A 72089-nucleotide genomic window follows, 5' to 3' on the forward strand; every position below is an offset into this window, starting at 1 on the left:
GAGCTTTATGAGACAGCATGGAACTCATTTCTAAATAGAAATGAGTTTAAAATCAAACTTGAATCAAACAATAAGTCTTGGACCCAAGTGAATAAATACAAAGGATGTGCTTGGACTCAAACTCAAATGAATAGAGGATTCATATTGAAGCTTCGTCAGACATGGACTTGGACTTGGACAAGATTTGTGGATTCAAACTTAACATTAAATGAACTAAATCATACTCAAATCGATTATAAAATAGATTTGAGTCATCAAATAATGAATAAGTGATAAGTGAACAACTCACTCATGGATCAATCAGGCAAGTGGATGTACCTATCTCCTTCAAGAAGAAGAATCATATACGCAATAAGCACAACAAGCTTCTTGCAAGTGGGGACCAAATTGAAGGGATACCAATGAATATTGAAGAGCAATACATAAGCATATATGATCTTCTCTTCTTCAAGTAGGACTTGATATGTAATGAAGACAATTATGTGATATATCCAAATACATTCAAGTGAAATATTGAAGCACAAGCAAGTACATCAAACTTCTGCAAGCAAAGAAGGCTAATACACTATGAGCATAATGATTTGAAGAATATGCAATGAATACTAGGGGTATTCATACGGTCGACAACAATTACCACCTTATATAAATAGAAATACTAAATGTGCATTGAATAATGCTCTCAAAGATAGAGTTCAACGTTAATCTACATAGTAGTCATGTGAGAAGACATACTACCTTTTGTGATTAGCAATAATGAATACATTGCAAGAATAATGGGTCCCCCTGTAAGTGCATGTATACATTTGTAGTGCTGTTTACAGGTGACTATAAGAAACTAGTCGTAGCAAAATTCAAATTTCTTATGGGTAGCAGTTGAAGATCTAAGATACACTTAGCAGCATACACATAAATGACAACAAATGATAGATGATGGAGATCACAACCACCCAGGGGAAGACAAGTACACGGATCCATTGTAAAGAGAAAGATAATTGATCAACAACCAGTTGGGTAATAAATTGTAAATGTCTCCAGGGTTGTGGAAGACCCGTTACATGTACCACATGTTATCCATAAGCAAACACTGGATGATACATCACAATTCAAATGTAAATATCTACGATATTTTGGGGAGGACCGATTTCGCTCTCAGTGTATTAACCACAAGCAAAATACCAAAGGACAACAACAAGTACAAGCTCCTATGAGTCACTGTAGGAAACTCGTCATATACATAGTATAATATCTACAAATAAATATGGAAGAACTACAGTGGATTCAAGTGTCCACAGATTTAAAGCAGGAGACTCGTTAGTACACTACGATCCACCTGCAGAAAGCAACAAGTGGTACACGACAGTCTACCTATACGAAGCAACGAACAACTCTATTGAGAAGCTGCTATGCCACGCCACCGGATCCGCAACTTCTATGCAAGCGGACAGAAGGCGTCTACAAGTATTTTCAAAGTACTCTCACACGTGCACCGTAATTTGTATACACATAGGTACAATAAAAGGGGTAAAAGCAATTATAAAATCCGCATGGGCCCCGGCGAGCATGTTATTGGTACATACGTGACGTTTAGGGATGCTGCGCGGGTTATTAAATTTGAATCTGATCCTCCTAAGCAGGTAAAAAAGAGTAGACATAGCAAAATTATAAAATGCCCCCAAACACCCACATGGGCCTCGACGAGCGTATTGTTGGTATACATGTGACGTCTAGGGATGCTACGCGGGTCGATAAGTGAATTCAAGTTCGAACATGATCCTTCTATACGGATTAATAGGAGTCGACAGGGTTCGAACCAATAATCAAATATGTGGACGTGGCGACCATGATATTTATTTTAATACATTCATATTAGACTTTCAAGGCCTATAATAATATGAATTCACTAACAAAGGCATAAAGCCTATGAAACCCGATCCCCTATCAGCAAGTTGATAGGGTCGACAAGGTTCATAAACATTTTTAAATGAAAGAGACCCCGAACACCTCGATGATGGCCATGTTGAACGAGATCTCAACCGGAGGGGTTTACAAATATCTTCAAATTCTACTCAAATATCCACAAAATCTCAAAATCCCAAAAATATATAAAATTGAAATCTATCAATCACTTAAAGCAAAATCCATCCACCCTCCGCAACAGTTTGCCGGGGTGGACAAATTAAAGTTTACTCTAGCTCACAAAGAGTCAAATGCTTAGTCGAAAATATCAATATGATCCATTCGCAAACAATCTCCTGCCAATAAGGACGTGGTACGTGTCCTCTAACCGGCGGTTTTGCCGTCAAATGGCACCGTAGGATAAACGGTTATGACCCGGGGCCCTCTGAATCGAGAGATTTTGCTGTCAAATGGCACCACGAGATACCGGTTATGGCCAGAGCCAATACGCTCCTTAATGGCATCAAATCCTTGAGATATGAATCAATAGGATATGATTAATAGGGCACGAAGTCCTCTGTTAACTAAGGTGGATTTAAATTTGTCCCCTTAGACAAACATCCAACCCAGGTCTACAAGGTACCCTTGGACGAAGCAACCCATGACTGCTGACAAGGATCCTTCTATCAGGTTGGGTCGACTATCTCCTCTGACTAAGTAGACCAGGGACCACAATGGCCCGGGACGACAGAATCATGGGATCTTGATCGGGTCCACCATCTATTCCCACACTATCTGCTTTAAGTGAAAGATGGTGAAATTTCTATTTTAAACATCAAAACCTTCAAATTTTCAAATATCAATCATTCAAATTTCCAAACATCAAACCTTCAAACTTCCAATATCCATTACCCATGCTGCTACTATATGCCAGATATACGTATCTGATTGACGACTAGCCTTAATCGAAAGTTCTCTTCCGTTATCGGGAGGGGTAATTAACTATAGGGGCTTGCGCCTATAGGAAACCAGAACTCATATCATAAAGTCCTTGCAAAATGAGGGCGAAATCTCTGGTTAGTGTCTTATCTACAAACCCATCTGCCTTCCAAAATTTATCCCGGAACCTAATCCGTTAAAACTCCTTCGCCTAAAAAAAGCACAACATCGAGCGGGCGGATTGAAGGATCCCACACACAACTGTGCAGATTTTCCATTCCCACCGAGGAGCTACTCATGAGGAAATAGGTAAAAGGAACCCAGACACTTGGAACTTAAAGTTGCTATGTGAAGACTCTGTCGGAACATCTTCCTACGTATAAAATTGAGAAAATGGAAGATCTGACAAAGTCCCACCATCAACTTCAGCAGCCCATAATGTCCAAATTCAAACCCCCTTGACCGCAGATCCTCCTAATGCCCCCTTATGCTGATATCATAGATGAAAGCACTTGAATCACTCTTTATCCTGCTTTCACTTCTACTGCAAACCCTTATATTATTGATATTAGTGACGACGATGATGTACCACTAGCACATTTTATCAAATCACAAAAAAAACAAAAACAATTACTCGTGCTCTAGTTGAAGGAGAAATTATTCTGTGTGGACTCCGGATGTAGCTCTACGTCCGGACTCCAATAAAAAACGAACATGTGGAATTTCTCTTCGGAGTTTCAAAGACCTGGTTAGGAGAGTAAATGTAGTAGATATGAGCTATGTTAAAAGCTAGAGGTAGACATAAAAAGAATTGGTTAGAAAGTATTGAAAATGATATTTCTTTATTAGATTTAAATATGAATTTAACTCTTAATAGGACAATAAATAAATAAAAAAAGATTAATTCAGCCGACCCCATATAGTGAGATAAAGGCTTGATATTCTTGTTCTTTTTATACTGTTCATAATACTCATGTTAAATCGACTTAGCTAGCTCCTGCACTAGTCCTGAATAGACCTTGTGAAGGAGTAAATCCGGAAATCAATCCCCTCCTAGTCTAGCTAAATGCTCCTGCACTAGTCCTGAATAGACCTTGTGAAGTGAGTAAATCCGGAAATCAATCCCCTCCTAGTCTAGCTAAATGGAACCGTTTTAGCTCACATAATTGAATTGAATGTCAGACTTCTTTTGAAATAAACCAAGCATAAGAAAAACCAAAAACAAGCCTAAGTTATGCTTCAAAACTCATCAATAGAGTTATTCATCCCACCTTATTCCAAAATCATCTGCAGCAAATATTGTCACTTCAAAACTTCTTCACAAATAGCTCAAAGTAAAGAACTAAGCTCCAGCACAAGAATATCACCATTCACAGGGTGCTCTTCTCCTAATTAACTAAAAGCTACCCGCTAAGAAAAATCTAAGTTTCATACTGGCAAACTAAACTAATCAAACTCATCTAATTAAATAGCAGCAAACCCCTTCAAATAAGACAAGAAAGTAGGATATGGTCATGTAACTCAGCTACTGATTCATTCCTTGAAGTCATCCTTGTCATTGACTGAAATAGGCATGTTCCTCCAGAAAACGGCAAGGGCGCTTCCACCGAGCTGCCAAAAGAAAGAGGCCTAAGTTAGACCTTTTAAATATAAAGATGCTTAAGTTATGAGGACCCAGAATTCATTTTTTCAAATATTCAGTGATTCTGTACACCTTGTCCATCTTTAATGAAGAGAAAAAAAAATTGAAGCAGCTCAATGGTTTTCTAATTAAAAACAAAAAATAGAAAACATACTGCCATACACACAACACTGACAGCTGAAGGTACAGCTACCAAATGATTGGTGAAGTGCTTTTGGGCAAGCAGAAAGCCTAGCGCCGAGCTCTGCAGAAAGGAATTAAACAGATAAGAGAAGCAATTTTGATGTACCTAATTTTGATTATTTGGAAGATTTATCGAGTTTGAAGATATGGATGAACTGATATCTCACACCTCAGCAACAGGTTTCCCTGGGAGGTTAGGTTTAGTTGAGAATACAATTCAAATTGAAGAATAGTAACAATGAAAGGGAATAATTACAATGATCTCCTGTGAAACTTAAGTTAGCCTGTATGTTGAGAGCCTTCAACTAAATTAGAGGTGTCAATTTGCGAGTAGCGCGACAGGGCGAGCAAGCGATGTGATGCGCGTCAGGTGCGGCAGCAGCTCGATGCACGCGGGCAGAGCGGGCAGACCAAGCAGATGGGTCATTCCGGGTCATTTCCAGGTTCCTGGTTTAACCCGAACCCAACGTTTTTCGAAACAGGTCAAAAACCCCAACCCGAACTGGTTCGGGTTCAGATCAATCCAAACCCGAAATTTTCGTGTCGGCTTCGAGCCAGATCAAATATTGGCACCCCTAACTAAATGTATAGTATTCAGTGAATCAATGGCAGAATGACATGAACAAACCAAAGCATTTTAAAAAGTTCGTTAAGAGTCTCTCATAGGATAAGTTTGGAGCTATAAATAAAAATGCTCAAAGGAGATTAGATAGCCTGAAAAGTACTAACGGCATTGATTTAAATATGCCTCTTTCTCTATACTTAAGGAAATCATGCTGCCATAAAATCCTATTACTTCATTGGATGAAACTAGATGCATGAATTTAATCAAAATGATTTGTGAAGATCAGCTATAAGATATTTTAACAGCATGTGAAGGATAGGCATGAACAAAACATTTTGTTTTATAGAAGATGTCAAGTAAAACTCTCCCATCGTTAGATATGGAAGAGCCAGAAACCTTTTAAATTGCATATGCAAGGTAAAACACAATGTGAGTAACATCCTTGGCAAATCTGGACGCTGAAGGTGATATAATTTGTCCTAAGAAATACTTGAGGTACTTCAAAGTTGTTAGGCTTCATGAACTAACATCATATGCATAAATTCATATCTCAAGTACTAAAATCAATTATAACTTCTTTCCGTAACTTTGAAGAGTTCTAGAGAAAACATTACCTGCATCCCACATTCTATGGAAATGGTACGAGAAGTAGATTCACCAAAAGTTGATAACCTAGAAAGCCAATAGCCAAGAGCAAATGCAGCAGCATGTAGGAGAGCTACAGGAACTATAAGTTGTGCCCCTTGGGACTTGAGCACTTCTGAAACTTGTCCAATCTTTACAAGCAAGGAAAACAACAATTTTACAAAAACAATTAAGAGAAAACAAAGAGCTTCTTCAAGTCAAGATTCTAACTCCACGTTAAAAAACTTTTGGATTTAGTGCTCGTTAAAATGAGTTGATGCTGCTTTAGCCTTTGTTTGGGACGGCTTTCTTTTTGCTTCTTAAAGTAGCTTTCTAGTACAAAATTTTTTAATTTTTTACTAAAAAGTTGTTTTAAGAAGCAGAAAGAAAGACGTCCCAAATGAAACCTTAAGGGGCTCATCTGGTTGCTTGCAATTTAAAAAAAGTTCTAAAAATTAAAGATTTAAATTCATTTTAAGTGTGAGATTGAAATTATTATTTCAACATAATTTATGTAGCTAATAACAGTTAGCTTGATCTAATATACATCTAACACATTCTTTACTAGAGTACATAATGACCAGCTTACTGGGCTTGCACAAAGCAATGTAGTAAGTATGACTCCAATCAAAGGTGTAATTGTGATTATGCGCTCCGTAAACTTAGGAAAGTACTCATGTGCTAGCACTGCAACAAAAAATAAAAATAATAACAATTAGACATGTCAAAAACCAAATAAACAAATACTTTTCCATCCAAAACAAAATAGAAAAAACCTATACCAACATTTGTCAAATATTCAAAATACTTTTCACTTACCTCCAACAACTGTTGGCACTAAAACCACCTGAAAAGTACTAATAGCCAAACCCTGAAGAGAGAAATGTACGCATTCAGGTATAAAACAAAACTTGGCATAAAGATCATATGAGATCCCACCAAAGTAAATATGAAAGAATACAAATCCACGTATCATTACCGCTGCATCAACAGGAACAAGTTGACCAGCAAGGACCTTTGTAAGGAGTGGTGTCATAACAATAGCACCAATGGTTGAACAGCTGCACATTCAAAAGGAAAGAGTGTTGCGTTAGAAATCCACGTAGGAAATTATTATGTCATCCATGCAAGAAAAAATTAAGGCTTCGTTTGGGACAGCTTTCTTCATGCTTCTTAAAACCGTTTTTTAGTACAAAAATTAAAATTTTTATACTAAAAAGCTGCTTCAAGAAGCAATAAAAAAAGTCATTACAAACAAAACCTAAGGAAAATAGAAAAAGCAATACTATAAGAGATTATAGATCACATCTACAGGGTTTCACTAGTTACCACAAGAGTGGAAAAGCAAGTACTCATTTCATTCTTGGGCAAAATTTTTCTTAAGGATCCTATATATAAATACTATAATGTACATAAATTCTTTAAGAAAAATTAAAAGGAAACAATCACCTAATGATTGGTGCTTGTGTACCACCCCTAATAGCCTGATGACCGGGTGACTAGCAGTACTTGCATCAAATTCTTTTGTGGGCCCTAATCGTTCAAACATTGGGGACTAAGGCTTTCAACAATGAATTTTTTTGCCACCTTTGCAATCCTAAATGTTGCATCCCTTCTCCTCCCTCCCTATATTAACCCGTTCCAATCCCTTAACTCCCTCTCCTTCTCACAATACCTCTTTCAGTCCCTCTCTTTAAATCTATCCCAACAACTCTCATTTCACGCTCTCTAATTATCTCTCCTTATTATTTCCTTCACATTTTCTTCCTCTCTTTCAAGCCTTTCTTTTAACTTCACCTATGAAGACAATTTTCTAACAGTTGCCAGTAATATTGCAAGCTGTTTATCATGCATTCACCCTTACATGTCTAATAGCAATTACGTTTTAGACAAATTAAACTATTATTTAATTTCATGCATGTTTGTTGCAAATAATATATTTTTTGGTGAAATCATATTTCTCAAAGCTAAATAATGTCTACAATAATCTAATCTATATATCATTTCTTTTCGCAATTAACAATCACTCAAAAACAATATAGTATTACTTTTCTTTACCAATTAAATGACATTTTTTTCACAATAAAAAATGGAATACCAATTATTTGTCGGAATCTTGTATCACACAAGATATAAACCTACAACAACAACAACATCAAGTATTTGTCCCACTATGTGGGGTTGACTACATGAATTTTTTTTCTACATTGTGTTATGTTAAAAGTCAATTTCTCGTTTCAATCTAATAAAGAAAGATCATTTCTAATAACGGTAGCATGAACTATAATAAATACTTACGTTGTCATGAGAACTGAGAGTGCAACATTTCCTTTTGATATGTAAGTTGCCACGTTAGAGGCTTGGCCACCGGGGCAGCATGACACCAAGATGAGACCGGTTGCAAGAGGAGCAGACAACTTGAGAGACTAAAAATCAGAAGTATCAAGTCATATATATTCCTTGTGCCACAGCCAATGCTCAAGGAATATCACTAAAGCAATCCGTCTAGTACTCTCAAATATCAAGCAGATTGGTAAGTTCATTTTTTTACATTTCCATGGTAAAAAATATCATAGGCATGGTATGCTCCTTCAACATTTATTACTTATAAATATAAAAAATAGAAACCAATAAGACATGATGGAGCATGCACAAAGAGGATATGGATCAATTTCAAGTAGTCCCATCAAACAAAATCATTCATTGATATTTCACCATTTGTGAAGTGTTTTATAAAAGTTGGAGCATAAGTTAGTTATCACTTCTTAAGGCTTTGTTTGGGACGGCTTTCTTACTGCTTCTTAAAGCTGTTTTTTAGTATAATAATTTTAATTTTTGTACTAAAAATCTACTTTAAGAAGCAGTAAAAAAATAGTCCTAAACGAAGCCTAAGTATCATATCATCAAGTGAATCTCGTCTAAAGGACAGTTGCAAAGACATTTTAATATCAGACCAACTAGAAACAAGCTGCCATCTTTCAGCGATCAACATTACTGCAATAAAATAAGCTTTCAATATAACTTAAAATTTTCAATTGAACTCAGAACTATGGTAACAGATTAATAATTTATTTAAGATAACTGATAGATATGTAAAAGGGGACAACATTATATAAATCCTAGTGACAACTTCATCTAGTCAAACTATGTAATATTTATCATGACAATGGAGTGTATAATATTAGACATTGAAATACCTCAAGTAGTTGGAGGGATTTCCAGTGTATTAGCATAAAAGTACTTACACCTACACTTTTCTCACTAAATGGAAATGAAACAAACTAAAATAGTTCAACAACACAATCAAGTACTTTCCAATTAAGATCAAGATTTACATTAGGAGATATATCGTATTAATCCTTGAATCCTTTACTAGAAAAAATACAATTGTGACAATAACAATCTAAAAAACGTCTGTACTGATTTCCATCATCTTGAACTAGCAAAATAAAGTTGTATTTTTTCATTGGGTCCGTTCCTACGCGGATTTCAAGTTACACCACTTATATACAACTTAATGTGGTGGAGGGTGTGGCAGTGTTTTGGATGAGACAAGTTCTCTTGAGATGGTTTGTAAGGATATTGGAAAAGATGATTGTGAAGTAATTGGGCTTAGGGGCAGTGAAGGATTATGTAGGAGCTGAGAGAGATGTAAGCTTGGGGGGGTTTTGTGAAGATTGGATATTTATGTGGACGCGACTAAGAATAGTTTAGGGTGAGACCAAGTGGTAGAGAAGGGTTCCTAAGTTTGGTAATGGGTGAAATTAGAATTAGTGGAGAAAGAAAAAACCAAGAGCTTAGAATCAGCTAGGTTTTCCTTTGCATAAGAGAAAATCAAAAGTTTAGAATCAGATAGGATTTCCCTTGCAGGAGAGGCCAAGAGCCATGGAATGAAATGTACAGCTTGAGGGAATATGAGAGGAATAACACAAAGCACTTATATATGAAAACAAAAAGATAAAAATATAAGAAGATAATACAATTCTCAACAAATAATTATGGTGATTTTCGGCTATTAATGATAGAAAAGCTATAAATGCAATGCTCCTTATTAAATTGAATAATATATTGATACAAGAATGCCTATATATGGGAAATAGAATAGAGTAATAAATGAAAACATAATAAAAGAAAGTATCATCAATATTGAGAATATATTACAATAATAGTAACGGAAAATTCCTAATATAAATATAAGACACCTGCTCTAATATTTATATGATAGTAAATAATTCTAGTTAACTCTAACAACCAAATCTCTAACCCAGGTATCAAAACCACCAAGCTTCAACCAAAGCTCACTAAATTATTCTTCAATTCAAATGCAACAACAATAGTTCTCCTTTGCACTAACTTCAGCATATTAACCCTTGGACATGAAGGTCGTGCTTGCTAAGATCCACTTGATGTGTTACATCATCTAGTGTAAGCCAAGTACAGAGGAGAACCTAGTAACATTTTCTGAATCTGAGCAAATTAAACTTCAAAAGCAGTTCTTAAGAAATGATGCGAAAAATGCGAAGAATACAAGCTTGCTCGGGCTAACAGATCTCTATACCATTGCAATGACAAAGCCTAGTATGGGTTTGATTAAATACTGTGCTAGAAATCCCACACCAACCTGTGCAAAGGAAGATAGCAAGAATGTCAAACAATTAAAATATTGCCAATATCCCAAGATTTGCAATTTTAAAAATCATACAGTCCATGGGTTTCGCATGCATCTTCTGAAATCCTCAAAAGTCAAAGTCAGACCCATTGAAAGCATGAGGAAGCCCAATCCAAACGTGAAAAGGTCTGTTTCCAACCAAGTAACCTTAGGCGAAACCATGCAAAAGAAATTAGTCAACAGAAAATTTGCATAAAGGGATGAAAGGCAAAAATGAAACTGCTCAATTAAATAAAGTATGACTATACACACTTACTGCAACTGGCTTGAATATACCAATAATAGTTCCTAAAATTACCTGTAAAAGTTTGCTTATTGATGCAAGTCATCTATATTCATATAACAGAAAACTGAAAGATGGGTATAAAGTGAGATGAGTATGTTCAATCACACCCAAACTGGAAAGAGAGTAGTAAGCAGCTCAACAATTCTCTCATATTGGCTCATTCCAGCAGGAGCATGGTTAGGAAAATCACCAGAGACGTTTGCTTCAGCTTTACACGATAACTTTAGGCTCCTACATAAACAAATTTAGTAAGAAACTAACCCATAGTCACTTTCCTTGTACTAATGCAGGAAACAAGATGTACTCGGAACTGTTAACTCAAATCCTAGGGTGGGTCTAATAATCACCTCAAAGACTATTTAACATCGTTCAAGTGTTTTGAAAGTTCAATAATGTAAATAATCTGGATCATCGCCATATGGAAGTTCATTCTATAATTTATTCAAGTGAATATGGAGAAAAAACTCAAATATAATAACCAAAAAAGCTATTTTACATTATTCTAACATTTCAATAGTTGAATTATTTAAATAATTGAGGATCATCATGATTCTAGCATTCCAAAAGCTCAATCATGCAACTTAGGCTTCGTTTGGGGCAGCTTTCTTGCTACTTCCTAAAGCAGTTTTGTACTAGAAAGATGCTTTAAGAAGCATAAAAAAATTGTCCCAAACAAAACCTCAGTATCGTCACCCCATAGAAGTTCCTTCCATCATTTATACAGCGAACACCAAAATTAATAATTAAAAAAAAACTAAAATCCTAGAGTCCAATAATAATCAAGAAAGCAATTTTACATTGCTCAAACATTACAAAAGCTCAATTTTGTAAAAACATTCATGATCATCCCCCAAAAAAGTTTATTCTAGAATTTATGCAAGCGAATACCGAAAAAAAAAAAATTACTCAAATTCTAAGGTCCAATATTAATCAAGAAGGTTAGTATACATGTTCTAACACTCCAAAAGCAGTATGCGAAGAAATTAGGAGCATCACCCCATTGCAGTTCATTTTAGCATGTATACAAGTGAGTACACAGAAAAAAGAAGACATGGAAGCCTCCAACTTGAAGATTATCACTCAAAGAAACACTTCAAAGTTCAAAACAAGCAACTTTCTTTCATACTTTGTGATTGGAACAACAGAAACAGCTTTCAGGGAACTAATGCCAGCACTCTGAGCTCCTTCTCTACCGGCCATCGTCCACTCGTTTTCCAAAACTATTTTCCAATCTAAACAAGAAACCTCAAATTAATTTCAAATCTTTTTATCACAAAAAAAAAATTACAGAGGCCAAAAAATAACAGAAAGAGTACAAACTGTACTGAGTTTGAAGCCGCCTCGCAAATAAAGAATGCCCTTGCCTATAAAATCCATTACCAACTCTGCAATTCTTCTGCAAAATTCTTGACACTGAGGCCGACGATGAAGCCATGGAGGTAAAAGGAGATCTTTCTTCGTTTAAAGTTTAAAACGGAGGATTTTTTCTCTCACGGATGACGAATGGGACTTTCTTTCGTCGATGCCAAGAGAGGAGCCACGCGTTCAAAATCGTTCGGAGCTGACTTGGAGATGTTTATGGATAAAAGGTGCAGATTTTGAGATGATTAACGTGGTTCGGATTCTATGCGACCGTGTGTCTTGACCGTTGATGAAGATATAAACGGTGTCCTCAAAGAAGTTATAAAGCATAGTCTAGGCCATCAGGCTGTCGGGGGATGGAGAAAGGGATGGGGGAAATCCAAATGTGATATTCTTAGCCTTTACTTCGTTAGCATGTTTTTAGCAGATTTTAAATTTTAAATTCAGTTTTATTGATTCAAAGATGAAAGATCACGAATCTTTTTTTAAAGGGCTATGAAACTAACTCCTTGTGACTCACTGAGGCTTAGCGTGATTGGTGAGCGATAATTGTTGGAAACCCCTCATTCTAGTTTTGAATCCCCTCTACTATGGCTCGGCTCTTTAGTGGGGCAAAGCAAGTGTGACCTCGCTAGATTCTGCCGAGGGATTAGTTACGCCGCCAACTGTTCCTTAATTTTGAAGTGACAACGGGTAGATACCCCCGTTCCAAGAAGCCCGACAAAAAAATGTTTTATCATTTTGTGAGTTAAATTTAATGGGTCTTAGTTATATGTGCCAAATTATTCATACTGAGCTCAAGCCAAATAAATTGGCTAAAAGAGATCAATTTCATATATTAATCAGATCAATTAGTGATTATGTGTGGGCTTATTTTATGTCCGAAAAATTCTAATGCATATTTCATGTAATTCTTGATATATAATTCACATATTTCTTTTTTTTAAGATGAGATTTTATTAGTTCATATTATGTCATTAGTGTATTTTATCTTTTAATGTAATTTTTTTTTATAGCCTAACATCTACTACCATCTATAAATAGAGGTTCCAAAGAAAATCCTATGGACAAAATAATTTATTTTGCTAAAATTAGGCCTCTACTTTATGGCAACTAAATATCAAAGCTCTCTCTCTCTCTCTCTCTCTCTCTCTCTCTCTCTCTCTCTCTCTAAAGTGGTCAATGAGTTGCAAAGGTTTAAAGGTATTTACTTATGTATATATATAGGGCTTCAAAAGATAATTCCTTCTCCCTTGGAGGGTATTCTTTTTTGGAATTATATAAAAAGATATGTAGCTAGAATATGTTAAGCATGTGCATTTAAATCTATATATTTCATAGGTATATAATACCATATTTGTTGTGCTGGAGCCCGGCCATCTTATTTTTCAGCAGGCCCTAGGTTATATTTCTTTTCTCATTAAATAAAAAATGTTATTTATACGCTCTTCTTTTATACATTGTTTTATATACATGCATTGCATTTATATGGGTGGTAGATTGTATTAGAGCGTAGCCCTTTTTCATAGGTTTCTTTTGATGTATATATTTTGGACTGTGAGATCCCTTCACTTGAGGAAGAAGCACTTCCTCATGGATCTTGAAAGAGGAGGAGGAGGGAGAGAGGAGAGGGAGGAGGCATGAGCCAAAACAATGCAAAATTCTTTATTCTCCTTGGCTTCTCTTAATACAAACTAAAAGGCCTATTAATTGGCACCTAAGGCTATACAAATAGCCACACACAAGCTATACAAAAAAACAAACCTAAAAATCTGGAATAAAACCTAACAATCACCCCCTTTAGTCCAGATTTAACAAAACATAAGATAATCACTGTTCATAAAGAACAGTCAAATAATGATCATGTCAGTCTCCTCCGCCAAAAGCTTCCACCGACATTCTATCTCCACCTCCCGACAGATCTCCTGTCGCACTGCGTCCAACGCAGCCAATCCCGAGCACCCCTAGCCCGGCTTCCGCGCCCTGTGCATCCACCAGCACCCTGCGCCTCAGTGCCCACGCCCTGCGCCTCCAGCCCGCGTCCAAACGCCACAAGCCCGCGCCCGTTCCTTGCACTCATGTGGTATGTCACCGACTACATCCTGCACGTATCCACCCGTACAACGAGCCCTGCGCCCTCACCAGTGCTCCGCTCGTCACAAGACCACGCTCCGCACTTCCGTATCCGGCCAGTACCCTGCTCGTCACCCTGCGTGTCCTTACCCTGCGTGTCCTTAACCAGTTACACTACTTATATATAATTTTTACTACATACTATTCTCTTTTATTATACATTGATTTTAGTTGTAATATTTTGATTATTTGATGTGCTATGTGTTCATTACATGATTTTATATATTTTTAAGAAAGGGTAAAGAATCTATGATATGAGGCTTTAGATAACATGTATAATTCTTTTCACTATTCATAAAAAATTGGTAAGTTTTAGTCAAATTGTTAAAATGAAAGACATATATAATTCTTATAATATAAATCTCAGGGTGAGACAACTACTATGATGTCTGCTTTATCGATTCAACATCCATATTGATGTATTGGTTTACAAATTTCAAAGTTTTCATAATGCACTATTTTATTGGCACCCATATATTTTATGTTCCATTGCTTTACAGATTATACTATTATTATACTATTTGTGCACAGATTCATGATCATATTGACTGCTATTATTATGAACTGACTGATTACATGTAGATTACTTGTTTACCGTGCTTTGAGTTCAGTGTATGATTTAGTAACCTTCTGGATTTTTTAGCTCATTATATATGGTTTAAATGATTTTAGATCAGAGAAGAGAATCAAGAGTGTGGGACTAACCAGTTACAATATTCCTCATATTTTTCTATTGTTAGTTTCCTTTTTTACTTTAGAAATTATTTTGTTCTCATGAGTGAAAAGAGGGGTGTTGTATTTGTATGACTTTAGGTATTATATATAATTTTAAGTATGAATACATATGCATATTGATATTTTGATTAATATATTCATTTATGCTGATATTTATACTATTAATAAAAAAATTAGATAGCTTTGATTGTTGTTATTATAAAAGAAAAAAAATTAATTTTTTTAAAATAGATTCAAGAGCATGACAGAATAACCTATGACAACAAACCGTTATACGCCAAAATACAATTGCAACATGTATAATACAACATGCTATAATTTTGTGAGAATAAAGTATAATCATAACAAATTAACACAATAAACTATAATTTTGTTACAATATAATATCATCACAAATAAATTATAGACTTCTATATAAAAGAGTATAATCACATCAACAACAATACTTCTTATGTCTTGGTTGAGTGTTATAACCAAAGCTAGTCTCTTACCATTTAGCCAGTAATTAGGATGCTCACATATATCAATGCTATACCAAAATCCATCCTCATATCATAGAAATTGTAGAATATGATTATGTGTAATATTCTTCATTAAAGCTAGAATTTCTTCAAATCTTATGAAGAGATCAAAAGCATCAAACATTCTAACAATTTTATCCATCACAGCTCTAGCTCACTATGTATCCTAATACTATAATGCTTCTCGATAGGCATAATTAGAGTGTTGCATGCATATCAAACCAACTCAAATGAATAGATTTCATAAATGATATAGAGCACAACATAAAAAGTGTATAATTCATCCTCATTCAAACCTATACAAGCATGGCTCGAGTAAGTTTCAAGCTAGATTTGATAATATGTTATTTGATAAATTAGGTTCAAATGTAATTCAAATATGATTATGATGATTAATATGATGTTTAACATGTTTAAGGGTTATTCAATCACAACTCTAATTCTATATGCAGTCAAATGCCTCTCTATAAATATGATTAGAGTGAACACTACATACATATCAAATAAATTGAACTAAGCCTTCATTTGGGACTACTTTCTTATTACTTCATAAAACAGCTTTCTAGTATCAAATTTTTTATTTTTGTACTAAAAAGCTGCAGTAAGAAAGCCGTCTCGAACGAAGCCTAAATCAATTCATAATAGATAGAGAGCGTAAAATAAAAAGGTATAGTAAGAACTTGTTCAACCTATACAAGCATTATTCAAGCAAGTCTCTAACTATATTTGATCATAATTTGTCAAACTTGATTCAAACATTATTGTAACAATTCATATGATGTTTAAAGAGTTTAAATATTTATATTTTAATATTGAACAAAAACTCCTATTACAAATATGTTTTTTTATCGTATTTTACAGTTTTTCTATTAGTCTCCTTTCCAATGTAAAATGTAATTGTCCAATATTTTTCAGACCTGCATAATTAGAAATATAAAGTCACGAATCTCTTCAAAAAAAAAAAAAAAAAAAAAAAAAAAAAAAAAAAAAAAAAAAAAGTTGAAACCGAGATCGCACGAGAATTTCAGTTTGCCGAAGAGAATTGCTGGTAGGTTGTGGTTTCGTGTTTCACTTGTGCATTTTCATATAAAGGAAATAAAAAAAAGCCAAAATCCCCTACCTTTTTCGGCGGGCAAGGGGCACTAAGAGATCATGTCGGAAGCTGTCGATGGTGACAGTGCGGAGACGGTGCCTGACAGTTGTGGTCATTCTTCGATAATTTACCCGACCACTCCGTCTTCTGGATTAGTTGGGCTTGGCGGCGCCGCTGGCGATTCCAGTGATGAAGATCTTGAAAGTTCTTCTTCCTTCCTTGATGAACATCAGGTTGTTAATTTTGATTTCGGACGTTCAGTATATTATATTATGGAACTATATGATTTTCTCACAGCTCTTTTTTTAGCACTTGGAACGACTTCTTTTTTTTTTTTCGTCTGAATAGTTTAGTAGTCTATACTTTTGATATGTAGCTTCAGGTTAGGGTTTCTATTTGCGCTTTCACCTCCACCTCTTATGCGATCAATTGAAACTTATTAAAATTGATTGGAAGTGTTTTTAATTGAATGATGCCTTTTTTAATGTTTTATTACATGATAGAGCACCTTTTTTTGGTTGTTTTCGTATTTTTAGAGCACCAGGGAGTAGGACCAAGCATTTTCTTATTGGTTCTTTAATCCCTAAATCCCTCCGAGTTCCATTATATTTATTTGTTTTTTTTTTTAATTTAAAATCCTGAATTTGGTTAGATTCATTAACGGGACATTCGATTGCAAGCATTTAGAATACAGATGTATTTCAAATGCAGTTTTAACTTAAAAAATGTAATTGGATGCTGAGGGTTGCTTTATTGGTTGCAAAATAAATTCAGGACATCATTTTTTGTGGTTGAATTAATAATCTAAATTTTTGTATGAATATATTTTTTAAATATACATGTTTTGGAGCAATCTATGCTCTGACATGTCATTTTGCTACAGGGTTTGTACAAAAATGCTTCACCTTTTAGCATAACTTGACAATCCAGAAACTAATGCATAAGGCTAATAAATAAATCATAAAAAAATAAGAAAATTACAAGATCAAATGCAATGGAATATGTTAAGAGAACCAAAGACAGTGATAAAGTGATAAACCTGGATTCAACTCCAATTAACAAAACGAAGCTATTAGGTCCATGCTAAACAAATCCAAATTTTTACATAAAGGGAGCATTTCAAATTATTAGTGCAATATGAAGTAGACAAATACTTCTGAGAACAAACAAATGATATTGTCTGTCTGATGTCTTCCATGTATCAGAGCTCCCAATTTGATTGAAAACATTCCTCTGTCTACTATAATCCTCATTCCCTTCTTGGAAAATTTCCTCTTTTTCTCAACCCCAGCTCCATCTCCATGCTCAACATCAGGAAGAAAGGCACAAATACTGCATGGCACCGGGATGAAGGATGACGAGGATGTAGGGTGGCATTGCAGGACGTTAGGCAAGGAGGCAGCAACTTCTTACAACCCTCGCTGCTCTGAAGGTTTCCGATCAACACGTCTTCATAATCCTACAAAAGAGAGGAGGCACAAATATTGCACAACACGTGTTCATAATCCTACAAAAGAGAAATAATGCTGCTGCTCGGAAGGTTTCCGACCAAGTCATTAGTGCACAAATAATTTTCTTATCCATAGTTAATATGAGGGGTTGTCGAAGCTGTAAGGCTTGTTTGATTTCACTTTTATTGGCAATAATACATGATTTTTCTTCATGCATTTGTTTCAAACCTGAAGTTAATTCCCTCTTTTTGTTATCATGTTCTTGTTTTAACCTCACAAGAGTAACATGTCATTGGTTAAGAAGAAATGAATATTTATTAGAAAAATCATATTGTAAAATCTTTCTATCAAATTGCCAAAGACGACCTACAAATAGATGCCCGGCTTGCATAGGAATATCACATAAAATTTCATCTTCATATTTTTCAATTTTAAAAGCAATTAACACTTGTTTATTTTTCTTTACCCCTCTATTTTTTAACCATTGTAATTTATATGATTTTGAATGTTTAAGTGTGGATAATCTCAGTTTTGTGACCATTGTAGTGCTAGCTACATTAGTACAACTACCAGCATCAATAATTAAACTACATACCTTATCCTTGACAAAGCACCTTGTATGGAAAATGTTCTCTCATTGCGTTTCCTCCATTTCTTTGGCTTGCATATTAAGAACTCTCCTTGCTATCAGCAGATCTCCTTGGACAGTGAATTCCTCAATTTCTAGCAGTTCAGCAAGATTTTCTTCCGTGCCATCTTTTTCTTCATTTGTCTCCACTTCTCCATGTCTCTCAGTACCATGAGACACTTGTTTGGACATTGACTAACAATGTGGCCCGTGCCCTGACATTTAAAACATTTTATATCACAGTTACGAGGCACAAAATGTTCATTTTTACCTTTAAGATCATGTGAACGGTTGCAAATAGCGCGCGCCATTTTGAACTTCTGCATCGCGCCGTGCGTCATGTCGCGCGATATTTTGCGCCATTGACATCTATGACCATAATTAACATGGTCGAATAGATAATAAGAATTTATAAAGATGATCCCAAATAATTGGGATATGGCTAATGACAATTGTGATATAAGTATTTAAAAAAAATATTATAATGTTTATTCTTTAATATGATCTAATTGTTATGTACATACAAGAAATATCATATTATTGTATAATATATTTTAATAAAATTTATAATATATGATTTATGATGTAACTAAAAACAATACAATAGTTATTAATACCATGTATATAATTTATGAGATGGAATTTTCTCCTCCAAGGAGAAGATGATCATTCTCCAACTAATTTTATTTTTGGATTCACCATTTTATACATTCTTCAAGCTCATGGTAGCACCATTTTCTGCGAATAAGACAAAAATTATGTATGGATTGAGTTTCATCTAGTTTCATATAGATGCAACCTTTCAACAAGCATATGTAATGAAATGATGATTGAATGGCATAGAGAAGCTAGCATAGTATTCTGGTTGTACCCATATATTTTACTAATCAAAACCATCAAATACAATTTAAATATAGAAATTGGGGAGGGGTTGATAGCACAATCTTATCATTTCAATTGCAAAGAGATTTTTTTTTTTTTTTTTTAAACTTGATCCATGGGCCTTCAAAATATACTAGAGGCAACATAGCCATTTTTCCAGGACTGTCCTCTTAATGCACTCTAAGTATAACCAGCATTTTTATTTATTTCTAAGACATTTACACATTGAAATCACAACTATCTAATTATGCAATTGTAGCTTTCCATTGAGAAAATTACATTCAATTAGTCATTAAACAAACTTAAAATTTCTCAAAAATCTTATGCTCTACTAGTTTTAACGATGTTTAAGAAATTGAAGTGTTTTGATGCTTCATTTTATGGTCATAACATTAAATCTAAAAGTGTGGAGAGTGTTGATTCAGTTCCTAGGACGAGAAATGTCCATCCATATTTTTAATATATTTCATATAACAGATTATATTATTGATATGTATGAATGATCATTCATAAGTCTCATAGGGAGGCGAGCATTAATGACTCTAGAAGTGACTTAGGAGCACATGAGCTCAAAGTTAAATATCTAATAATCTTAGATGTCTTTTTGAAGAAGAATCACTTCCCAGTTCTCTAGCAACTATTATTTCCATTCTAGTTTTGGATGTTTTCTTAACGTCATTATTATTTTAGTAGCAATAATTTATTCAAAAGTTTTCCCTTAGTGCCTTTAACCGGATGCCATGCTTATTCATCAATTGAATATATTAGAATACTCATAAATTTCCCAGTTCAGTGTTGTTGTGCATTATCTTCCTATTTGACTCAGATTCCTAGAATTCAGTAATCTGAACAACTTGTATTATCACTCTTTAGGGAAAATATCTTCTCCAATTTCTGTTCGAATTGTGCCCTTCAGTAATGTAGCATGGCAAAAATTATCTTTTGCTTTTTATTAATAGATTTTCCTTCCCATCTTTTGCATGGCATTCAGGATGGTGAATCTGATAGACAACAGCTTGATAAAGAAGTCTGCCAGTTAAAAATTTCTATAGAGGAGCTACTTTCTTTATTGGCCAAACTTGTTGGTCCAGGTGGCATGTCCTAATGGCTTTTTGTTCTTTAGAAAAGTTATTTCTTAATGTTAATCTTCTAACACTTGCACATTTTTAATTCGATAACTACCTGCATATCCAGCAGAAGCGCAGAAAAAAATTTATCTTTCACATGAGTTGCACCAATTGCATTCAGTAGAGTTGCTTTAAAAAATTGGTTGAATTACAGGAGCAACTGAATTTCTGAATGTAGATTTTTCTTATTGAACCTCACCCCTTTTTGTGACATTACCATTCCTTCTTACAATCATTGGAGTTTACTTTAGCTTATGATGTGATGTTATTTTGCTGAATTTATCACATTAACGTTTTATGGCGAAAAAGGATTCATGCACGTAGTGGGACAAAGGCTTGATGTTGTTGTTGTTGTATCACATTAACGTTAGCTTGTTTTTTACCAGTCAATCGCATATTGGTTCTATCGATGACATACTTTACTTGGAAGTTGTTTTAGGATCTAGAAAGGCAAGGATCTGGGTTGGAGTCCAAGAAGCTGATCAATGATGACGAAATCTCAAATCTTAACCGAAGACAATGTGAACCTATTGACTTGGATAGCCATATTAAAAACTCTACAAATAAGTTAAATTCATTAAAGACGGTACGTTCTTTTTAAGTTCACTTTTTTCTAAAATACAAGAGAAGATATTATTTGAATGTACTTTCTTGAATTTATATCTCTTGTTGATATTTTTTTCATCTAAAATTTACCTGCTTTTTGATGTAGAACCAAGCTAGCCATGATTGGGCAATTCAAAATCTAAAATTTAAAATTTAATTTCAGATTTTAATGTTTGGAGAGGAGAGAAAAGTTTAAATTTGAATCTTCTCCAATTAAAGGAGAGAGGAAGGGTGGGCCGACCCCTTGATGAGGATTTAATTGAGTGATTAAGAGGGGTTGCTAAGTTTGGAAATTTAAATTAGGAAAGGAGATTTAGAGTATCTCCTTTTTAAAATTTAAATTAATTTGAAAGGTGGGGGCCTTTCCTAACTTAACCCATCTATTTTAGAAAAATAATTTCAGATTTTAAAGAACTTAAAATATGATTTTATAAACTTTGATTTTGAATTGGGAGGGAAACAAATTCAAAATTTATGAAATTAATTTCAGTCAAAAGGGCGGTGGTAATTAGGGAATTGATGGCTTAATTAGGGGGCTTTAATGGGCCTCCTAATTAGAGGAGAGAGGTGGCTAAGAGGGGAAGGGGAGGGGCCCACATGCATTAAAGAAGATTGGAGGAGATAAAGGGATTTTATTGAGTTTCCAATTTAAGTCAATTTAACTTAGGAAAGAGAATTTAATACAAATTATCTCTCCAATTTAAATTCAAATTTAAAAGGCCTAGATTGGAGTGACTTTCTTAATATAACTCATCCTATTTTAGGAAAGAAAATTTAAATTCCAATAGATTGGAATCTGAGTAAAATTATTCTTAATTTAAACTGCGTTGTTAATGGAAAGCATCAATTTAAGGATTTGAAATTTAGAGGCAAAAGAGGGGTTATTGTGGCCGGTGGCTTGGAGGAGGGGAAGGGTTTTAGGGTTTGGGCTAGGGGTGCCAATATTTGAACCGACTCGAAAACCAGACCCAAACCCGACCCAAAAATTTCGGGTTCGGGTCAACCCGAACTGGGTCGGGTTCGGGTTAGGGATTTCAACCCATTTGTAAAATCGGGTCGGGTTCGGGTTGACTTGGTAACCCGAAATCAATCCGGTTTGATCCGTTTTTAATTAATTTAGGAGGGTTTTAAAAGATTGTTATGAAATAAGTAAATGATATTTTAAAAAATTATAAATATTGTTGCCCAAATTAAATTAAGTTTGATTTATTTTAAATTGATTGAAGCAAATCTTACATTCATTTGATTTAGATTTAAATAAATTGAATTAAATAAATTTTTTTTAGTAAAACATACCCAAAGCGGGTCAGGTTTGGGTTGACCCGGACCCAAAGCGGGTCGGGTTCGGGTTCGGAAAGGAAAATTATCAGGGAGGGAAAGAAAAATTATTCCTAATTGAAAGATTTGATTGAGGCATTTAGAAGGGGAGTTAATGTGGGGAGAGAGAGAGAGATAAAAGGAGGGGCCCGACGGCTTGGTGAGGTGGCATAGGGTTTTTTGGAGGGGGGGGGGTGAGTTAAAAGCTTGCCTAATCAAGGACCTTTAATTGAGGAAAAGGATTTAAATAAAATCCAAATTGAAATTGATTTGGACTTTATTTAAGGACTTTCCTAAAATGGGTTGTCTATTTTAGGAAGTATTTCAAAATTCAAAATTGATTGAATAATGGAAATTAAAGCTTTCCAAAAGAGGTTGTGTAGAGAAAGGAAAGTAATAATGGGAGGTTTGAATTTTGGAGGCAAGGGGATTGTGATTGGGTGAGTTCCTAAAATAGGGTTGTTTTAATTTTGGAAAGTTTTTGAAATTCAAATTCGTTTGAATTTGAATTGAAGGATCTTCCAAATTAGAAAAATCTAAATTATGAAAGCATTAATGGGTTAATTGAATGGGGATGGGGGTTGGGGATAGGTTAGGCCGGCGGCTAGGGGTTTGGGGAATTGTGGTCGGCGGTATGGAAGGAGGTCGGTGGTGTAATGGGGGAGGAGGGATTAAGCCGGTGGTTTAGGGTGTAGATGGGGAGGAGGCCAACAGTTGGGAGGAAGAAAGGTTGTTGGCCGGCGGCTTGGAGGAGGAATTGGGAAAGAGAGTTTGGAAGAGATAAAACCACAAACCCGAACGCTTCTTGTGGCTGGTGAGTATTTCATTGCCCTCACATAGGGACTTCCACTCTCCTAAGAACTCCCATAACTCCATAACTCTCAAGAACAAAGCGTAAAAAATTTGTTCTTAATATTCATCCATCATCATAATACAATAGCATGGGCCTCTATATATAGGCCTAAAAACCAAAAGAAACTCAAAAGACAAACATGCCCCTAGGGCTTACATAGGACTACTCCCTCAAGTGAGGGTAAAAAGGGAGAAATGCATAAATAAATAATACAAATAAATAAATAGCCAATAGAAATTTACCAATTTTCTTTTTTGCTTTCCTCAATAGCGAAACCTCGTTTCAATCATAGAATTTGATGGTCTACAATATTGCTTGCTGTTTTGCTAGAATGCATATCATGACGATTTTTAATGAAGTTCTCAAAAGCAGGCTAATATTTTTGAGTACTTGCCCCTTTAGGAACTTGCCACTAAAATGAAGGAAAATTTGTCAGTTAGATGGCAACTTGATGATGCACCTGTTCAGACCGAATTGATCCAGTATGTTCTTTCCCTTTTTTACTTCACTTTTTCTTTGCCTATGGTTCATATTAACTTTTGCATGCATATCCACATCCAATTTTTCGATGGAGGGCCAGGAGTGATGGTTGGGTTACTTTTATTTTAATAGTGAGGTGAGGTCATGTGCTTAAGTCACATAAATAATATCTTTGCAATTCGAAAAATAAGGTGGTGTACACCAACTCTCTGCTGTGCATCGGAGGGAAACCTAACTAGGCAGCCTTTTACCTTTTATCATAAAAGTTTCAAATAAACGTAGAAATTAATGGAACTGGTTTTATCTAAAAGATTGTGGAGAGTAATGCTAAACCATAGTACTGGGGGAGATAGCTCAAGCAATCAGTCTCTTTGTTGCATTAAAAATCTTTCATGGATATGACTTTTCTAGGGCATCACAGCTGCCACTCAAAGGCTGATGTCATGTTCTCTTGAAACTGCTTCCAATTTTATTCCTTAATATTTAACTTTTTCTTTGTTTCCATTTAGGTATGAAAGAAGATTTTCAGAACTTTATGCCCAAATTCAGGTATTGATCTTTTGAGATTTTATTAGCTGAAGATTCACTGAAACTGAATCTCGACATAATTTAATAATCCTTATTCACTTGTAGGAAAAGCATCATCTTACTCGTAGACACTATGCCACCTACAATGCCCTACTGGAAATAAAAGAACTAATGCTAAAAGAAGCGTCCCTGCTGAACTCAATTAATTTACAGGTATTCGTTAAACCAAACAACCAGTCTTAATAATAAGCAAGATGCATGCTGCTTTTGTATTTTTTCTAAAATGGAAATTGTTCACTTTATTTTTTAAGGATAGTTTTTACACACTTTGAAAAGGTGTGTGTGTGGGGGGTAGCTGCTTTTTATTTTTTATTTTTAAACCAATGAAATCTTGGTGCAGAAATTAATATTGCAATCGTGAGTAAAATCAAGTAAAAATAATAGAAATAACACCCAAAGCAATTTATATGGTTTGATCCCAACCAGCCTAGATCTATGCCTAATCTCCACCTGGGTTGGGATTCCTCTACCTATTTGCTATTGCAAACCAAACTCCTTCATTCGAGCCGGTGGAGAAACTCTAATACTCATTTTACGGAAGAGTGCTACTTAATACATTGTTTATAATGTAAAATCTCACCAAGTCTTTATAAACTTAACAAAGAACTAATACAAAGATTTTGAAATAAAACATATAAGAATTCTAACAACAATAGAATAAAAAACTAAATTGTGATCATAAAAACTTTTGATTGTTAGAACACCCAATGAAAGCTTGTAAATTATGAACAAGCCTAAAACTTTGAAGTGAAAATCATCTTTTCAGTTTTGAAGTAAATGGATTTTGCAAGAAATTTGATCTTTGGACATTTTTGAAGGAAATGGATTTTACAAGAAAATTTATCTTTAGGAGATTTACCGGGCTTGTATTTTGAGTGAATTTCTTTAGTTCTTCTAAGATTATGCCACTTTTCATAAGCCCAAAACATTCTTAAATTAGTGGTAAATTAGAAAATATCCGTTTTTGATAACTTCCTAGAAACCCTTAAAATTAGTGGTTGCCCAAATTCCAAAATTTGGTCCTATTATTCATCTGTGCGGTTTGCTAACCATGGCAGGTAACACATGTTAAATGTTTATCTTAAATAATATAGAAAACAAGCTGATTGTGAATTAGTATCATATATCAGCCTATCAGGAGAAAACAAGGCAGGAAGCAAAGAATATGCTGACAACTACACCCAAAAAATAACAAGCCAAGTGTCATAAAAGATATTTCCAGTTAATTTGGAAAAATAATTTAAGCTTAAGAAAGAGGACTTGAAGGAGATCATCTTGAAAAACAAGGTTAGAGCTCCACTATGTTTTGATTCTTTTAAGAAATTGAGTGCCAGACCTTCCTTTATTATGAAAAATTTCTTTGATTTTTCCCTTGGTTAACTCTTTGAATGTTTGCAATATTTTGAAATCTGAACACTATTCCTCTTATAAAAAAAATGTAGTTTTGGTTAGACACAATCTATGAAGTGTTTATGCAATATTGATTTAATCTTAATTTTTGGAACTGGTCATGAAGAGAATACTCCAATATCATTAATTCACTTTAAACTGAATTGCTGTAAATTTAAATTTCAATGTACACTTGGTTTGTTTGGGGCAGTGTTGCTGTTTGTGGAAGTAGTTGTAGAATAGTTGTGGATTTTTTAGAAGCGATTGTGTGTATTATCAGTTTTTTCCTCTTAACTACCACTCTTTAGTAAATATAATTGTAAAATGCTACCTCCTGCAATTTTTGAAAAATAGTAAGAAAGATATAGCCAAACATAATTATGGTGGGTGTTGGAAAGCAAAGTGATGTAAGGTGTACAGGAATATTACGGTGGATGCAGTAACTTGATTGATGATCATTGGGTTGATGGTGGAGGAATTATGTAGGAAATGGAACAAGGGGTATTTGGATTTTGGATAGATTTTGAGTTAAAGCTTATTGTTTTGAAAGAGTAAATTTTCATATGAGGAAAAGGTTAAGGAACTCCAAATTAAATGTTTAAGATGTTAAGAGATGTAGTTGTTTTTATGGGTTCTGGATTTTTGTTTGGAGAGTTGTATTTTTTTCTTAACTTATGTTTATAACAAGAGCACTGTCATTGTCAGGTCCTAAGCTTTGGATGAGGAAAATGGAGGGTTGCATTAGATAGTTGATAACCAGCATAAAACTTGCCAAATAATCATGACATGAGCCCTTTATTGCATTGTTTTAATGCATATATGTTCCTTGGAAGCGAAGCATCATATGGCCTAAATATAGTGAAAAGTGCGCAAGGGCTGCTGCTCCGATACCCAGGTGCATTGTTAAATTAGTAAGGGTTTCAACATCATGGACAAATGTGACAAAGAAGCTAGTCTATTAAATTAAAATTAGGATAGAAATTTAGAATATAAATTCTCTTACAGGTAATTTAATTGAATTAATAGATATTATGATTTATAAGAAGATATGATGCGGACATCGGCACGAAGATCTGACACATCTATCACAGGAGGCGTCGTAAATCGACGTCTCTAATTTAAATTGTTATTTAAAATTTATTTTATGAATTTTAGCTATTATTTTTATGTTATTTCCTGTTTTACCACTAGGTTAGTATATTTGAGTGTTATGACCCAAGGGGAATTTTTGTAATTTTTTTTTTATTTTCTCATGTTATGGCCTATATATAGGGCCTTAAGCTATTGTAAGAGGGAGATTTGATATTAAAAATTGGTGTTCCACACTTTTGTTCTTTTTGAGAGAGGACGAGAGTGAGATTCCTATGGGAAGGAATCGGAGTTTCACCAGCCGCAGGATGGGTCTGGGCTCGTGATTTGAAGTCCCTTGGAGAAGGGCAGCATCACCCGTCAGTCTTCGGAAGAGTCTGAGGCTCGCAGTTTTTTTTTCCTATCTTTCGTTTCTATCTTTGTTTTTCTTTGGTTCCTTCTTGTTGCGTCATCCTCTACCTCCGTCCACCATCGTTGTCCCCATTTCCACCAAAAGCCGCCGGCCACCTCACCCGAAGATCCACCACAAACCGCCGGCCATGGCTCCCTAGCCGCCGGCCTCATCCTTTCCCCTCTCTCCTTGGATTTCCTAATTAGGAGTGCATGATATTAGGAATTAATTTGAAATTCAAATTGTTCAAAATTTGAAATTCAAATTTCTTTCCTAATTTAGCTCACCTATTTTTGGAAAGGACTCAATTGAAATCATAAACCCATGACAAATTTTGGATTTCAAATTTGAAATTTTTCATAATTGGGTTTGATCCACATTTGGAAGGTTTTAACTCTCCAATTCAAATTCAAATTTGAATTAGGAGTTAAATGCCCCCTCAATTTCCTCCTTTAATTAAGGAATTAATCGTAGCTTTAAATCTGAAATTTAATTTCAGATTTAAGGATTAATTCACTTAAGTAATTGGGGCCCACTTATTTGAAATCAAACCCCTCTTCCTTCCTCTCTCCTAGGCCGGCCCTTCCTTTGCTTAATTAAGAGCCAATTAATGCTCCTAATTAACTCCTTCATTAACTCAAAGTTTTTTGGAAATAATTCCAAAATCTGTTGAGAGAAATTAGGAATTAATTCCCTAATTTCTCCCCCATAATCCCGCCAAGCTCTTTACAGGTTTCTTAATTGGAGTTTTGGCCAAAATTTTCATTCTTATTTTAATTCTAATTTATTTCCTAAATCCAGACAGTGGAATTCGGAAATAAAATTCCCCACCTCCTTCCCATTCCCGCCAGCCCACTCTCTCCCACAGCCCACACCGCTTACTCCTCATAGTGCCTTCCTATGCTTATTGATTGTTGAAATTCTTCTCAGATTTATTGAGAAAAATCTGAAATGTTTCAGATTTCCTGAGAGTTATTCTCAGAATTTTTGAAAGCATCATCAAGTGAATTCCAGATTTCGTTGATTCACTTTGGGGAGAATTGGGATTTGAACATACTGCTGGCTGAATTTCTCCTAAGATTGAATTCTCCTAGTCCCGTTCTACATCAAGATAAATATTTTAGGTATTTAGGAAACTAAGTGAGTTGGAGAGAAGGCTAAAGAGATTGATAGTTTAGGATTTAAACTATAATATTCAAGTAGGAGTCATATTAGAAATGATATAGGTGCGATTATAAATAAGAGTTTGAAGTGTAATGTTTTAGAAATTAACATAATTGAAGATAGAATTATAGCTTTAAAAATTATTGTTGATGCTAAAATTATTAATATTATAAGTGCTTATGCTCCTTAAGTAGGTTTGTATATGTGTTCAAAATTAAAATTTTGGGATGACTTATAATTAATGCAAATGATGTCTTGAAGAAAAAGTTTTTATTGGAGAAGATTTAAATTGATATATTGGAGTAATAGAAGATTTTAAAAATATTCATGGTGGCTATGAGTTTGTGGGGATTAATGAAGGTGGTAGAAACATATTAGATTTTGTTCTAGCTTATGATTTTGTAATTATTAATATCTTATTTAAGAAAAGAGATGAGCATATCATCATTTATAAGAATGGATATAATAAAACTCAGATTGATTATTATTTTACAAGAAAAATAGATCATTTAGATTGCAAAAATTGTAAAGTTATTTTCTAGTGAATGTTTATGTACCTGGCACCGCTTATTAATTTTGAATTTTAAGATGAAGGGGCGTAATATGAAGAATAATATAAAATATTATCTAAGTAAGATTCAAGATATTAAGATTTTGACTGTGCATAAGAAAGCTAATATTATGTGAAAAAAATAGTTAGTGATATTTAGCATGTTGTAAATGATGTGGTTGGAGTAAAAGGAAAAACTCATAATAGTAAAAATAGTTAAGGGTGAAATCAAAATGTTAAGAAAAAAATAAAAAATAAGAAGCTTTGTTATAGAAATTATTTTAGATCTAAAATCTTGAAAAATTGAGAAGTTATAAGGGGTCATGTAAGGAGTTTAAGAAAGCAATATGCGTTGTAAAAAATATAGCTTTTAATGATTTATATAATAGATTATATACTAAGTTGGACAAATGATGTATGCATAAATTAGCAAAGCAAAGAGATAGAAGTAAGAATCTAGTTCAAGTTAAGTGCATTAAATATGAGGATAAAAAATACTTTTATTAGAAGAGAATATTCAACAAAGGTGGATGGGATATTTTTATAAAATTTTCAATGAAAATTATGAGAATACAATTGAATTTAATGACCTTAACACCCTCAATGAAAATAGTGATTTTTAATTTTATTGTCATATTAATAAAACTGAAGTTAGAGAGACTTTAAAAAAAATGAAGTATGAAAAAAGTGTTGGACATGATAATATTCCTGTAGAGGTGTGGAGATGCTTAGGAAATGAAGGAGTTTATTGGCTTACGAAAAATTTCAATATTATTTTAAAGACTAAAAATATGGCAAATGAGTGGAGAAAGTGTGTTGATTCATATTTTTAAGAATAAAGGTCAAGCACAAGAATGTGTGAATTATAGAGGAATTAAGTTAATTTGTCATACATTAAAATTATGGGAGAGAGTTATTGAGCATAGGTTATGATGTGATACTAATGTTTCTCAAAATCAATTTGGATTCATACCGGGTTGGTCTACTATGGAAGCTTCATTTATTGAGAGGTAAGGTGGAGAAGTATAGAGAAAGCAAGGAGGATTTACATTTGATATTTATTGATTTAGACAACGAATATGGTGAAGTTCCAATAGAAGAGCTTTGGAGAGTTCTAAAAAAAGAAAGAGTTAATAATGCTTATATTCAAATCATTAAGGATATATATGTAGGAGTTGTTACCTGTGTTCAAATATAAGATGGTTTGGCCAAGTACTTTCCTATTTCAGTTGGATTATATCAAAGATCAGCTTTAAGCCCATATCTTTTTTGCTTTAGTTATGGATGTTCTTACTAAACATTTGCAAGAGGATGTATCTTGGTTTATGCTTTTTGTTGATGATATCCTTCTTGTTGATAAGACTAGAGAGAGTCTAAAGGTTTTCGTATGAGTAGATCTACAACCAAATACAAGGAGTGTAATTTTAGTAGTATTAGATCTAAAGGGGAGATTGTGATTTTGGGCGATCAAGTCATTAATAAGAGTACACGGTTTAGATATCTTGAGTATGTTATTCAAAGTGATGGTGAAATAAATGTGGATATTATTATAGAATTTAAGTTGGATGGTTGAAGTGGAGGAATGCACCAGGCTTGTTGTGTGCTAGAGAAATATCTCTCAAACTTAAGGGAAAATTCTATAAGATGTTGGTGAAACTTGCAATGATTTATGATGTAGAATGTTGGCCATTAATAGACAAGCATAAAATTAAGTTATGCGTTGCAGAAATGAGGATGCTTAGGTGGATGAGTCGGTTCACTCTTAGAGATAGAATGCAAAACAAGTATATACTTGAAAAGGTTGGAGTAGCTCCAGTGACAAATAAGATTAGAGGGAGTCGTCTTAGATGGTTTGGATACATAAAACATCGGCCTTCCGATGACCCCATTAGGAGAGTAAACATATTAGATTTGACCTATGTTAAGAAAGGTAGAGGTTGACCTAAAAAGACTTGGTTAGAAAAGATTAAAAATGACTTTTTTTTATTAGATTTAAATGAGAATTTAACTCTTAACAGGGCACAACATAGTAGAGAAACACGATTCATGTAGCTTACCCCACATAGAGGGATAAATGCTTGATATTGTTGTTGTTGTTGTTGTTATGCTTATACTAGGAATTTGTCTTCTTATTAGGTTTTTGACTTAGATATCTTAGCAGTTAATGGGGAGATATAAGACCTTGAGGAGTTGTGGGGGTTGTGTGGGAATGTAGAGGAGATGTCTTGAGGTGTTGTAGGGCTCTTGGCGTTGAGGGAGGCAGGGTTTAGGGGTTAGCCAAGACTAGCTTGTGGGAGGGAGAGTTTCTTTGGGAAGATGAGGAGGAGATGGAGGGAACAACTAAGGAATAACGAAAGCCCCAAGGGATCATCCATCAAGCTTCACTGAGAAGTAGAACAGTCATTAAGCCTTTCCACACATATTTACTTGAACAAAATATAAATTTTTTTAATAATTCTGAAGAGTAGAAAGCAAATGATATTTATGGTCTTTTTCAAGCCTATAATAGCATAAGGCTCATTCAGAAAGCCCTTGGAGCCAAGAAAATACTAATGCATGGATTGATGACACACCATACTGCAAAGGAAGCGAAAATAGCAAAAAAATTTACAAAAAGATTCTTTCATAAAGAGGGGAATTCGACTAAGCCAAAATAGGAAGATGGTGAGATCGGCCCTCCTTTATTCTATGGTGACATTAATACTCACATCAAGGGATTCAATTTGAAATTTCCATTTATTTTGAATTGATTTTGGTGGAATGAGGGTACAATCATGCTCTTGTTTGGTGAGTTGTGCATAATGAAGAATGCAAATTTTTATGCAATACCCTAGTTTGTGGTCTTGTCCTTGGTCTATGTTGGTATTCCATCACAAAGCTTTTAAAAAGTTTGTCCAAACAGATCTTTAATAAACACTCTCATCTGTGTTTGTTTGTAGCTCCTACTATTTTATTATTTTAATTGTTAATGAACTTTGTGGCTTTAGAAGTATGAATTTTGATTAATGTTCCCTTCCCTAATAATTGGGATTTGGCTTCCATGGCGGCCTCTAATCTGATTGCGTCTACTTCACAGCTTCTCAGAAGGCCATCCATCAATTTTTAGCTGTATACTTCTACTTGTCAATCAAACAGATGAATTCAAAATATAATTAGGTTTAGCTAGGACTTTAGTACACCATTCATTCATGTATCCCTCATATAATTTTATTATAATCTCAGGTAGATTAAGTTTGGGTCCCTGAGGTTAAAGGGTTGTTTCAAGGCGGTCTAGTCTAGACCTTTAAAACCCTATAATTAGGTCCCTAGTTCTTTTAACTCTCACTTATGTGCTTCAATTTAATTGTGGATCTTCAGAGTAGTACATATAGTTTAGTTTTTATTGTAACTGCCACAGAGCGACCTCATTGAAGCTCATAATGAAATTCTGGAACCCAATTATATGGTTTTCAAAATGTTAACAAATTTGAAATTACCCCTTAACCTCAGGGACCGGGTGTAATTTACTGCATAACATTTGCAATTAACATGAGTAATAACTTGATTTTTTTGTTTTCCTACTTGGCCAAACTTGACATAGTGCTGGAATCTCCTTGAAGTGGAGCGCCTGTTTTTGATCTTGCTCAAAACTTTACATTTTTGGGCATTCGGGTGGTGTCTTATCATTTATCTTCACTGTTTATTATGTCCAACGGATTGGTATAATTTATTCTCCCTCTCCCAGGATTTTATCAGTTTTGCTCATGAAGGTCTCCACCTTTTGTCTTTTTTAATTATTAGCTTATTGGACCTATGCAGTGCAATATTGTAGGGAATATTTTATGGAGAAAAAGAAATTGGATTGTATGGGGTCTGAGTTTCTAAGCATTGAATCTTACCACTATCAATAGTTTTACTTATCTTGCCGATTTTGTGCTCCCTATATAAGGTGCTGTCCTCATGACGTATATGACTTACCACATTTTTGTTCATTCGCTTTGTTGCTAGTTTAAAGATGCCATGACTACTCCCAGCGGTCGATATAAATTTCTGGACTCGATGGAGGTGATTGTGAAGGGAGCCAAACATGTAAGTGTCTTGGTTCTATTTTAAAAATTGGTATTTCTAGGCAGACTAGTCTTGTGTTGTGCTTAAAATGTGGCATCCCTAAACATTTTTTGCCTGGATTTGGTTTATATATCTTTCTATATATATATTTAAATAAACCTATTGATGTGAAACATACAAGAATTGCACAAGAAATATTTAAAGAAATACGGAGCTTGCTACTTTCAAGATTGATGTTTCGTTAAGCAAGATTAAAGGACTCTCAATCGTCAATTTTGTTATGATAAGCAATTACAAAGCTAGAAGTTAGGACAATTTAAGATAGATCAGAAATTATCACAGTGAAAACAAATATGTTGTACTAAGAATCCCACGGTTAATAGCTTTATTTTAAAGATATTCTTTTTGTTTAGGGTTTTAAATTCTCCATTAGTTTACAGAATCCATTTTCCACGTTAGCTCCAAACTGTTATGTTAGAGATTCTCAAATATTTTACAGAAGTCATTATTTCAAAAAATTTATGTTGGTAGCACTATTTTATTGGTCCGACTAACTTTTATTTATTAATAAAAATATTAATTAAAATAAAAATAAGTATGATTTCATGACCACATACAAGTTATTATATTAATTAGTTAAAATATTAACTTAAATTAATTAATATTATTTATGATCTAGTTTTATTTAATACGATTTTATGTTTCTTTAGTTTAACATTTAGAAAGTTCACAACGAGTTACCATGCTCACTCGTGCTCAAGATACGGCTTAGCGGAGAAAGGTCTTCAGCACACCCAACGAAGCCACGAGGACGGTCGCAACGCCAATGCTCTTAATCCACGGAAAGGTCGACGGTGGTGGAGGTGGCACGGGTGGATGGCCGTTGATGGTCCACTCGTAGTCCGAGAATTGATCGTCGATGATGTCCAAGAGGGTGGGGAGGATTCGGTTCAAGTAATCTTCAACGGTGTTGTCAAAACCAAACCCGACGTCGAAGAATGGTGAGCGAACGATGTAGATGTCTCCGTAGGCATCGAGTACGAATCCGCTATCAACTTCGGGATCGGCCATACGTCATTGAAGTGGAGATGAGAGGACGTCGTCTTCTTATTTTGGCTTCAAAACTTCCAAGGGAAGGAGCAAGGAGATCGGCCAAGGTAGAGAGAGGGGGGGGGGGGGGTAGAGAGAGGGGGGGGGACGGGTGGCTTGGGGTGAGGGAATTAGGTTAGATGGGGGAGAAAGAGGCTTGCTCCAAATCTGAAATTAATTTCAGATTTTGAACACTTTGGAGGGAATCAAATTGAAATTTGAAAATCCCATTAATGAGAGGAGGAGTTTCATTTGGAAGCCAAGTGGGAGTTTCCCCTTTGTATGGCCGGCAGCATCAATGGATAGGGAGGGGATTAGGGAGTGGTTAATTTCTTTCCAAATGAGTTGAGGCCAAGTAGGAGGGAAAATTAATAAATCCACTTTTCATGAAATTTGAATAAGATTCAATTTCAAAACTTTCCTTATTTGGACTTTTGCGAATATGGAAAGTTTTGAATGTCAAATTTTGAATTTCAAATTCCAAATAACTAAATTCTCCCTTTATTGCAAGAACCCAAATTATGGAGCCATTATGAGGATTGGATTCATCATAATGACTTGGATCATGAAGGTGGTCGGCGGCCAAAGAAGGGGAAAGACTTTGCTGTCGGGTTGAGGTGGATCTTGATGATGGTAGGATTTGAATTGGGAAGCTAGGAGGTGGAATATTGTAAGGGATGAAAGGAGTGAAGTGTGGCCTGCGGCTCAGGGGAGAGATAGAGCCGGCGGTTGGGGGAAACAAGGAAGAACGGAGATGACGGGGGAAGGCCACGAGTCACGGACTCTTCCGATGACTGATGGGTATTGCGCTTGCCCTTACCTCGGGCTCTCTCTCTCTCTCTCTCTCTCCTCTCTAGTGCACACACAAGATGAAGAAGAAGACAATAACAAAATTTTACTCAAAATTCATCATCCTCATTACAATAGAAATGACCTATATATAGGTCTCAACATAAAAGAAGAAACAAAGACTAAATTGCCCTCAGGGCTACAACATGACTCAACTCATAATAGGGGTACAATACGAAGACTCAAAGAAAATAAAATGCATAAATATTTAAAAATATAAACCCTGAATCGTGGTCGTCGATCTGCGATGCTTCCGGCGATACACATATTTGAACCTCTGATCGATGTCCTCATCACCTATGCTTCTTTTACTAGTGATGTTGCTAATGATGTTTCTCCATTAAAATATTTTGTTGCAAAACAATCTGTATTTTCAGAAGATTTTGCATCTTTTAGATGGTTTTGGCGAAACTTTGTTCAACTAATAATATGCGCTTTATAAAATTGCGCCCCAACCTCTCCGTATTTGGGAGAGTTTTTAAAAGTGCTATGATGCATCAAGAGGGGGTGAATTAGTATTTTAAAAAACTTTTCTTATCTTAAAAACAAATTAGAGAAACATGCAATAGCTTTTAGAAAAAATTTCAAACAAAAAATAAGAAATAAATATTTTGTTTTTCAAATATTCATTTTGTTTTTGTTTTTATCTTTCAACCAAGATTTCAATGAGAAAAAAATTAAATCATAACTTTCCAAAGATCAATCAAATAAACTAAAGTGCTTAAAGTAAAGGTTAGAAAGTAGGTGATGTAGAACGGAAAATGGCTTTGCTAGAGAGAGGACCACCTCTCCAAAATCTGAAGGAAATTCGGACTTCTTTGCCCAAAACCTGAAAAGAATCTCAGATTTTCTCTTGGGAGGAGAGAGGTTTCAAGCTCCACACCTCTTCTCTTAAATTCTGAAAACAGCCTCAGATTTCCACCAAAAATTAAAAAAAACCTGAGAGGATTTAAGGCTGATTGGGAAGGAAGAGTTGGGTTGAAAACTTAAGGGAGGATTTAAGGCTGATTGGGAAGAACGGCAACCCATGGTGAAGCCTTGGGAAAATTCGGCCTGCTGTGTGGGTGGAGTTTGGAGAGGATTTAATGGAAGAGAATTAATTTGAGAGGCTTGGCAAAATTCGGCCAGCAGCAGCAGATTTGCTCTTCAAATCTTCCCAAAAAATGAGCACTGTCCCGCGGACAGATTTTGGGAATTTTAAGTAAAGGGAGGCGGTAAACTGGGAGGGAAATAGGGAAATATTTCCTAATGTTTATTCTCAGATTTTGGAAACCAATTAAAGGGGTTGGCTTTAAACGTTTCAGCTAACAAGAGGTGGAGTTATTTCTAAATAGAGACATTAGGAATTAGGAAGAGTTTCCTAATCCAAGCCCAAGAGTGATGGACGGCAGCAGTAATAAGGCTGTGAGGGGCATTGAATGCGGTGTTTTAATGCTCTTAGATTTGAATTTAAAATTTAATTGAATTTAGAATTCAAATGAATTTAAATTAAGAGTTATGAAAGTGAGGCAATAAATCAGATTTTGAATTTAATTTCAAATTGATTTCAATAAAGCAATTTCCAAAAATAAATGAACTAAATTAGGAAAGAATTTGAAATTCGAATTTTAATAATTTCAAATTCAAATCATTCCCTAAATTAACCCAACCAAATTAGGAAATCCAAAAGGGGGTGGAGAGGAAGGTTCGGCCAGCGGCTAATGGGGTGGAGCCGGCGGCATGGGTTCGGGTATGGGGGATTAGTCGTGAGGTGGAGAGGGGATGAGGGTCTCGGGTGGAGGTGAATATCCGGCGGCCAAAACGGAGATGGGGAGGAGGAAGACGATGGAAAAAACAATTAAAACCTGCGAGAAATCTCACTAACGCTCTCTCACAAGAACACAAGTGTGGACACAAATTTTTAACATCAATTCTTCATCCCTTTTACAATAGCTTAAGACTCTATATATAGGCCACAACATGAGAAAAATCAAAAATTACAAAATTGCCCCTTGGGCCATAACACTCACATAAACTATCCTAGGGGTAAAGCAAGAAATACATTAATTAAGAACTAAAATTCAGAAAAATAAATCATAATTGAAGGTTTAAATAATGGCCGTCGATTTACGCCGCCGCCTGTGATAGATGCGCCAAGTCTTCGTACCGATGTCCGCATCAGTAGGTGTAGGAAAGTAAGAATATGCATATCAGATTTATAGTAGTTTGGTCGAATCGACCTTTGACATTCAGCCAGGTGGAGAAACCCTTCTCTCTTACCAGGTGGAGAGTAACATTTACAGACTCTTCACACCCCGAAGACTCTCCCTTCTCCTCCCGGCCCGGAGGATATGTTGTCCCTCCTTCAGCTCCTCGCTACGGCGGAGATGCGGCTCCCTCATTTTGTCTCATGGCTTGGTGGAGATGCCGCTACCTCCTTCGTCTCCATGCTACGGCGGAGATGCCATACCTCCTTCCACCTCCTGGCCTGTCGGAGATGCCGTCCTCTAGTCTACTCGACTAGTAAGTCTTTCGCTCAAAGACTTCCCAGATCTCTTGTCCAAGAGCTCCAACACCACAATACAGAGGACCACATTGTGCAGACTGTTTGAAAACAACCATGTGAAACCCCTCACACCCATTGACACCCTTAAAGAAAATCTCACTCAACTTCACATTCTCTCCCCCCCCCAAGGCCCAAGTGGTTTGGACTCTCACTCGAGCACAAAGACTCCCCTATCCTCTTCTCATGCTCTCTCACAGGGAAAATGTCTTTTGCTACTCAACTTCTTACCTTCTATATTTTTTGGTTTCGATCAAAGTGAATGGCCTGAGTGGGTCGCAACATGTTGATATATAAAGACCTTTTTAAGATTGAGGACTAATTTAATCTGATCGACCCTTGGGCTTATCCTGCTTTAAACTTGTGGTGCATTCGTTGAGATCAACACATTTATTTTTCTTAATGTTAGTGTGTTCAGTAGAAGATAAGATTAGAGAGAGTCGCCTTAGATGATTTGGTCACATAAAACGGCGGTCTTGCGATGACCCGGTTAGGAGAGTAGAGGTATTAGATTTGACTTATGTTAAGAAAGGTAGGGGTAGACCTAAAAAGACTTGGTTAGAAAATATTAGGAATGACCTTTCTTTATTAGATTTAGACGAGAATTTGACTTTTAATAGGACACAATGGAGAAAAAGGATTCTTGTAGCCGACCCCACATAGTGGGATAAAGGCTTGATGTTGTTGTTGTAATGTTAGTGTGTTCCTTTGGGGTATACTGTGAGGCCATGAGAGTCTACTGACAGGTATTAACTTTAAACATGAATTAGACATGATTTTGAAATGATTTGAATTTTTATGTCTTTGTTTTTTTTTTTCCTGTGGTTTGCGTTAATCTTGTGTTTGCATTGTTGCAAACTCATCAGATATGGTTAGGTTGTGTTTTTTTAGTGTACTTTTAGCATTATGATTTCTTCGAAAAGTTTATATTTCCGATTATGCCATGAATTTCTCTAACCAAATCAGCCATCATGCTTTTCTTTCTCACTATTTTAGTTTTTTTTTAAACATGATTTTTCTTTATTTTCTTCTAATGCTGCCACATGAATTCAGGAGTTATTTTTGTTCCATTTTCATAATCTTCCTTAGTTATGCTCTTCTTTTAATCGGTATGGCAGAAGTTAGAGAAAGCAGAGCGGGGTCTCCTTGCTGAGCAGAAAGCGTGCGAATCTCTTAAGGAGAAACATACTAGTGCAGTAGCAGAGCAACGACATTTCTCCTCTCTCCTGCATACTTTCCAGGTAAATATTATATGAAAGATAATGTGTTGTTCACTTCAAAGATTGGATGGGAACCTGACAAGTTTGAATGCATAAATATGTCAAGGTTGAAAATCTCTTATGTAATACCCTATGTCCACTCTAATTGCAAGGGTACCGGAAATCTAAAGTGGTTGAGTATTTCTGAATCTTCTGAACCTACAAATGCAGTGCATAAGATTTTCTCCATTAGTCTAAATTTGGCTTTTTCTCATTTTTATTCCTGACCAAACATATTTAGTTCTGTTGAATGATATGTTTTTTTTTGGTTTTGGCTTCATTCTTTAATTTGATTTTAATTTTGTTGGTTTTTTTAATCTCCCAATACTAATTTCTTTTAGATTGCAGCCATCCTAACAATAACGAGTTAAAGAGTAATAATTGCTTTCACTTGAAAGATTTTTAAATTTGTTATTGCTCTTTGATATTTTTCATTGATAATATATACCGGGAAAATTAATTGGATGGGAGTTTTCTTGGAAATCACAACATTCTATATAAAATAACAATCCGCTTTGAGATGTTTATTTTGCTCATGAAAACTAAGATTGTTGGCAATGATGTTAGTACAATTGTCATGCCATAGAGTTATAAGCTCCGTAACAAGGAAACCAAAATATCCTAAAAGGGAAAGAGATATTCCAAGGAGACTCATTTTTCTTACTTCTTAGAAAGCACTTTGACCATCTGAAATTGTTTAACCTCAAAAATGTAGTCATGGTCATTTCTAGTTAGTAAGATTTTTTCAACAAAAATAAATAGTGTGAAAGATCCTATAGGGGTATATTGGATGAAGATAAAGGATTTGTAGTGCTGTCTTGATAATCAACTTTACTAGGACTTTGTAAAGTTTGTCAAACCAAGGTCATTAACTCTGTTTAAGGTTATGGATAGCCTCCATGAGTAGACACTATCGTTCTCCATTTGAGCAACATACCCGAGATGTTGCTCCATATGGATGACTTCTTGTAGGTCACAATATAGGAAAACATTACTTACATCCATTTATAGCATAATCCAACCTTGATTGATGACTATAGACAAAAGAATTCATATGAAGTTTAGGCTTGAAACTAGGGCAATAGTACTTGAGGTTGATATAACCCGAGATAGTTTGTCTTCCATCGAAACAAATGAACCTAAGATTTACAGCCAATGACCTTTTGTGTAAGGAAAAAATATTTTCTAGATAAAGAGCGGAGATGGGTGAGTTGTCAGTGATTCAATTGATGAGATAACATCCAGTTAAGAGAACATTTCTTAAAGATTATTAAGAGTATCTACGGAAAATGTTAATATCCTGACAACATCAAGAAGGTGACATTTTTTTTGCATTCAGCAATACAATTCCATTGCGAAGTATAAGGGTAGGAAATCTGACGAGTAATACATTGGCAAAACATATATGAAAAAAAGATTGCATTAATTATAAAGCAATCTTGATGAGGACATCAGGAGATCAACAGCTGCGATTTAGAGTTTATTTTATTTTTGATATCTTCTGTACTAGTTATTAATATTTTTTTTCATTTTACCCTTAGGAGTGATCAAGTGGTGTTGTAGCCCAAAGGACATTTTAGTCTTTGCTATTTTTCTTTTCATGAGACCTATTCATAGGCCAGCTTTCTTGTATTGAAGGATGATGATTAATATGAAATTTTCAACTTGTGCTTATGGATCTCTTTGTGAGTTCTAAGCTTTCTCTCTTGGGATGATCTCTTAGTGAGTTCGTGAGATGAGAGGCCCAAGTGGGGCAAAAGCAATACCCGTCAATCTTGGTGGATTCCAAGGTTCGCGATTCTCTTATCTTTCCTTTTTTCTTTTATTTTTCTTCTTGCATCGAATTCCCTCCCCACCCGTCTACTTTCATAGCTTCCACCACGGGCCATCCTCCCCCCAAATTCTCTCCCAAATTCCACCACCTCAAGTCCCTGTTTCCCCCAACCTGTCGGCTGCCTTGGCCTACCAGCCGCCGGCCGCCCCTCCCAAAGCCACCATCTCCACCACGGCCCGTCCCCATCTCCACCCCCATGCCGCCGGCCACCTCTCCCTCTCCCGTGGCATACCCCCACCACCTCTCCTCGCCAGCCCTCCTCCACTAGACCCCAACCCGCTGGCCTCCCCATCTCCCTCCCCTTGAATTTCCCATTAACCTCCCCATTACTTCTTTCCTTATTTGTCTCATTGTATTTTAGGAAAGGATTTGAATTCAAATTCAAAATAATTTGAATTTCAAATGCTTTCTGTTTATGCCTAAGCCTTGAAGGAAATATCCCTCCATCACCCTAAATCTGAGATTAATTCTCAAATTTAGTCATTAATTACAATTCATTGCGTGTCCACACTCATTGAATGTGGACACAGTTCCCACCACCCCCCAACCTCCCTATAGGCCGGCCCACTCATCCCTCTCTCTCATTAATTCTAGCCATTATTACTCCCTTATTAACTCTCCAAATTAAGCCCCCATTCAAATTCAAATTGAGCCTAATTCCCTCCAATCCATCTTAATTGAACATTAATGACTAGGCAAGCAATTAAACCACCACCTCTTCCTCTCTCTCTCTCTCCCTCCTAATGCCACCGGACAGCCCCTCCCCTTTTGTCCTTACCCACCCCCTTTCTCTTCCCTAGCCTTCACAATTATTTCCACAGGAAGAGAAGATCTTTAGGGAAGCTTTTAAAGCCCTTACACCATCCTCTTCCCCTTCCAACCGATCAACAAAGTTCAGATTTTCCCTTATTGAGTTACTGTCCAGAATTCTAGAAGAAAGAAACTTGATGTCCAGAGTTCCCCGCAAGTCCAGACTACTGTCCACTCCACCGAGGCTGCTGTCCAGAAAATTTGACACTTGTTCTTTGCTGTCCCGCCATTTGGAGAGACTCCCGAGGGCTGTTTGAGATAGCCAGAAATATCAAATAGCTGTCCACTACTTTCCCAACACCCCAACCACCAGCGGGACTCCACATCTTCTTCTATGGGTGAACTCCTCACCAACTCTTGTATGTTCCTAGTTTATTTCTCGAAGGTGGTTGTAACTTGACTCATAATAATCTTTTCTCCGCTAAAGCCTAGTGAATTAAAGAGTTGATGTAGAACGGGGTCGCCGGCTTTGCTTAGGAACTTGGAGAGCTTCTAGTGGAGGAATTCCCACGTGATGGACTTGGAAGAGTCGGCCAGCAGCAGGACTTTTAATCCCAAAATAAATTCCAACTCAAGGCTGTTAAGATGGGGGAGCTCTCTAGAGTAAAGAAGAGGAGAGAGTATTCTAAGAATTACTTCAGGTTTCCTTTCTAAAACCTGAGAAGGAGATCTCAAATTCAAGTAATACGGGTTGAAAAACAACCTCAGGTTTCCAAAAAAAATTCTCAAATTTTTGCTGAGGAGGTAGAGGAAACAGATGAGGAAACGGCTTTAGAAATTAGGTGGGGAATAAATGTTCCAAGTAGAAGGAATGCTTCACGGGAGGAGGGAATTAATTTTCGGTTTTCAAAATTAAAGGTGGAAAGATTTTTGGTTTTCAAAATTGAGAGGGGGCGGGTAGAACTGGTAAGGAAAGGAATTGAATTCCCTTGAGAGGATTCGGCTAGCAGTGGTGGGCTTGGGAAATCTTTGCCAAAGAAGATTTTGGAAAGTAATTAATGGCTTTAGGATTTGAAAATTTCGTCTGGCAAGAGAAATTTGCTGGGATTTGTGGGGCCTTGAAAGTTACGGCTAGGAGAGTGATGGAGGAAATAAGAATTAATGCCAAGGAGATTGGTGGGCTTAATTTGAAAATTGATTTCAAATTAAGAGGCCATGAATGCTTAATTGGGGAATTAATATGGATTGATTGGATTGGAGAGAGGAGGAGGGGGCCGGCCATGCAAGGATGGAAAGGGAGTGTTAATGCTTTAATTGTGATTACTTAATTGGGGTGTGGAGTTTAGGAAAGAAATAATTAAACCCTCTTTGAATTTGAAATTCAAATAAAATTCATATAGTAACTTTCCAAAAAAATGAATGATAAATCAACAAAGAGTACACAAACCAAAAGATAAGAGCAAAAGATAGAAGATAAAATATAAACCGCGAGCCTTGGACTCTTCCGAAGACTGACGGGTGATTCGTTTGCCCTTCTCCAAGGGACTTCACGTCACGAGCCCGGACCCATCCTGCGGCTGGTGAAACTCTCGATTTCTCTCATAGAAATCTCACTCTCGTCCTCTCTCAAGAAGAACACAAGTGTGGAAAATACAAAATTTTCATATCAAATTAACCCTCCTATTACAATAGCTTAAGGCCCTATATATAAGCCATAACATGAGAAAATAAAAAAATTACAAAAATGTCCCTTGGGCCATAACACTCAAATAAACTAACCTAGGGGTAAAACAGGAAATAACATAAAATAATAGCTAAAATTCATAAAATGAATTTTAAATAACAATTTAAATTAGAGCCGTCGATTTACGACGCCTCCTGTGATAGATGCGCCAGATCTTCGTGCTGATGTCCGCATCAAGAGTTGAGTGAGTGGACTCTCCTAGTGGTTAATCTTATTGTTAGCATTGAGATTTATTATTAAAAACATTCATGTGTGCTTTGTTTGATTAAAATTGCCTATTTTACGATCTTAACTACTATTCATGTGATTTAGCCTAAGCTTGTCTTACTGCTCTCTATGTTTTCTTTTGTCGTTTAAAATCAATATAAAGTCATGATTATTGGGATTCTAAAATTAAATGTGCAACTCCCTAAGTTAATCATCCTTGCATGACCCTACTACATCAAATATCAACTCTATTATTTTTACTAATGTGAACAATTGATATGTTTTTCTTGATTAAAACTTTGAAATACATGAGTGATCTCAGAGTGAAATTTAAGTAAAATCATATAATCATTTAAAAGCAATCAATGAAGGTGACTTAATAACGATAGCCCAAATGAATATAAATGGGGTTAGAACCTTAAATATTCCAATAAATTTACTCAGTGGTGCAAGAACATTGATTATTAGTAGAGGATGGAGCTGATGCGTGATAGTATTCACCCATATCCCATGCATTCCAACTGAAATTTGAAGAAAATCAAAGAATCAGTGGTGTAATTCTGAAGTTGCAAAGAGGAAGATTACCCAGCCAACAATGCCAATGAAAAAGAGTGAGGATAGATGAAAGAGTAGGAGGTAAAAAGTGCGAAAATAATGAAATATTAACTTAATGGACTATCTTATCAAAAGATATACACCATAATTTTTTTCTATAGAGCTATGGTATGTCTCGAGATTTCAAAACTTTTAAGATTCAAAAAATTTATGACCTCTCCATCCTCTTTATAACCAACTAAGTTAAGGGCGGGGGCGTTTGGTTTTCAATTCTTGCTTGAAGTGATTTAGGTATTTTTTGGTAAACAAGAAGTTAGGTTACTATCGCATCCGTCACCCTCTTTCCCCTTTATATTTTTGGTTGGGACTGACCTTAGTCACCTTAGATGATCATGCGAGTTGGGAAACTTTAGGACAATAAAATTATTTTTTGAAGTACTTTCAAGAGCTCTCATTGTTCTCTATGAAGTCGGGGTGGGTGGGTGGATTTGGCATCCTCGGAGGCAGGGGGGTGGGGAATTTGGCATCTCTGGTGGCTTGTTGGAGCTTAGTCACTCTTTGGGATATCAACAGAAGCTTCCTTTTGGTAACACAAAATAAGGTGATTATCTGAGCCTTGAGCTCCTGATTGTACATCATAGGACAAAATTGAAATAAAGAACAACAAAAGTCAAAGGTTGAGTGATTGTAGCTAAGGGAGAAGCTGCGGATGTGGTCACGGAAGCATAGTTTATAATAATCTGAATAGATCTCACAAAGTCCTTGAAGTGAACTTGCAAGAAAATTTTATAAGGTATGATAATTCAAAGATTCAATGCTATAATTGTAAGAAGCTTGGTTGTTATGCCTTAAATTATTTGCATAAAGATTAATTAAGTTGTCAAAAGTCAAATTTAGCAATGAACCAATCCATTGATGGATAAGTTCTCTTGGTGAATTTTTCTAATTGCTAGTGAAGGTAAGTTACAATTCTAATATAATTAAGCAATCAAAGTCACCATTTTATTTTAAATGTTTATTATACATCAAGAACGACATGTAATATTTTGAGCATGCACAAATTATGTAGAAAGGCTCATAATATCCATTTAAGAGAGAACTTCTTTAGGCATAAAAAAATGATAATTTGCTTGCTTATGTTTAAATTACTTGCAAGCTAATGCTTTATTAAATATCAAGCATGTTGGTGCTAAATGTTTGTAGACTTGTACCAATGGTACTTCCTAGATATGGCACTTGGATTAGGCACCATTAGGATCTTAATCAATTACTAAACAAGCAAATGATGTAAGGATTATCACATATCAACTCCCCATAACAATTGTGTGAATGATGCATTCCTTGCAAGCAACTATGACACAACTTATCCGGAAAAGCTTTATAATATGGAAATATTATAGCATTACTCTAGTGTCATTAAGAAGGAATTTTTATTTGCCAATGTTTATTAATGGTCATAGCAGAAAATCACAATTTTCAGGGGAAACTACAAGCCTTCCATTTCCTTGAAAAACTAAAGGCTATGGTGGAAAATTGAAGTGGCTATATTCTGATCGTGAAAGAGCACTGCACAAATCTTTAAAGATTATTGTTTGAAGCTATATTCAAGGACCTTTGATAGCCACCATATCTAACATTACAAAATGTTATTGTTAAGAAAAATTAAACCATTGTTGTTATAGTTTGTGGCATGCTAAATAGCGTGAATCTTAAAGGATTTTGGGCTAAAGCTGTGGGTTGTCATGCGGTCTACTTGCGTAATAGATGTCCCATAAAGAATATAAATGACTCCACAAGAAACATGAAGGAGGGAAAGTATCTCACACTTAAAAATTTTTGGTTCCTTGTTTATGCCTATGTTTTAGGCCAAATAAGAGCAAAGCTTGATGCAGAAGTGACTAGTTCTTCGATTCCATTTTATAATTAACTACACGTGAGTTGAGATGTAGAATTCTACACTCAAGCTAACGCCACTACTATTTTCTGCAACTTCTGAAAATGGTTCATGTCATCATAGAACCAAAAGTCTGCAAGAGATTTATGAGGTCCAATGAACTTAATATTATTTGTCTTGTGGCTACCTAGAGTCAATTTCTACAAAGAAGTTATGAAAGAAAAATAATTGAGAAATGAAAAAAAATCCCTTTCCCCGGAGCCTCGCCCTCTTGACTTGATATGTCAAGAAGACTACAACCGATAGTTGATCACCTTTTGCCGGTGGTAATGTAAATCTATTCTTTTTTGCATCATAGTAAGGTGTGAATGATGAGATTAAAGATGCTCCTTAGGAGCTTATCACACTTCCCAAAGGACGTAAACCCATTGGTGTAAATTGGTTTTTAAAGGTTAAGAGGAAATGCTTAGGGAGAATATGAGAAATATTAAGCTAGATTGGTTGCTAAATGCTATAAGCAATTGTCGGACATTGATTAGAATGAGGTCCTTACTTTTATAGCATGTATGGAAACTATCAGGTTTCTAATTTCTACTGTTGGTTCAAATCAGTATTAATCTAATGAATATCAAATTTGTTTTGTTAAATTTTTATTTTGAAGAAGAGGTTTATGTTGAGTAACCCTAGTCTATATATGGCTGGAAGAAAGCCCCTCAAGCATGGAATAGTCTCATTCCAGCTTTGCAGCTTAGTTTAAGTTCATATATATATATATATATATATGCAATATTTGCTTTATATTTAAAAGAGAGAGAGAGGGATATCTTTATTGAAACCTCATTTGGTTGCTATAATTTTTACAAGAACTAAACTTAAATTAATGAATTCAAACAAAGTATGAACTAGGAAATTGAGATGATTGACTTGGGGCTAATGATTTACTTGACTTGGAAGTAAAAATAATGTAAAAATGTATTTTATGCCACAAAAATGTTTTTGCCAAGTTGGTTAACTAAACATTGAAGATGAAGCCGATAAGGCAATAGGCGCCCCATTGATTAGAGAGTAAAACTATCCAACCATGATGAAGGTAATATGATGGATCCTATCATCTTCAAAAGCTTAATTTGTTGCTTAAGATACTTGGCATGCATAAGGCTGAAGACACTTTTTAGAGTTGGATTGGTTGGTCCATATATATAGGAATGAATGCCACCAAAAAAATTCTTCGATATATTCGAGTTGTTGTCTCCAGTGTGCTATTACATGATTATTCTAAGAATTTTCAACTTCATGGCTTTTCGGATATTGATGTGGGAGTATTTTTGGATGATTGAAAGAGCAATATTAGTTTTGTTTTCTATTTGATTGATATGATATTCTTTTGATTATATAAAAAACTTAATATTATTTGTTAGGTTCAATATGCCACAATATTGTAATTTTATATCACAATAATTAAACGGATGTTTGTTCATGGACATACATCATGCTTAATTTGAAACTACTACAAAGGTCGGCATTAATAGCAAGTTAACGATATCATTAGCGACGAATTCATTCAATCATGAAATGAGCAATTATATTGATATTAACAATCATTTTGCTTGGGAGCTTGTGAAGGAAAAGATGTAAGACTTGTTTATATAAAGTCTCAAGGCCATGTTATGAGTTTCTTTATGAAGCCACTCACGACCGAACAATTTCACAAACTGAAGAATTTTCATGGAATGCGGGAGAAAAACAAATAGATTGTGGGCTCCGAAAATTCGGCCTCGGCCTCCGCTCGCTTTTCTTTCTATTTATTCGGTGAGGGAGTTTTAACTGAATAAGTTCTGAGGTAAATTTTGGAAGGCAGATGGGTTTGTAGATAAGACACTACCCAGAGATTTCGCCCTCATTTTGCGAGGACTTTATGATCTGAGTTCTGGTTTCCTATAGGCGCAAGCCCCTATAATTAATTACCCCTCCCGATCACGAGAGAGAACTTTCAATTAAGGCTAGTCGTCAATCAGATACGTAGGTCATTTCCATTTGTTGATTGAACCCTGTCGACCTTATTAAATCGTTGATAGGGGATCAAGTTTCGTAGGCTTTGTGCCTTTGTTAGTGAATTCTCTTGATTTTAGGCTTTGAAAGCCTAATATGAATGTGTTAAAACAAATGCACTGGTCGCCACGACCATATATTTGTTTGAAGGTTCGAACCCTGTCGACTCTTATTGATCCGTATAGAAGGATCGGGTTCGAACTAGAATTCACTTAATAACCCGCGCAGCATCCCTTGACGTCACGTGTGTACCAATAACATGCTCGTCGGGGCCCATGCGGGTGTTTGGGGGCATTTTATAATTGAACCCTGTCAACTCCTTTTATCTACTTAGAAGAATCGGGTTCAAGTTTAATAATCCGTGCAACATCCCTAGACGTCACGTGTGTACCAATAACACGCTCGTCGGGGCCCATGCGGGTGTTTGGGGGCATTTTATAATTAAACCCTGTCGACTCCTTTTTACCTGCTAAGGAGGATCGGGTTTAAAATTTGATAACCCGCGTAGCATCCCTATACGTCACGTGTATACCAATAAAACGTTCGCCGGGGCCCATGCGGGTGTTGATTGTATACCCTTTTTTAGTGTACCTAAGTGTGTACAAACTACAGTGCATGTGCGAGGGTATTTTGGGAAATTCGCGAAACGCCTTCTGTCCGCTTCCAAGAACGTCGCGGATCCGGTGGCGTGGCGTTATAATTTGTGAACGCCTTCTGTCTGCTCGTATCTATGTTGCAGATCCGGTGGCGTAGTTATTTGGATATCATGAGGTATTTCCTCATCTTGACATTGACTTCCCTTTCTCAATCACCGGGGAGAGTCTTTTTTTATCCTTGAATTTTGTTGCTTTGTAGATTGTCCTGAGACATTTCATTGCCTTGATATTAGCTCCCCCTTTTTCTCATTCACTGGGGAAGGATCTTTCTGGACTTTGGAGTCAACGACTGCTGATTTGGAAAGAACTTTTAGGATCTTCGGTGTAGCGGACTCGTTATTTCTGATGTTTGTGGGCACCAGAACTGTTTTCTTCTTAAGTATAGGACTAAGACGAGGCTTGGGAACTCCAGGAGGTTTGATTCTAATTTGTTCAAACTTTCTTTTCGATTCTGTCAGGGAGTGTACTTTTTGTACATCGAGTTGCCCTTGTACTCGACGTACTTGTAGATCTTGATCACCACTGTCGTAGGTGATATCAATACTTGTGCCCACAGTGGTTCGTTGTACCTACGATATACCCACAGTTGTTATCCACAAGTGGTTTGTACTCATTTGCAGGGACCTGTTGCATCTGCTATGACCTCCTAGAAGTATTCGTAGGAGGGGCCCTTGTTCTTGCATCTTACCCACCTTTCACCGATCTCAGGTGGGTTTGACGATTGTATTTTCTTGTAGAGGACGGTCCTCCACTATTGATCTCCCGTATTGCCATCTCAATCAACAGGCATTTGTAGGGATTGTTGTAGGAGTTCGTGCTATAGCTTACAAACAAAAATTATTGCTTCTCTTCTTTTTTTTACAAGTAGATTGTACTTGGAACTCGTTTGTCTTCTTGAATTCGGGTCCGAGCTAAGTTTTATCTAGACTCGGGTTCATCAAGCCCACAACCCCTACTTAATGTTGTGTAGGGCAAGTTCAAATATTTTGTTAGGATCCGTATCCAGTCCAAATCAAAGTCTTTGTTTGATGTTATAGTCTTGTTCAAGTCCCCTGCAGTCCTTTGAGTTCAATTGCATGTTCATTTTTCGTTCAAAGTCTTCTGGAGTCCTTTGAAAGTTCAATTATGTGTTCGAATTGATTTGAATTTGAGTTCAATTTTGATTTTATTTCACTTGGATTTGGCCTTTTATTAGTCATTTGGGTTTTGGTTCTGGTCCACAAGTCCACAGTTCATTTGAGTCCACATCTTTATTCTTTTGAGTTCAACAGGTCCAGGTACGATTTCACTCGAAATTTCGGCAGCCTCCCGGCGTCTCCCCCATTTAGGGAAAAACTACAAGAAAACTGAGCCTTTCCCACCACGCACAATAAAGGCGTGTATGGTAGGTGTCCTCGAACGAGGACACCGCGGCCGTGATTTTTTGTTCCTCCCACCACGCGCAATAAAGGCGTGTATGGGGTCTTTGACGATACCTGTTTAAGAGACATAGTTTGCTTTCGCCCTGCTCGGGGGTACTTATAAGTGACAATTTGCTTTCCCCCCGCTCGGGGGTACTTATAAGTGACCCCGCCTCGCCGTAGGTGCCGCACCGGGGTCCCATCCCACCACGCGCAATAAAGGCGTGTATAGGCGATTTTTCGGTGCGTCACGAACGCCGAAGTAGAGTTTAGGTGATTTCTGCCTCGTCGTAGGCGTCGGACCGGGGTCCCATCCCACCACGTGCAATAAAGGCGTGTATATGCAGTTTTCCGGTCCGCCGCACACAACGGAAGCGAGAATCTGAGCTTAGAAAGTTCGTACATTCGTGGGGTTGGCGGTGTCGGTTCGAGGATCGAGGGAGAAAAAAGCGGACGAGGCGTCTGCATTCAGTCGCGCTTCAAGTCGAGGCGGAAGTCATGCGTATCGGGGCTTACGCCTCGAACCATCCAGTGAAGCCTACGATTTTTTCGCACTAGGTGTACGCATTAGAGCGTAACACCTCGAGGCAGTACGAGGCACTGCTTCAAAATTTTTTCTTTGGTATATATGTAAATACGATGCAACCGATTTCGATTAAATATTAATATTTTTTAAAATAATTTTATTTTATTTATTAAATTTAAATATTAAAAAATTATAATAATAATCACCTAAATTTTATTTAAAAGTTAAATATTTCATATTTTTATAAAAATTTTGTTTAAGTTTTAAAAATCCCGCTTAAAATTTAAAAATCCCGCCTAATTTTAAATTTTTTGAAAAATTCCGCCTAAATTTAAAAATTCCCGCTCATGGCTGGCGAGCCGGCTCGAGCTCGTTAAGAGTGACACGAGCTCGAGTTCGAGCTCGACTGTCGAGCTCGACTCGAGCTCGAGCTCGCTATCTATCTAACGAGCCGAGCTCGATAAGGGCCAAAACTCGACTCGACTCGACTCGTTTACACCCCTAGTACCGCTTGGTACTGAGTAAGTATATGCTCGGTACTGAGCGGTACATGCTCGGTACCGAGCTAGTATCGCTCGGTACCATTATGTACATGCTCGGTACCGAGCCAGTATCGCTCGGTACCGAGCAGTATATGCTTGGTACCGATCGGTACATGCTCAGTACCGTTAGGTACATGCTCGGTACCGCTCGGTATCTTTCCATACAAACAATTTAAGAACTTTAAAAACAAGCAGAATTTCAAAATTACTCTTACAATAAAATTTACTCTTACATGCTCAGTACTGACTGGGAAGGTCGAACCCCGCCAGGGGGCAGCGCCCCCTTGGACCACCGGTAGACCGGTATATTGTTGTATTCATGTGTTCCTATTGTTAATTTTTTATGTTGATTATTTAATATTTCTATAAATTATTAGCATGACTAGTGGCACAAGAATGAAAGATCCTGCATGGAAATATGAAACTCAAGTTGAAGTGTCATGCGAAGGTGAAAAGATGGGATATATTTACATGAAATATAATTTATGTGAGAAACGCATAACTGGTGGCGTTAAGAGATTGAAGGATCATTAGCCTGCACTCATGTCAATGTGAAATCATGTGCAAAAGTACCTGATGAGGTGAAAAATGAATGTACAGATTATTTAAAGAAGTTTGCCACCATAAATGAAGTCACACAAAGAAATATGGAAGAGATGATAGGAAACTCTTCTTATTATGGATCACAACATGAAGGTTCCAGTACTGGAAGCCATCTAGTTTCTTCTGACCGAGGCAGTCGGGGCCCATGGATAGATTTATTCTAAATATTGATAATGAGGAAAACATAAATACTCAGGATATTCAGCCTCCTACAGCTACAAAAGAACTCAGGAAAAGAGTTTGTTTGGATATCACCAGAATCATCTATGAAAATGGGATTCCATTTAATGTTGTTAGGAGTCCGTCATGGATCAATATGTTACGATCTGTTGGAAACTATGGAAGATGATTACAACTTCCAAGCATGTATGAGCTGGAGGACTTAGATGCTGAATTAGGAGGTTAAGACAATTTAAAAAATGGTGGATGATGTTTAGAAGACTTGGATTGAGACAGAAGTGACAATAATATCAGATGGTTGGTCAGATATTCGACATAGAAATATTATTAATTTCTTGGTCAACAATCCATATGGAATAGTTTTTCTCAAATCAGTAGATGCTTCAAGCTTTGTAAAGGATGAATAATTATTGTTTGAAATGTTGGATGAAGTTGTGGAGGAAGTGAGAGATGCCTTAGTAGTATAGGTTGTTACTGATAATGCAAGTGCATACAAAGCTGCAGGGCGAATGTTAATGGAGAAGAGGCCTCACCTTTACTGGACTCCTTGTGCTGCACATTGTATTGACTTGATGCTTGAGAGGTTGAGACAGTTGCCTCAACATAAATCAGCCATATTGAAGGCCAAATTCGTTAGTAAGTTGATATACGATCATTCTTGGGTACTCAGCTTGATGAGAAAATTCACTGACAAGAAAATTATTAGACCTGTTGTTACATGATTTGCTACTACATATTTAACATTGCAGAGATTCAATGAGTTAAGACAACATTTGGAAACAATGTTTGCTTCTGAAGAGTGGGAGAAAAATTCATGGGCTAAAAAACAAGAAGGAAAATAAGTTAAAAAGATTGTTATGAAAGACAATTCATTTTGGCGCAGTACAAATCATGCTTTGAAGACAACAAGACCATTAGTAAAGGTGCTTAGAATAGTTGATGGTGAGAGGGTCCCGGCTATGAGATTTATTTATGAAGCAATGAATAGGGGTAAGAAGACATTGTAAAAGAATTAGGAGGTCAAGAAAGTGCCTACAAAGAAATATGAGATATTATAGATGAAAAGTGGGATCGACAATTACACCAACACTTACATGCTGCTGCGTACTATTTAAACGCCCAATTTCATTATGTTAAGGATTTTAATGTTGACAAAGAGGTGAAAATTGGTTTGTATGTATGTATGGACAGACTCATTTTTGAAGAAGACTACCTCAAAGTGAATGATCAACTTGAGGATTTTCATTTGAAGAAGGGAATGTTTGGATTTAGAGCAGCACAAGCATGCTACAAAACATGATCTCCTGGTATATTTATAGTTTGTGTATTTATAATTTTAATGTTAATATTTATGTTCAAGTCTTCTACTTCAACCAATATTCATAAAATACTATGTTTATCTTCATGTAGAACGTTGGTGGGCTCAGTTTGGAGATGATGTTCCTGAATTGAAAGCTTTTGCAATTAAAGTTCTTAGCCTAACGTGTTCGACTTCTGCATGCGAGCGTAATTGGAGCATCTTCAATCAAATTCATACAAAGAGAATAAATCGATTGGTGGCAGATCGAATGAACAAACTAGTTTTTATGTTATGTTTAACAAAAAACTGAACGATAGACATCTCAAATTGCATAATTAAGGAAATATTAAGAATTAAATTGACCCTTTGCTTGTTGATGAGTTACAATCTGATGATGAATGGGTTACTCCTAAGAATGCTGATGTTTCTGAAGTTGAAGCAGAAAGAGAAACTCATGTCAATGAAGAAGACAATGAAGCAACTACCCAAGTATATAAAAAAAAAGAAACAAAGTGAGATTTGAGATTCAAAAAAATTCAAAGGTATTCTTAAATATAATAAATTATTTTGTATGTTACTATTATTTCATTTTAGAGCTAATGAAATATTAACTGATATATGAGATAAAGAAAAAAAATGTTATAGATGAAGAAGAGTTTGATGATGACTTTGACATTAATTATGAAGATTCTTCTGAAGACAATCAAAGTGATGATGAGCCTGCTTTGGGTATTTATCATAAGGGGATGTTTTATTTTTAAGTCAGTTTATTTTAAATCTTGTATTCTAATAATATTATCTTGAAACAAATCTTCAAATTCATAGTTGACATAATATTTTGTTATTTTTTGTCATTATTTATAATTTTAAATTAATTTATTTTAATCGTTTTGAGGCTTACGACTTGATCCGCCTCAAGGCTTACACCTCGCCTCGCTTAAAAAAAAAACGTCTCGATTCCCGATTTCGTCTTTTAAAATCTTGACTGACATGAATCCTTTATAAATTAAATTGTGTTGCTTAAACTCGTAAGTGTCATGTATGGTTAGTTTAAAAGTCGATTCATAAATGTGTTTTAAGGGGGATACATGCATAGATAGTAAAAAGAGTCAAATGCATATATGAACATTCAATGACTTAAATTTTGAAGTGCTTGTTTAGTGCTGTAATATCTCTGTAAAACTTTATTATGTCTATATATTTCCATGGAATCATTTAAAATGAAGAAAAGTCATATGAGCCTTTAAATTTCTCTAAATTGCTATTCAATATCTTTGTCTATGTTGTCTTCTTTTATCCTTCTTATTTCTTTTAGAATCATCATTCTTCTCGATTAGATTTTAATGTTGAGCTGCAAATGCGAGGTCAAATTTGTGCATTCCGTTTAACGTAATTAAAATTATTGGCGTAAATTATTTCAGGAATTTAAGCCTTTTTCATCAATCAGATTCTTCACAATTTTTTTGCCATGGATGATTTAGATTGCATAAGAAAAATAAGTGTGATTTTAAAATGTGAAGACTTTCAAATAGCTTTGAATTATTATTGATGATATCTTTCATGCATTATATATCTTTATGCCTGAGGGTATTTTCTACTGGGAGTAGATAAACCTAAAGCAAAAAAAAAAAAAAAACGACCATAGAATAGAATTTTCTGCTGTTAATACTGTGATTGTTAACTGACTGGTAGATATTTTTAAGCATGAAATGGCATTTTGATATTTTTTGTATTAAAGGACAGCTGTGCCATCATTATGTTAACACATCTGATCTTGATTTCTATTTGTTATACAGGATGCTTGCGCAGAATACGAGAGGCTTCTACAGCTTTCTTCCACGTAACTCTCTTTTTGTCCGTCTTCTTTTTCTTTTTTTAAACCTCCACTTAGTTGGTTTCTTTTGAATCCTTTCACTCCAGAAATAATCTTTGTTACTCTTGCGTACAATTTTTTCTTTTATTATTATTTTTAAATTCTTAAGCGGAGATTTAGGTTTTGTTTGGGACAATTTTTGTAATGCTTTATAAAATAGTTTTTAAGTACAAAATTTTTTTGAGCTACAAATTTTTGTACTAGAAAGTTATTTTAGAAAGCAGTAAGAAAATTGTCTCAAACGAAGCTTTTATGTCAAACAGTGCAATCAAAGATGTAAATTTCAAAGTCATTATTTCTTTGGAAAGAATAATCATGTAAAAACATTCTGACATTATTTGTATCAGGATGAATTTAAGAATTTTTGTATTTTTGTTGAGATTAATACAGTTCTTAATATTATATAATTAATAATCTCAATATAAATTCAATGGCAAGGGACATCTTGATATAAATTATATTAGGATATCTTTATATATATATATATATATATATATATATGGGAGAAGCTGAAGATCAATGTAAAGTGAAAAACAGAGATTACAATGTAAACCAGAAATTACAAATTAACTAAAGCTCTAAAACTAGGAGTCAACTTCCTCATGCCATCTGCAATTGTTCCCTCATGAGGCCCACAAGCCATTTAATGCGAGGAACAAAACTTTCAATTATAAGAGTTATGAATCCTAGCATTTCGTTAATGCCAGATGTTACTAATAAGAGCATCCATAATTAACCGATAGAGCTTTTGAATCGTATTATTATGATGTCAACCTTTAGCATACTGAATAACCCATAGAACGGACTCATCAAAGGGAAAGTTGCCAAAAGGTAGCAAGTTTTAGAGCAGTCACATGGAGAAAGATAATTCAAAGAAGAGATCATTATTTCTCTCCTTGGTCACTGTTACACAGCACTCATAATAGTTTTATAAAGCCGTCAGGACAAGCTCTCTACAAGTTATGCAGAATATCTCAAAAGAATGCTTCTTTAATTGAGCAACTTTAAAGTCTTGAAGACTAAAATAATTGTGGCGGGATAATATATTTGTGGTGGTCTAGGGAATTTTTCATCTTGGTGATGCATGAATATCTAGCACACAAACATATAGTTTGAGAGAGCAGAAATTTTTTACATGGAAAACCATGGGGCCTCGCACAGGTAAAAAGATTCCACTATATTTGAGTGAGTTATAGAGTTGATTAGTTCTTTGACTTAGAGGCGATTAAATTATAATAGTTTGGATAATCGGTTAGGCTCCGTAAAGATACTCGGGAGTTTGTAATGGCTACAGTCATGCAGAATTCCAATGGCAATCGGGGTGGAACTTTGGTGGTGGTCGGTGGCTGAGTGGTGGTTCAATGATGGTCGGGAAGAAATCTGGCGGCTGTCGGGTGGTGGCCTGGCAGCAGTCGATGGCTAGGCAGTGGTTCGATGATGGTTGGGCCAAGTTTAGCGGTGATCGACGGCCAGGTGGAAGTCCAATGATGGCCGTGCGGTGATTGGCGGCCAGGCGATGGTCCTTTGATGGCTGGCGGTGGTTGGTGGTTGGGTGGTGGTTTGACAGCAGTCGGCGGCTGGGAGGAAGTCTGGTGGTGATTGGTTGTCGGGCGGTGGTCCGACTATGGTTTGACGGAAGTCTGGCAATTGAGTGGTGGTTTGGCGACGGTCGATAAAAGTTCGTTGGTGTTGGTGCTTGGGTGAAGTTCTAGATCCTTGATGCCTCATAGATCCTCCAGACAATTGTCACACTCATGTAGAGAGTGATGGTCTATTCTATTTATAGATTTTTGTGAGTAACACATCCCGTAAATATGGAGAAGATCCAAGGCAGGTTCAAAGTGCTCCATCAGATGACTCGTACCGATTCACACGATCAAAGAGCATTTTTCAAGCATTTATGTGCCTTAGGCCCTTAGTGACATCAAAATTAAGCGATCTTAGGCTCATTGGATTTGTTTCGTCGAGCCGCTCGATTCGACTATAATCATACCATATATGGAGATCATTTGGTTATCCAAGTAATGTATTGAACCTTCCAAATATGTTTCGGTCTTTTGATTTGGACCCATTTGGGCTCAGATCGGATTGATTCGTTGTCGTTGAGTTTTTTTCTTTGAAATATTCAATTTGATTATAAAGTTTGTTGAAATCAGAGTTTGGATGGTCCTAAAATTTAATTTTGAAAGTTTCTAACTTTGATATGCCTCGGATTTATCCTGATCAAGACAATTTTTTGATGATGTACCAATAATAATATTTTTGCCTCGTGATGAGAAGAGCAATATTTAATTTTCAGACAGATTTTGTCTTCAGCACCAATAATTTGAGTATTACATATTTTCCCATAATAATTAGTGAAGCTATGTAAGGCAGAACGAACAATGAATTGTTTTTTGTAGGCTCAGAGCAACCAATCCATAGGTCATAAAAGAAGATATTTTCTCAATGTTACCAATAAGAAAACTAATATAGCATTTTAAATATATAATATAATATTTTAGGGACTTCCAAAAGCAAGGATTGTTAATAAATATTAAGCAGTGACTTAGCAACATTAGCTTCCAAGTTCTTTTTGTCTTAGCCATCAAGCCCTTAGATGACGAGAGAAAATTTGAGGCCACCTTAGCTTTAGGTCTAGCAGAATGGGTCCAAGGCAGTATTTGAAGTTTTCTGTTGGACCAATTACCAAAAAGAAACCTATCATCTTATCCAATTTGACATGAGGACCCATTACATTTCTGAATTTTTGAAGCAATGAAAGCAATTTTAAAATATAATAAGGATTCTCGTGCCTGAATAGAAGCATTTCATCAATAATGACGAGGTGACTAATAAACACCTCATTGTAAATAATAGGTTTAAAAATATTATTGCCGCGACTTTTCTCAATAATGCACGAATATTACTTCATGATAAATACAAGGAGATAGGAGAGTGGGCAGCGTTTCACTGTTTGCAAAATTAATCTTTGCATTATAGTACATGTGGATAAGATTGAGTTGACTAGTGGTTTTTTATTTGCAATGATAGTGATTTAAAGCTGGCTATGTGAATAGATTAGTGGCATACTGCACTAGCTACAACTCAATCCTTCATGCTATTTTCCCATCTCAATAGCCTCCATGAATATCTGATATTTAAAATTCTTAGTAATTGATGAAATAGATGCAGATATTATAAGCAGAATTCAAGTTGGATGGTTAGTAATTGATGAAATAGATGCAGATATTATAAGCAGAATTCAAGTTGGATGGTTGAAGTGAAGGAATGCATCGGGCTTGTTGTGTGATAGAAAAGTCCCCTTAAAATTTAATGGAAAATTCTATAAGATGGTGGTGAGACCTGCATTGCTTTATGGTGCTGAATGTTGGCCATTAAAAGAGAAGCATAATATTAAGCTAAGTGTTGCAGAGATGAGGATGCTCAAGTGGATGAGTGGATTTACCCTTAGAGATAAGATACGAAATGAGCATATACGTGAAAAGATTGGAGTAGCTCCAGTGGAAGATAAGATTAGAGAGAGTCGCCTTAGATGGTTTAGTCACATAAAATGGTGGCCTTCCGATGACCCGATTAGGAAAATAGAGGTATTAGATTTGACTTATTTTAAGAAAGGTAGAGGTAGACCTAAAAAGACTTAGTTATAAAATATTAGAAATGATCTTTCTTTGTTAGATTTAAACGAGAATTTGACTTTTAACATGACCCAATGGAGAAAGAGGATTCATGTAGCTGACCCCATGTAGTGGGACAAAGGCTTGATGTTGTTGTTGAATCATTAGATGGTGGATCCTTCCACTTCTTCATTTAGAATTAAGAGAGGGGTTTGATGGAAGATAGCAAAATGTATAGAGATTAAATGTATGTCTAATTACATAACCCTCTCCCTCTCTTTATTTTATCTCCAGAATATTATATGCACGAGCCTTTCGAATATTTAAGTTCTACACAAGATACAAAAGGCCCCTTGCTTGTTTGGTGCACTTCATAAGGCGGATGAACAATTGTGTTAATTGAGTTTTCTCTTAGAAAGCTACTACAAGTACTCATCAGAGTAGTTCTGAAATGATCACTTGTTGATATAATTTTTAGAATACAAAATATTAAACTTTTATGTATTGGAATATTCATAATGATAAACAGAGAGAATATTATGGGTCCGAAGTGACATTATTGAATGATTTAATTAGTGTAAATCATAGGTTATGAGGAATGCTTGTTACCACAAATGGTCAATAATTTGCTATAGCCTAGTTGTGGAAGATGATTTTCATGGTGGATAGGATGAGCTTTAAGGTGGTGGTGTCGTCATCAATCAATAATTGGTGTGAGCTCAATCATTCTCATATATTAGTGGAGATGCATGACAAAAAAGGTAAACTTCGACCTTGATAGAGATGATGGGAGCCAACATTAGTGTTGATGGCTAGCATTGGCATTAGTGTTCAAGGCTAGTTTCAGATTTGTTAGTGACAACAAGTATTAATTGTATTGTTGATGATAGACTTTAGCTTAAGTGTCAATGACTAGAGTCAGGCCTTGTATATAATGAAGGACGTCAGTATTATTTGGGATGGTGTACATCAATATTGGTGTAGAAGTTGAGCATTAGTATTGTTGCAAACAATTGACATTAGCCTTGTCGATAACTACGTCGACCTTATTGATGATGACATGCATTGCCATTAGTGTCAATGACTTAGTGATATTTTTTAGTGTTATAATGCCTTGATGATATTAAAGTTTAGTCCTAAGTACTAATTTTTATTATAAACGTATAAAATTCAAAGATTGTTTCATCCGTTAAACAGCGTCATGAACTCTTCTATTATAATTTCAAGTATTTGATTCAGATCATTTTGAACTCAAATCACGACACTTTTGATGTTATTAGATTCTTCTCATCAACATTCTTTTTGGCTGAAAATGGAGTTCGGATGGTCTATATGCCTTATTGGATTCCTCCTACAATATTATTGTTCACTAGAATAGTGAAAGTGGCTAAAAACGGGATAGAAGAGAAGAAGAAAATTTGAGGAAAAGGAAGGTTGGTATTCTCTCATAACCTTCTTAAAATTACTTTATTATATACCATCTTCTCCATCATTGCTAAGCAATAACTTTTCCCTTGCCAACTGCCAAGTGGCATCACCTTTAATCATCCTAACAAACTACTTAAGAAAAAAAAAAGGGACACTTGTCTCTTCCTAACAAATTTAAGGGATTAACTTTCTTCCTTGTTATTTACACCATAAAGCACTCGCTAATAAATCAATCTCCACATGATAATCTACAAGTCGGGTTGATGGCCTGTGCTGTTCATTGGGTAAAGTTAGAATTGGCGGCATTGAGAGTATCCTAAAGACTATTGAGTTGGTATTGTTGTGTAGATCTTCATCATTGGCCCAACATGCTGGTCCATTGATTTAAATATTGACATTAAGGTTTCGTTTGGGATGGCTTTCTTATTGATTCTTAAAGAAACTTTTTAGTTAAATTTTTTTTAATATTTTTACTACAACGCTGCTTTAAAAAGCAATAAAAAAATCGTCCCAAACGAAACCTAAGTTTTCTCATTTATGTACAACTGTCATGCTTTAAGATTGTGGTTGGATGAAACATGGAATTGCAATCCCAATTATACAGAGCTGGAGTTGTGTGGGGTATAGCGGTAGGTCTTGGTGGAACTGTTTAAGCAGAGAAACATGGAAGACAAGATGGATTCAATGACAAAGTCCATAGTGAGATCATCCCGGCCAGCTTCAGGAACTTATTACAAGCTGCAGTATTCTGTCAGGGTCAAAAGGTTGGCATTTAGTTTCTTAGCATACTAGGGATGACTGAGGCTTCGTTTGGTTTCCTCGGGATTTTTTTCATTCTGAAATGGAGGTATTACAACGGAGAAGTAGATTTTTTTTCTTCTCAAATCGACGAAAATTCGGAGGTATATCAAAAGGTGTTTTGAAAAAGTGGCGTAAACAAACATCAAAATAGTAAATTTTCACCGATTGAAATCTGAAACGGACAAATTTATGGATAATCAAACTAGGCCTGAATGAAGTTTACGACTTCCTTTTTGTAGTTTTGCTAGTTCGCAAGTAGAGAGTTTTGGATTGGCCACAGGCTGCCCTCAAGTCCTAAATGATAATAGTTGAGTAGTTTTTGTATGAGCGGCTACTACAATTCTTCCACATTTCTGCAGTGAGTGTCTTGAAATGCAAAGGAGGTTTATTGTCATTGCTAAGATGCTAAGAATTGGTTTAGATGAATTTATTCCTTTGAGTTGAGAAGGTATTGATTTAAACGCGGCCTTCCAATGATCCGGTTAGGAAAATAGAGGTATTAGATTTGATTTATGTTAAGAAATGTGAAGGTAGACTTAAAAAAATTTGATCAGAAAATATTAGAAATCATCTTTCTTTATTAGAATTAAATGAGAATTTGATTTTTAATATGACACAATGAATAAAAGCGACTCATATAGCCGACCCCACGTAGTGGGGCAAAGACTTGATGTTGTAGTTGTTGTTGTAGTTGAGAAGATATTGATGCCATTTTTTAATCATACATTTATTGAGAGAAAGTATTTTTTATATATTTATTTAAAATCAATAATTAAATAGTTTTGAATAGTTATAGCATATTATAATTAGTTTTCTTTGTATTTTCAAAAAATATATGTATTTTTAATCAATGCATTAAAAAATTCATGGTTTTTTAAATTAATTACAATATTTTTAAACAGTGAACTACATGAGTGAATATAATATAGAGCTCTTGTCAAGCTGACTATGACTGGATTGTCTTATTAGTGAATATTGAATTCTTTATAACAACCCTAATTAGATGGGCTTTTATGTCAAAAAATTACTAATCTTCATTACTTTTTTTTTTAATCTCAAAAAGACAAGTACTAATCCTTCAATCACTTTTGGAGGCTACTTGTTTCTTGATATTTTATCTCTTGATGACCTGCAAAGGTTCATATCAATTCTCTCTGTTTAGAATGTCCTTGTCCTGAAGGTCGAGCTTTGGATAAGAAGATTGGAAATCATCTAAGGTTTATCCCCGAAGCATTTTATTGGAATAATTCTTCCGATCGAATCAAAACTTGTAATATGAATGGGTGAGATGGTGACTTCTAAGGCTTCGTCTGGGACAAATTTTTTACTGCTTTTTAAAGCTGCTTCCTTGTATAAAAATTTAAATTTTTGTACTAAGAGCTGTTTTAAGCAGCAGTAAGAAAGCCGTCCCAAATAAAGACTGGTCTTTGTTTTTGTTTGGGATAGTTTTTTTCATGCGTTCTAAAATAGCTTTTTAGTATAATTTTTTTTTTTAACTTGAAATTTTTGTTGTAAAAAGCTGTTTTAGAAAGTAATAAGAAACCTTTTACAAATGAAACCTAAGATTGTGTACTAAATAAGGATGGGGATATATAGTTAGTTGCAACGTTTTTAAAATCAGACCGGACCAGCCGGTTCAACCGGTTGACCCGCAAACCAGCCGGCCAGCCGGTTACGGGTGCCTTAAGAACTGCCCCAGCACAGAACCGGGCGCGAACCGGCGGTTCGACCGCCAAACCGGAAAACCGGTCTCGTTCAAAAAACCGGCCGGTTAGAACCTCTCCTTCTTCCGGTTCGTTGTCCGGTCCAGTTTTCAAAACCTTGGTTAGTTGTGCAACTGATATAATTGGTAAAGAGGTTGGGCTTAAAGTAGAGCCTGACTAAAAGACCTGAGATGAGAGACATGAACGAGTGGATGTATTTTTGCCGTTTCAGGCAATTCTATTTTATAAGCAACCATTACAGATTTGATATAGCACATGAAAAGGACCATAATAACGATGTTTCAGCTTATCAAAAAGGAAGACTTGCCGTAAATACATGTGGATAATGAGCTAGAGTTGCCTAGAAGCCTAGCATTGTTCCCTTACCAGACAGTCAAATTCATCATTAGTTCTTTGAAATTTGCAGCACAAAAGATGGTAGAAATTTATCCAAAGGGATCTCCTTTAATCTTTAATTGGCACTTGGGAGGACTCAATTCATCTAAAAATAATTATGGGCGGCTGTTCGGATATTTTTTTCTCTCTCTTGTACACGTGGTTGGAGTCCGGATGAAAAGCTATGTTTGGACTCCGCACGTAATAATCAGACTCTATACGTAATAATATATGTAATTCATTTTAATTGGTTGGATGAGGTCAATAGATAGTTAATATGTCATAATATCTTTATAGTTTTATAAATACTCCCAATTAAAGAGGAATTGGCAAAAAATTAAATAAATCAAGCTTATTTTTCTTAAAATAATAATAATTAATTTAAGAAAAATATCATCTCTCTTGATATGTCAACATTGACTTGAGTTAAATTAAACTTAACTCTAAATTAAAGTATGATTTCCTACATTATTAGAAATAAAATTATCATCAAATAATCCAAATTTGTTAAAAAAGGTCTTAAGATATACTCTTTGTCATGCAATATCATTCAAATTAGAGGTGTAACTGTGTAAGTGAGCTAAGTTGACTCAAATTTGACTTGGTAACAAGCTCGTGAGGCGAGCTTATCAAGTCTCAAGTTCGACTTTGAGCCTATACTTGAGCTCAAGCTCAAGGTCAACCTATAATTTGGTTTGTTCAGTCGCTTGATTAAATTAAAATATATTTTAAAATTAATTTTAGAATAATAAAATAAAATATTGACAAAAAAATTTTAATTATTTCTCAAGTCAAGTTAGTAATTAAGACCAGATCAAGCATAATAATTTTTAGAGAGAGAGAGAGAGTCATGATTAGATAAGCGTGGACGCTTCCAAGCCAATAACTAATTTATCATTCACATGCATTAGAGGCCACAAGATTTATAGTTATTACTTAATCATTCACTTAAACCTATATTAATATTTTTCTAATAATGAAAGGAAAATTCATTGTAATTGGGATATTATCTACAAGAGGGAAGATTTGTTTGATAGGAGCAACAGATCACGTGGTGGGTGATCGACCGACACTGATCTAAAATTGTAGATTTCAACGGCTTCATTCCGCAATTCCTATACATGCGACCTACGGATACAGCGACATGGATACGATACGATATATTACAGATACGGGACATGTCAATTCTTAAAAATACAGTATAGGAGTACGGCGCGGACACGGCATTATAATTTATAAATCATACATAAAAATTAAGAAAGCATTCAAAGCATAATATTTGAAATTAAAAAAAAATGAAAGTAGCATCATTTGAAGCCTTGTAGCTTACAATATTAAAATAGAAAAAAAGCATTAAATGTTTAGTACAACAACAAAAGCATAAACATAAATTGTCTAGAAGTTTCAACTATTCAATAGAATGAATGATATGATTAGATTCTTCTGTGATTTGTCTTTGAACTTCTATATCATCTTCAATAACATAGCTTCTAATTTAGGCTCATCAAGTGAAAGATTAGCAATTTCTAATATGCTCATATCATCAAAAGACTCAAATCCATCTTGGAAATGAGAGAACCTCGCTTGAAGCTGCGGAAGTAAATATGAAGAGTCTTCTTTTCATATTTTTGTTTTGTTTTTCAAAAGATTTTTTTTGTTTTTCAATGGATACGCATATCATGTCCTTTTGAAATTAAATAGTATTTTAATTGGATATGAAAAAGCCGTATCTGACACGTATCGATGCCGTATCGGAGGCGTATTCGTGTATCGGTGTATTGAATACAACACGCCTTCATAAATAGGTGTATCGGTGCAACATAGCCTACGACTTTCAAATCAACTTCACCACTGGATTTGCTAATAGCACCGAAAGAAAAATAAAAGAAATGAATGATAGGGAAGAAATTATTCAATCCTCAAAAAAATTGTGTAACAACCTAATACAAGTATAGTAGTACATAATATTATTTCTACTGTTGTTGACAAGGTGTACCACCTTCCTAAGGTGGCAGTCAACCTAACACTTCTACAGGACCTGCTATGAAAAATAATAAGTGAGTTTGACTAATCAAACTCAATAAGTAATAAATCATATTTCTTAAAATGAAATGGCAAAGAAATTGGGCATGCAGTATAAACAATAAAAGGAAAAAAGTAGCAACTTATAATCTATGTATTAAAGCAATAATGATATAAGTCATGGTTCTTATGACATATATGTTGATGTTGCAAATATATGAGGCAATTACTATTAATATCAAGTCATTTTAATGTTCACAAATAAAATCACACTAGGTATATCGTACCCTCATATGACTCTTCAGCCATTCATTTTCAATCCATGTCTATTTTTATATGTATATCTCATCACCAAGAAGGTAAAACGTCAACCCGAGAAAATTTAATGATTTTCTATAGAGTAGTCACGTTGTAGGCTCGTTGTCACAACCCAACCTGATAAGACTTACAAACAAATCAGGTCCTATTGTGTTGTCTTGCAACGAGCCAACCCCAAGATTAGAGTTTTGGGAAACTTTTTTGGATTTTTCTTTTAATATCATATGGAAAACAAACAACAAACCATAAAGTTGTTAATAACTTCCAATGTATATACAAAAAATAATTCTTCCACAAAACTTCTTTTCATTACTTATCAAAATATAGAAGTTGCTAGAAATTATTAGAAATGATCTTTCATTATTAAATTTAGATGAGAATTTATCTCTTAACATGACATAATGAAGAAAAATGATTCATGTAGCCAACCCCATATAGTGGGATAAAGGATTGTGGTTGTTATTGTTGTTGTTGTACTCATCAAAAAATATATATACAACAATTATACTGTAGTATACGATTACATACTAAAATATGAAACTGGGCAATTTAAATAGCTAGTTATGATTGTACAAAAATTAGAAAGGAAATACTTATATAGACTCAGACATATAAGATCCTGAATCCGCTACTCAACTAACTCATTCCCTTTCTTAGACCCTAAAACATAATGCAAATAAACTGTGAGCCAACATAGCTTAGCAGACCACATTTACCAATCTATACTTCTAAATAAATTATTTATTAAACATTCATAGGAGTTTTAAAATAGTTTATAATAATCACTATACTTAATAGAATAATGCTTGTAGTTATCAAAAATGTAAATAACAATACTGGAAAGTAAATAAATAAGTATTTTATATATTAGGGCAAAAAAATAACAGAATTCCCTCATAACCTTATATCTCCCATCATAATAGAATTTAGAAAATTTTGGCTCTTATGACTCTTGTACTGGCATATAAGAAATACACCTGTATGACTCTCAATGCCTAGCACCAGAATAAAATATGTGTTTAGCACCAGAACAAAACTTCCTCCACACATACACACTAGATTTTCTCACAATAACATATTCGTGGAGCTAAGGCCTTCCTAAGAGAGTCATGTATGAAGTGTCAGCTTCAATTACATGAAACTAGATATCAAATTATCTCCATCTTTTTGCTAAGAGAATTATAAATAAATAAATAAATTCTCAAAATTTTTATATTTTTAAACAACAAGATAAGAAAAAATAACCTACTTAAACTGGACAACTTTTAGAATTGGACCGTCAACTGAAAGTGGACCAAAGTAGTCCAATTTTTACTCTCTCTCTAAAAATCATCCTCCTCTCTCTCTCTCTCTCTCTCTCTCTCTCTCTCTCTCTCTCTCTCTCTCTCTCTCTAGTCGGCTTCCTTGAGGGAAGTGGAATGAAATGGTTAAGTAGAAAATGATATTTTTAATATAAAAATTTGGTCGAGCACCACTGAGCCCGATGACGCTTGATGCAATACTCTCTCTTGGAGCCCACTGTCACGACCCAACCCGATCGGGACGGATCCCGCTGGCATCGGGTCGCGACGGAACTTTCGAAAATCTAGGATCTAGCTTTGGAATTTGTTTCAGACTTTCTTCCAAGTATTAAACAGACAGAACAACATAGAGCTACTATAAACATCCAAATGCAGAACGGTTCATTTATCTTTTCTTTCCTCAAAATAGTCATACACAATACAATCCATGGCTTCAGATAGAAAGAACAGAACAGAAAAGTCATGACTGCACAAAAATCAAAAGTATCAAGTACCTAATCACAGATCATACTCAAAACGTCTAGTCCAAGACCTCATTCCCTTTCCCAAAACCTGAAAACCACGCAGAAAATAAGGATGAGCTAACAGCTCAGCAAGACATCAATCACCAATCAAAATAATCAGAAAATATATCAGAAAAGTATCCGTACAGAATTCGAACAATCGTACCGGAAATCATATAACAGACAGAACAGATAACAGCTCAATCAGAAATAAAACATCGGATACGGAAAACTAAAGTCATTTCAAATCAAAGTTCAGAACAGATATCATAAAGCTTTCATGTCATAAAGCAGACAAAATCGTATGGAATAAACAGAATCGTACATAAATCAGAAATCATATATCAGATAATTCATAAAACAGACCAGATAAGTCACAGAACAGATTATCAGATATCAAACATCAGATTCCCTGACCCTGACAGAATCTCAACGGATTCTGGCCCCTTATGCCTCCCTTTCCAGACACTAATAGAATCTCAACGGATTCTGGCCCCTTATGCCTCTCTTTGTGCTTATAGCACCAGAACAGAACAGATATTTGGAATTCCGGAACATAACTTATTTTCAGATTTTAGAGCTCATTTCTAATTTCCCTAACACAGACAGAATCTCAAAGGATCCTGGCCCCTTATAACTCCCTTCTGATAGCATACAAACACTTCAATTCATTCAATGTATCAATTCAGAAAAATCAGAATTCATACGAAAAATCAGCGGCATAACGGCAGTATAAGGAATTTACACAAAATTCGCATATTCAGAAATTTACCAAATTACCACAGAATATTCACAACAACCTTATAAGACTTTTACTGTACTGACATAACATTTTTCAATATCCTGATAATTTGCAGTTCAATTAAAACACCGCGGAATCCAAAATATCCGATAAAATCTTCCAGAAAATACTCAAAACGTGCACAATTATCATCTGAAAAACATGCCAAAAGTTACGCGGTAAAACCTGAAGCAGTAGAAAATAACACACGAAATTCGCTAACGGAAACAAAATCCGGAACAGAAAAGTCATCAAAATCCATGTTTCTGAAAATTGAGAAAGGGGGAATGTGCCTTACCTCAAGTCGGTCAACTTCTCTAAATACAGCAACGGACAAAAACGGACCGGAGTCGTCCAAAAATCCTCTTTTCCTTCTTTTTCTTCGTTTTTCTCTCTCCTGGACGTCTTTTCTTTTTCCAAAAAGATCTCATTCCTATATATATCCAGAAGAATCGTCCCGGACGATCTCAACTTCGTTCAGGGACAATTTGGGCTCTGGACGAATTTCGTCCAGACGATCCAGGTTTTGTCCTAGGACGAACCATTCAGCCAGAAATTTTCTTCACAACCTGTACCGATCGTCCCGGAAGATACAACTTCGTCCGGACGAACCTGGGAGGAAAAATGGTCTTTACACCCACAGTGTTGCAATGCTACTCTTAGCGTTGTTGTGTTGAAGTAATTTTCAAAATTTTAGAGAGATTAGAGTTGTGGTGTTGTCAAACACAGCGCTCAGTTCAACTCGTACAAAGAATAGTTTGCACTGCATGCCTGGTTAAAACTCGTGGACTGAATCAGTCCAGGTTATAAAATGTACATACTATCTCCCATAAAAGAATTTAATCCTCAAATTTATACCTTAGTTTTTGAATAGTAGTGGTGGATACTTCATGATCAATCTATTCTTCAATCTCCCAAGTGGCTTTCTATTTTGATTGCTTCTTCCAAATACTCCTATAAAGGGAATGGATCGTCGATGGAGCTATCGAAATTCATATTCTAAAATGCGCTCTCGTATCTCTTTATAACACATATTTTCTTGATTCAATAATCACTCAAACTGAATGATATGAGAATTCTCGTGCAGATAATGATGGAGAATGGAGACTTGAAAAATATTATGTATTCTTGCAAATATGATAAACTTTGCTAACTTCTCGATTGCCTCGAACAGTCCAATGAAATGGGCCAAAAGCTTTCCACTTTTGCCAAATCTAGCAACTCCACGCATGGGTGAAATATTGAGAAAAATTTTATATCCAATTTCAAATTCATCATTTCTATGGGTGAAAGCACAGTGTGTTGAACAGTAAAAACGTAGTGATGAACAGTAACTACTTAACTGCACTTTTACTATTCGTATAGATAAAACCAAACGAATCCTTATGTCTGATCGCCGCACGTAACAATCTCTCCTTATGTTGCCAGAGTATACTACTGCATTCTAGACCCGCAAAAGATGCCAATGGGTTGTTTTAATTGCAATTGTAATAGGAAGAGCTAGCGATAGACTATATATACATACAAATATACAATACATAAATAATATGTAGATGTGTGCGTATTGATTGTGATATGTTCTATTATGGCCAAAGCTACAGCAACATGGCAGCTCCTCCATTGTGCTTGTTCATGTTTTTGTCTTCTCTACTGGAAATAAGCAGAGCCCCTAAGCCAAACACACACGTTGTCAACTGTTTAATAAACAATGCAATTTGTATTCTTTTATGGCTTGTCTTTTTGCCAAAGAAATATAGAAACCTATTCTGATGGCAGGAGAAGGACCAATTGTCTTCTTCTTTTTCACTGTTTAAGCCTTTCTCTTTCCTTCATAATTGCAGAAACGCAGACAAAAGAGCAATTAATTTGCCATTACACGGTGGGGACTGATCCTTAATTAAGCTTCTAAATATTGGATTAGTTGCTGAACCTGAAATCTTTTATAATTTTAAATTTAAATGTTTTCTAAGTTAATGTTATTTTTTGTTTATATTTTATAATTTAAATGCGAAAATGGCCAAATTAGTCCTCAAATTTTTTTAAAGATCAAAATAGTGCATGACTCTATAAAACTACTATTTTGATCATTTGACTCCTTAAATAGCTAGAAATTAAATTAGTCATTCTGTGAGATTATTTAGATCTGTATTTAAAAATTCAATGAACTAAAATGAGACTTTTAAATAATCATAATTATTTTTTCATTCATAAAGATTCAAGAGAACATTTTGATCTTTATCTCAATTTTATCTAAAGGGGGTGAACTTGGCATTTATTGGGAGAAAATTAAATTTTAATATTTTAATGTAAAAAATAATGATTTGATAATAATAATGATAATAATCGGTTATAATTGTTTGTGTTAGAGTGATTTTATTAGTATACCAAACAAATTGGGAGATAGTTGAACCGATCGAACTGACCAGCCTAGTCAGAATTTATTGACCATTGCCCATTCATGCTTGTGATTGAGTTAGCCTCATCTCAATTTAGTTATTTGTATTCCAAGCAAACTTATTAAATTGTATGATTATCTACAACAACATAGCCACTCTATTGTGCTTTTCATGTTTTTTGTCTTCTCATCTACAATGAAACAAAACCCTAAACTAAACCCAACACATTGTGTCAACTTTGTCTTATAAAAAATACAGTTTGTATGTTTTCATAGGCTGTCCTTTTGTTAATGAAAATGGAATCCCATTACTTTAGCAAGTGAGGGACCATATTTGTCTTCTTCTTTTCTCACAGTTGAAGCCTTTTTCCTTTCATTAATAGTTTCTCAAACGCTGACAAAATTAATGGGCATTTCATTTGTTTTTGGCCCCGTGGGGACTCACCCTTAATGTTTGTGAGTGAGCCGTCCATCTCAATTTTGTTATTTATATCTCAAACTAACTTTATTAATTGCATGATAATTATCTATAAATTCTAATATCATTATCATTTATCCCTTTTAGGATATGTTTGGAATAACTGCAATGTTTTATAAAGATGGTTACGAAATTATTGGGGGAATCCACTGTTGCTTAGTTTGGTTGGTGGGCGAGTACGATAGGAAACCCCCCAACCCATGCTCCATTCCACTCAAGAGGCAGCGAGGGCGCTGCATCTTAAGTGGGGTCCAATCAAGTGAGGGCTAGGAGGTTTCTGGGGTGGGTAACTCTTCTAGGTCGGCCGAGGATTAGTCACGCTCTCAAGTGCCCTTTTGAGGGTGACAGCGGGTGGATATCCCGTTCCAAAAAAAAATTATAGGGGGAATGTAATTTTTTAAAAAATTGTTATGAATATTTTTTTTAATATATTCTTTTTATAAACCAAACAACTAATTTTTCATGGTACTTTCAAAAAATTTATGTAATAGGATTTACTTTTTTTAAGGTATCTTTGAAGAAAATTATTTCTTTACAATAATTTTACAATTATCTTTATAAAAATTTACAGAGATCCTTATAGCTACCACAATACATTAACAACATTGATTGTAAAAACAAGCTTCTCAATATAGGGATTTTTGAAAAGGAATGAAATAACAACAAAAACATAATAATCAAACAGAAATATAATTACGATCTAAAAAAAAAGTTACAATGCTGTTCCAAACAGACCTATAATTTAGCTATTATCAACTTTCAGTTTTTGATGATAAGTTTTTCCTTCCAAACATATTAAATATATATTTCTTAAAACAAAAAAACATAGAGAAAAAATGGAAAAAATATATATATAATGAACCAAAGCCGTTAGTGGATTATCTATTTTTATTAATTTATTTTAAGTAAAATCGTTAATCTTTTTCTAATTCTTCTCTTGGAATTTAACCGAGTCGAGTGCCTTGTCGAAAAGGCGCGTCCTTATCCCTAAATACTCGGGCCACGTCACGGGTCGGTACATCGGGCCTGTTCTCATATCAACCAGTTTGGTTATGGAGCCCACCTTCATGTGCGCGGGCGGGCCAATGAAGTAAGCTGCTGAGATCCGATGATCGGCCCTGTTAACAACCGCGCGGTGCCGTACACTTTTGAACCGTCCATTTGAGAGTATGTGGAGCAGATCGCCTACGTTGACAACGAGGCAGTCGGGTCGGGGTAGAACATCAACCCATCGGGCCGACTCGGACTCATCTTGATCACGAAGGACCTGGAGCCCACCGGCCC

General features: G+C 35.3%; 3 protein-coding genes across 6 annotated transcripts in view; 1 reads left to right on the plus strand and 2 right to left on the minus strand.

Moving 5' to 3' along the window:
• Window positions 1-4045: 4045 nt before the first annotated feature.
• LOC110096323 (probable sodium/metabolite cotransporter BASS2, chloroplastic) lies at window positions 4046-12377 on the minus strand. Of its 2 annotated transcripts, XM_020822205.2 has the most exons (13): window positions 12125-12375; window positions 11931-12036; window positions 10912-11035; window positions 10775-10816; window positions 10552-10665; window positions 10408-10470; window positions 8148-8275; window positions 6829-6910; window positions 6669-6720; window positions 6439-6536; window positions 5840-6001; window positions 4632-4721; window positions 4046-4446 (listed from the first exon to the last, which is right to left on the minus strand). In XM_020822205.2, exons 1-13 carry the CDS (start codon window positions 12237-12239, stop codon window positions 4369-4371), a joined length of 1254 nt encoding a protein of 417 aa, XP_020677864.1. In that variant the 5' UTR covers window positions 12240-12375; the 3' UTR covers window positions 4046-4368. The 2 variants fall into 2 exon arrangements, with proteins under 2 accessions (XP_020677864.1, XP_020677866.1); XM_020822207.2 differs by lacking the exon at window positions 4632-4721 and having other exon boundaries at window positions 12125-12377.
• Window positions 12378-16533: 4156 nt separating this feature from the next.
• On the plus strand, window positions 16534-55447 carry LOC110096328 (coiled-coil domain-containing protein 93). 3 transcript variants are annotated; one of them, XM_020822213.2, is made up of 8 exons: window positions 16536-16881; window positions 21176-21322; window positions 23915-23994; window positions 24502-24541; window positions 24626-24733; window positions 33151-33231; window positions 38812-38931; window positions 54986-55447. In XM_020822213.2, exons 1-8 carry the CDS (start codon window positions 16708-16710, stop codon window positions 55031-55033), a joined length of 798 nt encoding a protein of 265 aa, XP_020677872.1. In that variant the 5' UTR covers window positions 16536-16707; the 3' UTR covers window positions 55034-55447. The 3 variants fall into 3 exon arrangements, with proteins under 3 accessions (XP_020677873.1, XP_020677872.1, XP_020677871.1); XM_020822212.2 differs by having other exon boundaries at window positions 16537-16881; window positions 38809-38931; XM_020822214.2 differs by lacking the exon at window positions 21176-21322 and having other exon boundaries at window positions 16534-16881; window positions 38809-38931.
• A 16046-nt stretch (window positions 55448-71493) lies between these two features.
• The window catches only part of LOC110096318 (gibberellin 3-beta-dioxygenase 1), a 1481-nt gene continuing 885 nt past the window's right edge, over window positions 71494-72089 (minus strand). The window contains exon 2 of the mRNA XM_020822198.2: window positions 71494-72089. This exon is cut by the window's right edge and continues 245 nt beyond it. Within this exon, the coding sequence (XP_020677857.1) occupies window positions 71731-72089 (359 nt within the window). The 3' untranslated portion in view covers window positions 71494-71730.

This window comes from Dendrobium catenatum, unplaced genomic scaffold, assembly GCF_001605985.2.
Source record: "Dendrobium catenatum unplaced genomic scaffold, ASM160598v2 fragScaff_scaffold_107, whole genome shotgun sequence".
NCBI classification, from domain to species: domain Eukaryota; kingdom Viridiplantae; phylum Streptophyta; class Magnoliopsida; order Asparagales; family Orchidaceae; genus Dendrobium; species Dendrobium catenatum.

What these genes read in the sequence shown, in the direction of transcription:
- LOC110096323 (XM_020822205.2), bottom strand. Translation starts at nt 12,239, where the DNA reads ATGGCTTCATCGTCGGCCTCAGTGTCAAGAATTTTGCAGAAGAATTGC. An exon ending in TAGGCTTTGTCATTGCAATG is followed by an intron (nt 8,276 to 10,407) that starts GTATAGAGATCT and finishes TCTGATTTTTAG; the next exon opens with TCTCTCAAGTTGTCTGCTCC. An exon ending in TTGTTCCTGTTGATGCAGCG is followed by an intron (nt 6,721 to 6,828) that starts GTAATGATACGT and finishes TTCTCTCTTCAG; the next exon opens with GGTTTGGCTATTAGTACTTT.
- LOC110096328 (XM_020822212.2), top strand. Translation starts at nt 16,708, where the DNA reads ATGTCGGAAGCTGTCGATGGTGACAGTGCGGAGACGGTGCCTGACAGT. An exon ending in GTTCAGACCGAATTGATCCA is followed by an intron (nt 23,995 to 24,501) that starts GTATGTTCTTTC and finishes GTTTCCATTTAG; the next exon opens with GTATGAAAGAAGATTTTCAG. An exon ending in TGAACTCAATTAATTTACAG is followed by an intron (nt 24,734 to 33,150) that starts GTATTCGTTAAA and finishes CTTTGTTGCTAG; the next exon opens with TTTAAAGATGCCATGACTAC.